The sequence below is a fragment of the Medicago sativa genome, chromosome 1 (genome assembly GCF_051527215.1).
Source record: "Medicago sativa cultivar Bolivia chromosome 1, Bolivia_mono, whole genome shotgun sequence".
Lineage (NCBI taxonomy): Eukaryota > Viridiplantae > Streptophyta > Magnoliopsida > Fabales > Fabaceae > Medicago > Medicago sativa.
In genome coordinates, this window is record NC_140749.1 from 7431894 (window position 1) to 7503048 (window position 71155).

The 71155-nt window shown below is 33.6% G+C and overlaps 8 protein-coding genes and 1 pseudogene across 10 annotated transcripts in view; 4 read left to right on the plus strand and 5 right to left on the minus strand.

Moving 5' to 3' along the window:
• The first annotated feature begins 3819 nt into the window (after nt 1-3819).
• LOC146952205 (uncharacterized) lies at nt 3820-4539 on the plus strand. The gene is made up of 2 exons (XM_085721346.1): nt 3820-3996; nt 4072-4539. The coding sequence occupies exons 1-2, from the start codon at nt 3850-3852 to the stop codon at nt 4504-4506; spliced, it is 582 nt and encodes a 193-aa protein (XP_085577472.1). The 5' UTR covers nt 3820-3849; the 3' UTR covers nt 4507-4539.
• Nucleotides 4540-4733: 194 nt separating this feature from the next.
• On the minus strand, nt 4734-10187 carry LOC146952206 (uncharacterized; annotated as a pseudogene).
• Nucleotides 9946-14854, minus strand: LOC146952207 (vacuolar-processing enzyme). The gene is made up of 9 exons (XM_085758849.1): nt 14604-14854; nt 13278-13442; nt 12933-13089; nt 12343-12428; nt 11935-12134; nt 11669-11717; nt 11279-11488; nt 10914-11120; nt 9946-10719 (listed from the first exon to the last, which is right to left on the minus strand). Exons 1-9 carry the CDS (start codon nt 14826-14828, stop codon nt 10537-10539), a joined length of 1482 nt encoding a protein of 493 aa, XP_085614975.1. The 5' UTR covers nt 14829-14854; the 3' UTR covers nt 9946-10536.
• A 13721-nt stretch (nt 14855-28575) lies between these two features.
• Nucleotides 28576-33579, plus strand: LOC146952208 (uncharacterized). Its single transcript, XM_085758868.1, has 4 exons — nt 28576-28868; nt 29145-29250; nt 32180-32323; nt 33063-33579. The coding sequence occupies exons 1-4, from the start codon at nt 28591-28593 to the stop codon at nt 33324-33326; spliced, it is 792 nt and encodes a 263-aa protein (XP_085614994.1). The 5' UTR covers nt 28576-28590; the 3' UTR covers nt 33327-33579.
• Nucleotides 33580-33744: 165 nt separating this feature from the next.
• On the minus strand, nt 33745-36427 carry LOC146952209 (Protein phosphatase 2C family protein). The gene is made up of 5 exons (XM_085758860.1): nt 36215-36427; nt 35314-35619; nt 35115-35229; nt 34272-34495; nt 33745-34188 (listed from the first exon to the last, which is right to left on the minus strand). Exons 1-5 carry the CDS (start codon nt 36389-36391, stop codon nt 33976-33978), a joined length of 1035 nt encoding a protein of 344 aa, XP_085614986.1. The 5' UTR covers nt 36392-36427; the 3' UTR covers nt 33745-33975.
• An 8764-nt stretch (nt 36428-45191) lies between these two features.
• LOC146952210 (uncharacterized) lies at nt 45192-51916 on the minus strand. The gene is made up of 6 exons (XM_085758873.1): nt 51564-51916; nt 50667-50941; nt 50053-50142; nt 49875-49946; nt 49532-49651; nt 45192-46517 (listed from the first exon to the last, which is right to left on the minus strand). The coding sequence occupies exons 1-6, from the start codon at nt 51838-51840 to the stop codon at nt 45423-45425; spliced, it is 1929 nt and encodes a 642-aa protein (XP_085614999.1). The 5' UTR covers nt 51841-51916; the 3' UTR covers nt 45192-45422.
• Nucleotides 51917-55805: 3889 nt separating this feature from the next.
• RPN12A (regulatory particle non-ATPase 12A) lies at nt 55806-60132 on the minus strand. Its single transcript, XM_085700135.1, has 6 exons — nt 59929-60132; nt 58724-58802; nt 57374-57476; nt 56862-57125; nt 56408-56519; nt 55806-56229 (listed from the first exon to the last, which is right to left on the minus strand). The coding sequence occupies exons 1-6, from the start codon at nt 60031-60033 to the stop codon at nt 56089-56091; spliced, it is 804 nt and encodes a 267-aa protein (XP_085556261.1). The 5' UTR covers nt 60034-60132; the 3' UTR covers nt 55806-56088.
• Nucleotides 60133-62529: 2397 nt separating this feature from the next.
• Nucleotides 62530-66903, plus strand: LOC146952212 (uncharacterized). Its single transcript, XM_085700124.1, has 5 exons — nt 62530-63407; nt 64413-64465; nt 65422-65588; nt 65684-65835; nt 66112-66903. Exons 1-5 carry the CDS (start codon nt 62636-62638, stop codon nt 66546-66548), a joined length of 1581 nt encoding a protein of 526 aa, XP_085556250.1. The 5' UTR covers nt 62530-62635; the 3' UTR covers nt 66549-66903.
• Nucleotides 66904-68754: 1851 nt separating this feature from the next.
• Nucleotides 68755-71155, plus strand: part of LOC146952213 (F-box protein SKIP23-like) — a 3646-nt gene continuing 1245 nt past the window's right edge. For all 3 annotated transcript variants that reach the window (XR_015005463.1, XR_015005460.1, XM_085700143.1), the window contains exon 1: nt 68755-69902. Coding sequence is in view for 1 of the 3 variants with exons in the window: in XM_085700143.1 (XP_085556269.1) it covers nt 68784-69902 (1119 nt within the window). In the remaining 2 variants the exon portion in view is untranslated. The remainder of the gene's footprint in view (nt 69903-71155) is intronic.

The following is a 71155-nucleotide window of genomic DNA, read 5'->3' on the forward strand; positions in this document are numbered from 1 at the left end:
TTAAACAAATGGGTTTTGTGTATGATGTTTAGTTGCTCTTTAGACGCCTAAAATTTACTCGTCATCCTGAAAAAAGTTAATCGAAAGTTACCATCTGATCAGGTTTTACATTAAAAAAATTGATTGGGAGCGAAATTAAAGTGTCTAAAGGGCAACCATCAAAACACAAAAAGGTCGTTCATAGACTTATGGAGGTAGGTTGGAAGGGTAACTACTTTTCATTTCACTAAAAAGATATTTTGCTTTTAGAAGTATACTTTATGAGTATATACATTGTTCAAAGTGTATTTCTAGACGTACATGTCGTGAATTTGGACAAATATATATATTGTACAAAGTGTATTTCAAGATGTACATGTCGTGAATTTGGACAAACTCACACCAATACTTTGATTTGTGAAGCAAAATTAGCAGGAACCAATGATCATAGTGATTAAACAAACATAGACGATAAAAAAAAAAGGAGAAGAATACATCAATATATATTTATCCAGATCAATTCAAATTTGATCTACCCTCATTTCTACATATTTTCCTAGTATCTTCTCTTGATCAAGAGACTCAATGATTTCAGTCACCAAGGTGTTAATATTGTTTCCCAACCCTATAGTATAACCCAAAAGGAGTCAATTATTAACATTTTGGTCTCATAAGAATTCCCCCTTTTGATACCGAACGCATGCATGCACCTCACACACAAGGAAGTAGCGACAGGGCTATTGAGTGGTACATCTATGTGTCTCACGCACGACATGAGGCATAACAACACCAAATTTTTAAGACTTCTCCTAACGATGAGATTTTACAACTTATACAATAATTCTCCGCCTTGCCTTTAAATTGATGATGATGTCACTCTGACCATCAATCACCTTGCTCTTGTCTCCAACTACACTATAGTGTCACATGATTTAACCTTTACCTCTTTAACACTTAGAATTCCTTCCTCTCCCTTGAAGATTCTTGCATCAAACTACACTTTACCTTTTTAGGCAGATTCACAAGTTTTATCATTACCTCTCAAACCTCTGGAGTGATCATTTCCGAGGGAGGGAAAGACAATACCTTTTTCAAGACCATTAACTAAATGCATGGGTCGTTATGATCTTAGACTAAGTCAAAACTAAGTGGGATTCGACTACAATGCTCAAAACCCACGTTCTTTGTTTGTAGTGTCACTAACTACAAAGAGAGATGAGAGAAGAGGAAAAATTAAGGAGGAGTTGTGCACCATAGATCTTGTCAAGGGATCATGTTGTGGAGGGCGAGACTCATATCCGAACGATAAAATCAATTTAGTCCATGAGAAAAATTTGCAAGACGTAATTTAGTCCATGAAAAAATAAGGGTTAAATATGTTATAGGTCCTTACATTTTTCCATCCTTTAAAGAATAGTCCTTACATTTCAATAAATGTTTTTAAAATCCCTACATTTTCCTTCCGTTAGCACAATTAGTCCCTGCCGTCAAATTATGCCCAATCACCAAACGGATTGCTGACGTGGCAATTTTTTTTTGCTATGGTTTCTTAATGGATTGGACCTGTTGGAATGGGTGATATGACCCGACCCATGAAAAACCCATTTCAAAGGGGATTCAAATCCCTAAATTCCCAAAAAACTTCTTCTTCCTCCTCCTTTCTTCTTCCTCCTGCGATCTCTCATCTTTTTTCTCCTCATTTCTTCTACCCTCAACCTTTTCTTGTCTATCCTCCCAAATCCAAATCAACATTAACAAGATGTAGATGGTGAATTTGGTGGTGCTTGCTGTTCTAGCGGCCGCACCACCCTTTTTCTTGTTTGTGCCGTTTTGCAGATTCGAACCTTGCTAGATCTGTCGCCATGCTTCGTTCTCCGGTGAAGGGGCGTGGTTGGGTTCGGTTTGTGGGTTAGCTTTTGGAGATCCGACGGAATTTGTTCTAATTTTTGCAAAGGAATATGGTTCGGTTTATGTGAAATTTTTGAATAATAGACCGGTACAAGCAAAGGAATGAAGCAAATCAATTACAATAGGAGTATGGTTTGGCAAAGGAATCATTTTTCTTTGCGAAGGAATCAATTTTTAGTCCATAAGAGGTATTCTTATTTGATGGTTTGGCAAAGGAGTCAATTACAACAGGAGTATGGATTTGTTCTAATTTTTGCGAAGGAATATGGTTTGGCAAACCAATGAAACAAATCAATTACAACAGGAGTGAGTCAAAACTTTCAGATCATAGACCACTATACCAATACAAGCAATGTTCACAGCCGATATCAAAGTACTACAAAGGCATTTCATCCAAGATATTTTAGTTCATATTGTATACCATTTTTTAAAGAGGTTTTAGGATTCAAGAAAGACATGTATATGGTAACTGAAATCTTTGAGTGATGTGATAAATAATAAATATTAATTTTTTATTTAAATTAGGATTTTAACATGTGGCATGACATGTCATTAATGAGGCCATGTGGCTTCCTAGTGGCGTCTATGTGGCATGTTTCGTTTGTCCAGTCAGCAAAAATAGACGGCAGTGACTAATTGCGCTAACGGAGGAAAAATGTAGAGATTTTAAAAACATTTAATGAAATGTAGGGACTATTCTTCAAAGGAGCGTAAAGTGTAGGACTAAAAACATATTTAACCCAAAAAATAAAAGCAACTTTTAGTGTTCAAAAATAAATCGAGACAACTTTCAAATTTAAGTTAATTGATTCTCTTAAAAAAAGATATATTTGATATTAATTAAAATATTTAAATGAATAAAATCTATTTTATTATATAAAAACAATAAATTTGATGAGTCGTGTGTCACACGAATGCATTACAATTTAAACATACATGTGGCAAACTAGTTGTAAATTCTTATTTTTCTCAACACAAAATATTCGCTAAAAACTAAATTTGATGACAAAAGGTTTTTGGAGGGCCAATGTTTAAAGAAAATAATTAGGGAAATGTTAACAGATGCCCTTAGTGCACTTATTAAGAAGCTTAAAAGAGAAAGTTTATCTTAGAAATGGTGTATTCAACACCTTAAAACTTTTTTTTGAAGGAAACACCTTAAAACTTTAAAAATAGATTTTTTTTCTACATCAAATTTATAATTTATTTCTATTTATGACTTCTTAACTAGTGCCTTAAAGGCACTTTTTTTTTAAGGAAGTGCCTTAAGGGCACTTGTTAGCATAACCCTAATAATTATAGTGACTACAAAAACATTTATAACTTTATAACAATGAAAAACATATTTAACTTTTAATTAATAATATAATTTGTGATTGATATTTTTTTAACTTATTTTTGTCTATTAATAATTTTATTAAATTGAAAACAATTCTTTGATTATTATGAAATTTATTTTTCTTTTTATTTATGTCTTAATATGTCTTTATCCCCTGTAATATAGGCGAGTTCCGGTTTTCCCCCCTGTAAAAAAGATTCTTTCGATTCCAACCCTGTAATATAAAGATTCCATCGAAAACCCCCTGAGCACATTTGAGACCCCCCCAGCTGATGACGTGGCATGACGAGGCGCGCCAGTGTGTATTTATTTTTTTTTTAATTTTTTTCCCTACCACGTGTGTATTTGACTGCCACATCACTATTTCCCCTTTTTTTAATTAAAATCATTTTAATCATTTTAATCATTAAAAATTTTATTTTTTTTTAAAAATCCATTCCCTTTATCTTTGTTCTCCATTTTCGTATCCTTCATTATCGTCTTCTTCCTTCTCCATTTCCCTTTTCCTCTTCGATTGCAGATCCAAATCTCGTAATCATCTTCAATCTCTTCAATTTTGGTTGTCAACCTCACGAATTTCCTTGCGATTTGTTATTTGCGAATTTCTTTTTTTAGGGTTTGTCATGGCTGGAAGCAAAGCATCATCAATTGGGAACTCAGATGGAAGAACAGCACCGAAATGTGGGTGCAATAGGTTTATGCGATTGTGGGTATCAAACACAGATGAAAACCCAAAGAGGAAATTTTGGAGGTGCTGTAATTTTTGGGAGGTAATAATTTTTGATGTTTTTTGATTTTGTTTTCCTCTTCTTGTCTTATAAATATGCTGTAATTATTTGGTGTAGAATGAAGATCATTGTAATTTGTTCATATGGGATGATGAGTTAGAAACACCAAGAGTGAAAGCCCTGTTGAAAAGATTGGCTGCAAAGAACAGGGACAGTGAACTTGGTTCTACATTGCATAACTCAGAAGGTTCAAATGCCTACGATGTTGGAAGCAGCAACATGGTGAATCTGACTGGTAGGAATGTTGAAGATGGTTGCAAGAACTGTGCAAGGCTATCTGAATTTCTAAGGGTTTTTGGCAAGGAAATTGGAGAGGAAGTTGGAAAAGAAGTTGGAAAGGAATTAGGCAAGGTATATGGGACTGAGAGGGCCACAACGAAGCACCTAAAAACAAAGAAGAAGTTGCAATATGAAAGAAGCAAAAGCTTTGGACTACTTGTTTTATTAGTGTTGTCATGGATTTTCTTCTTGGTTGTTTTGAAGTTTATGTAATCTGTTGAAATGTAATGTGTTCAAAGATGAACTTTAGAACATCTATAACTAGTATGATGTAATGCTTGGTATTAATGAATGAGGTATTTTGATTTGTTACATTCTGGTTTAACTTTGGCGTCAGTAACATCATGATTTAATACAAAATAGTTAGCAACACTTTTAATAGTGCATAAAGTCATTACAAAATACTTAGCACCACTGTTAATTATGCTTAAAGTCATTACAAAATAGTTAGCTAACACAGTACTTGAAAAGATTGCACACAAAGTGCTTAATGTCATAACAGGCAACAAAGTTTGAAAAGATTGCACACAAAGTGCTTAAAGTCATTACAAAACACTGACACATTACTTGAAACAAAGTTATTTCTCTGCAACTAAAGTTGGCATTGTTCTCATATATGGAAGAACCACTCCTTCCTTCTCTGCAGTACCTTCTTGTGTTAAAACCCCTTCTTCAGACTCATCTATCACCATTGGTGCATCTGCAGTAGCCCCTGGACCTTTAATTAACTTTGTCTTTAGTTTCCTGAGCCTATCACTTGTCCTCTTCTTAACCTTTTGGACAATATTCTTCAACTTAGCAGCAATTGTCACAGGTGGGCCATTGAGCATCCTTGGGCCATTGAGCATCCTTGGTCTATTGAACATCTTTGGTCCAGGTGCAGCAGCAGGTAACTCAGTTGCAGCAGCAGGTAACTCACTTGCAGCAGCAGGTAACTCAGGTGCAGCTGCAGACACATTAACTTCAGTTGCAGCAGCATACATAGGAGATTGATCAGATTGATCAGTTGTAGCAGCAGAAATATGGATTTCAGGAATGGATGCAAACAGTGCATCAGGAATGTCATCAAACACATCTTCAATTTAGTCCAAACCATTTTGAGAAGTATCTTGCTTCTGCAAAATAGTAAGAACACAACATATGTTAAGTCTTGAAACACACTATCATGGGTAAAATAATGGATATGAAGTGCTAAGAAATTACCTGTCTTTTAGCAGGGTTATCAGAGTTGTCCCTTTCAGTAGTATGTGCATCATGTTCACGACTTTCATTTGCATCCTCATTTTCACCACTTTCAGTCTGCCTCTTTGGTTTTCTCTATAACAGTTTCATACCATTATCAGATGTGTAAAAAAGTAACAAAGTTAAACAAAGTTAAAAAAAGTGAAAAAAATTTACCTGTCTTTTAGCAACATTTGGATCTTGAGTAGTACTTTTACACTTCCTCTTGTTGTGTCCAAACTTGTCACATTTCGTACACCTATAACTCACTCCAGGTCTTCTCATTCTACTGCCAAGCTCATCAACCTCCCTGATCCTCAGTTTTTTGGGTCTTCCAGGTCCTCTTTTGTAGTGTGGTGGCAAAGGTTCTTCTATGTCTACTTGAGGCCACATTTCCATGCCATTGATGGGACTGACTCCAAAACTATAACAATCTAAATATTTTTCCCTTGAGTAGCACTGGTCAACAAAATCTGAAGGGTTTTGCATCCTATAAGATAATGCAGCAATTGCATGTCTACAAGGAATCCCTACCAATTCCCAAAACCCACAAGTACAAGTTCTCTTAGCAGTATCAACAATAAATTGTTGCTGACCATAATGATGTGTCACTTGCCATTCCTCCCCCATGGACAAATTTGGTGTCCATTGTCCAGACAGAACAACTTCTTTATCTAACCTCTTCCTAGGCATAGGCATGATGTTGTGTTGCCACCTATCTAATTTATTTCTAGCAGTACCAATCCTATTCATTAAGTAAGTCCTAATCCATTCACACATAGACAAAAATGGTTTATCCCTAGCCACTAATATTGTTGCATTAAAGGACTCAGTTAGGTTGTTCATTAGTACATCACACTTAGGGTAGTAAGAAAAAGCATGCTTACACCAACTTTTAGTAGGATGAAGCATCAACCATTCCCAGGCACCAGCATCAATCTTCTTCAATTCATCCATTTTTGCCTTCCAAGCTTGAAAGTAGGTTGCTTTTGCAGCACCCATCATCAGGTCCCTTATCAAAGTTCCACCACCAAACTTCTTCTTGAAGTTTGCATATAGATGTCTTAAACAAAGTTTGTGCTCAATTGAATCAAACATTTCTTCAAAAACAGACATTAATCCCTATAACAATTAAAACACAGTTAAGTTAGTAAAACTGACAAAATTACAAACAGTTAAAAATCACAATTAATATTGATATACCTTCTGTTGATCTGATATGAAGACATATCTTTTATCATTTCCTATGTCATTCATCAACAACTCCATAAACCATCTCCAGCTTGCCTTACTTTCTACTTCAACAACACCAAATGCCAGTGGAAAATACTGGTCATTGGGGTCCCTTCCAACAGCTAGCAGAAGTTGTCCACCATATTTAGTCTTCAAGTGGCACCCATCAACCCCCACAAAAGGTCTACATGCAGCTTTGAATCCCCTCTTGCATCCATCAAAGGAAAAGTAGAAAGACCCAAATCTTGGTTGAAGTGTAGGACCAAGTCTTTCAACATTTACCTTAGCAGTGTTACCAGGACAAACCCTTGTTAGCTCAGCAGCATATCTCCAGACCATGCTATACTGCCTGTCAGCATCCCCTTCAACAATCTTCTGTGCTATCTGCTCTGCCTTCCATGCCCTTCCTCTTGTAAGATCTACTGAGTGGTTGGTCCTCATATCATTCATGATGTCTTTGATTGTGACTTTCTCAGTTGTTTGAAGTTTGTTAACAACAGCAAAGTTTGCAACCCACTTAGACTTGGCAGATCTGTTTTTTGTAACCCTCCCACACGTGTGGTCCTTTACATAGCTTTTAATTTGGTAAGTGTGACTGTTACCCACTTTAGAACAAAGACATAAATACCCACACTTCTTTTTCTCCCCTTCCTCTCTTTTTTCTCCTTTTTTCAAAGCATCTACCTTACACACAGTCCTTACCCTATAACTCTCATTTTTTTCAAAGCTAATTTGATACCCATTTAGTACATTCCACTCTATCATTGCATCCTTGAACTCTCTTAATGAATTAAATTCCATACCTAATCTAAACTGATAGTCCTTGTTTAATTGCTCCTTTCTAAACTTTTCATACCTAATTCCTCCCTCATGGTCAGAATCATCTGGATCTGAGCTATCTAACTCCTCACTAAAGTATTCCTCAATTGGTTCCATCATAGGAGCCTTACCCTTTCCTTTACTTAAGTTTTGCTTCTTGTCTGGTTCAACCAAAGGAGCCTTACCTCTACTGCAGAGACTAGTACCTGACTTCTTCATATTGCCTATTAACAACTTCTCTACAGGGACTTCTTCATTTTCAGCAACATCAAACCCATCATCTAGTGCAGTAGCTCTCTCATTTTCACTGTCATCTAGATCTACATCATCACTACTATAACCACTATCCTCCACATCAGAGTTGAACTTCATATCAAAACAAACAGGTTCCCTGAATTCCAAATCTCTTTCTAAGACATGCTGTTGATTGTGCTCTAAATATAAATGCCCATCAACTTCATCACCAATAGCCCTTATAGCAACCTCTTCAGCAAGATGATCAACATAAATTTGAAAAAACTTACCATCTTTCCCATCAACTGCACCCCAAATCCTGTAGTGTTGTTTATCATATCCCCAACCAGTTACAATCTCATCAATAGCATCCATACCCCAGGTCTGTAAATCTATATCACTTACTATTGTTTGCTTTCCACCTCTATAGAACAAGACATCATCCATAAAAAATTCACCACCGTGATGAAAGACACAGTTGAACAAGAGTTTCTCCTTCAAAAAACATAGACCAATCACAGTTAGACACGTGTAAGTGTGGACCCCACACACATACCCCACACACGGTCAGCAAAACAATTTACTCTCTTAGGAATAAAAAACCCTAAACGACAACACCCTACAAGACAAAAATCCATGCACATATATGATTTTTAAAGACATTAACAGGACCACAACATCTAAAAACAACCATCTTTGTTTAAATCCATGCAAATATATGTTCAAACAAAGAAGAAGGATAAAGAGATAGAAAGAAACTTACTGAAGCGTTTCCACCTTCATTGTTCGTTTTCGCATCCGCTACGACCCTCTTTCCTCCGTCTTCCATGCTTAGCTTCTTCTTCGTGTTCTTCTTCTTCGCGTCGTTCCCGTTATTATTCCCGTTATTCGGATTATTCTTTTCCGTAGCAACATTCTTCTTCTTCGCGTTCTTCATGTTCTTCGATTTGGTCATCTTCTTCTGGGTTTCGATTTGGATTCGATTCCGATTTTGAGTGATTGTTGAGTATGGGTTTAGAAAATGGAAGATGAAAGTGTGAAGTGTGTGTTGATTTGTTAGGGTTGAAAACGTAACAAAGGAAATGACTTTCTATTTTCTCTGATTTTTGTTTTTAAAAAAAATAAAATTTTTAATGTTTTTTTTAATAATTAAAATGATTAAAATGATTTTAATTAAAAAAAGGGGAAATAGTGATGTGGCAATCAAATACACACGTGGTAGGGAAAAAAAATTTAAAAATAAATAAATACACACTGGCGCGCCACGTCATGCCTCGTCATGCCACGTCATCAGCTGGGGGGGTCTCAAATGTGCTCAGGGGGGTTTTCGATGGAATCTTTATATTACAGGGTTGGAATCGAAAGAATCTTTTTTACAGGGGGGAAAACCGGAACTCGCCTATATTACAGGGGGTAAAGACATATTAACCCTTTTATAAATATATATCTCTTTTGTGTCATAATTTTATTTCATCTTCTCTCATACCAGATTAGTAAATAAGCAAAGAGAGATAGGACTAACTTGTCTCGGTTTATTTTTCTTAAGGACTAAAAAGTTGCTTTTATTTTTGTCAATATCTCTATCAACCGAGATAAGCTTACAATATCAATATGATGAATTTTTTCAAAAACTAAAATGGACCTTCGAATTCGCTCTTTAGTTTTTTTTCTTCAAAGAAATCTTTTTTATTTTATTTTTTGAAAGGAAAGAAGTTTTTTTTAGTAATGATTTATTAACTTTTTGTTAAATTTTAAAAAGCCTATTTGAAACTTAGCACTCCATCAGTACCTACTTTATGTTCGTAATTAATTTTTAGGTTAACATTCCTTCTCCTTAAAGAGTTTGAACTTAGGTCCTCCTTTCCTTCAACATATGTTCAAATTAGTTGAACTATCCAATCTCACATATGATAACCTATCAAAAGATAACATTATTCAATTAGTTATTACACTTAATACAAATTGTTGGATAATTTTGTAAAAAAATTAACAATGACTAACAGCATAATTATGTTGTTGGTCACTTAGTGATCACTGATATTTTATTTTTTATTTTTTTTTAAAAAAACTATTAGAAAAATTAAGCTAAAAAGGTTTAATTGAAAATCAATATCAAGCAACTAACTATAAAGACTAACAGCATAATTTAACCAAATATATACAGAATCATCATTAATAGTAAACAATAGTAGTTGCACACACATTATACTAAAATAATTGTACAAAGGATTGTCAATTCTGTTGCAAAGTGTCTAGGGTAGCTCCTGTCTGCCAATTACCTACTTACACTATTACACACAATACACATTGACCTTGTTCCCTATCATATTGGACATTCCACAACAGGCAGAACTGTGGTCTTTTATCCCTCCTGTGATAAATGCCATAATCCCTTGAAATTATTTTTCTTGCAACAATACAACCCTATCACTGAATGGATTAAAAGCATATTCACATACTTGTTTGTGACAAGAGGACCCCACAATATCAAGTAGAGATCATCTCCATCTATCAAAAGAAATTGAGAGCTCAATTACTATGATTTTGGATGAACAAAGGCTTTAATATGTCACCGGTACTAAAACCCTACTCCCCAATGTCCTAGTAGTGTTCCAATTGTATTTACAGAATCATGACAAGAGATCATGATCAATGCACATTATCTATGACTATATACAATCATAAAGCATTATGTAACAATTGTACATGATTTTTACAAAGTGCACATTTTAGGCACTATGCACTGAAACCCCTTTGCAGAGAACTCCAAGGGTTGGCAGGAATACTGGTACAAGCTTGTGCTGAGGCCTCGGCCATTTGCTCGGTTTGTATTCCTGCATTGCAGATGTTTGCAAAGGACCTCATATGTTTCATACCATACTGAGATAGAGATCCACAATGTGTCTCAAAAGTCTTCACCTGAACAAAAAAAGCAGATTAAGGTGAATTTTTTTTCTTTCTCGTAGACCATATTTTTTTAATGTAAAGTCATGCAAATTCATCACAAGGCACAGTTTTATCATTGCTCCCATGGCTTAGGCATAAAAGCAATGAATCTAATTCTATGTAAGCACCAGAAAAGATAGATGAAGCTGAATCAAGAGAAGTAGTACCATGGTTTTGAGGCAATCCCAGTTGTCAACGAGTGGTGATCCAGCAGGTCTAACATTGTCGAGCATTTCAGTACCCTTTTCAATGCCAAATAAGAGCTTTCCAATCAGTTTCACACTGTTGTCTACATGCATCCTGTGAGACATTGCTTCCAAAACTTCTTTTTGTGCTTCATTTTTCCGCGGAGAACCCTCAGGTGCTTTGCGGAACTGCCAATGAACACCAAAAATACTCAATATCTGGTTACTGGATCTTGTTCTCGGGCATCCGTCAATTGCATTTGGATGTTTATACATTACGTTTAATTGAAATGCACGGACACGCGAGATATCAAACGCAAAGAATAAACATTGCATGTAAAGAATACCTTATCCCAGAAATGAATGAGATCAGCATCCCTTTGGTTAACTGCTGTTGAAGGTGATCTCAATTTCAAGGAGCTTTCATCCACAAAACTAATATTGTCATTGGCAGGATTTGTACCCAAATATAGGAAGAGATGATTGTTGCTAAGCCCTACATCACCATACTCCATCACATGAGAACCATAGTAACCATTGATAGTCCTATCCTTAACCTGCACCACATTAGCAAATAAGACATCAATTACCAAACTCCTAATACAATAAAAAACAAACTGAAGTTTCTAATATGTGATTAAGCATTCAAGGTATTGAATTACATTCTTCAATTCATATCACTTGATGTAAAACAAATCAAATCAAGTGAGCAACAATTTATAAGGTATTGAACTTACCAATTTATATTGCTGGTGCAAACTTTCAGTTCGTAAATTGTGTATGTCACTGCTCATGAGTGAAAGAAAAATTAAATTATTTATTAAAAAAACTCTTGTGATCTAATATTCTAATAATAAATCAAATGTACAAGTGCAAAACAAAACAACAAAAAATTAGAATAATCAAAGTTTTGAACTACTCCATGGTGATTGTATGGTTATAATAAGTAATGCATCAAATTCATCTCTTCTATGATATAATTTTCTCCTTCTTAGTTACATACCTGTCTTCCATCCAAGCAATGCTGTATAGGTCACCTAAGCAAGTTGAGTACTCTGGAGGAGGGGGAGGGTACTCCCCAGGGCAATATGTTCCCCAACTGCTTTCTACTGCATTTGAAGCCGTTGTCGCGTAGATATTGATATCTTCTGGAAGAAGACCTTCAAAGATACTGCCAGATTCACATGCCTCCAGATAAAATACCTGTTACACCATTACATAAGTCGAAGAAATTTAGTGCGCGAGTTTGGATTAGCTTAGTTTGTCTTCAACCAAAAGGTTTATTATGCAAGCTTTTGACAGACAAATTATTTAGCCTGAAATAATTAAATCCAAACATGGAAGAACTACACAGAACAAACGGTGATTGAAATAAAGAAGAACGCAAAATCGACTATTACTAGTGACTTACTAGGCTCTTATATGATCCAGAAGCATGTTTTTTCTTCAAGACTTCATTCAGATCAGATGCATACAAGTAAGGACCAACTGGCATACCTGAAGAGACCAAATAAGAAATAGAAAGGAACATATATCATTAGTAGAAAGTATAAACAAAACAAACACGTAGTCATGTAATGATCCAATAAATACAATTTTGAAATATTTCATTCCAACTGTTTTTGGTTTATTGTGCATAAACAGCAACCACAAAACACAATTCAATCAAACAAGAGCAACAATAAACACACTATTTGTCGGCAATAGCCTCAAACAAGGCTTAAGCTTTTACTATACCTAAACACATACAAACAACTTATGAAGCACACACACAGACACACACTAACACTAACATATCGACATTGGTAGTATTTTGAAAAATAGAAGTAATTGAATATTATCACATGTATCGGTGTCGTATTTTTGTTCGACACGTGTGGGACACCAAACACGTCTTCAATTTGAAGTGACGGTGTTACTGCTACTTAGCAAACAATCTCTCTCACAATCCATGTCTTTCATCAAAAAGTTTCTACGAAAAAAAAAATCAGAATTACTCACCAAGAACCCCTGGACCTCCATGATCAGTGTAGTATACAAAAATATGATCATTTGGGCCACTATCAACAACTTTCCCACTCCCACCTGTAAGAGCTGATTTATTTCCAAGTAAAGCAGCATAGAAATTGTCAGCATGTACCTCTGCACCAGTGTAATCCTGTCATAAGAAAAAGCTCTTATTAGACATGAACACTGAACACAACACTAACACATACACACTACACTAGTAATGATTTGAGAAATTGAAGCTATTGAATGTAACAATATGGACACTGACATGAACATCAGAGACGTCTTTAGTGTGAAGTGTCGGTGCTAGTTGCAAGAAACTAAAATTGACTTTACCTTTGGAACTCCTTCATAAACATCACCACCATCAGGTTTGTTAATTATGACTCCAGGCCTTGGATTCTCTACATTGGAAGCAATATCATCATACATGAAAACAATAATGTTTTCTTCTTTCAAGCCACCATTCCTCAATAATTGATACGCATGACAAACATCAGCCTGATGAAGCAAGCAACAAAAAATTCAACATTAAAACTAAATAGCTAAATAAATACAGAAAGAAATTAAGACTAAAATATGCTATTGATCATATGTATGTAACACTCCTTCTGAAATTCAACATTATCTCTATTAAACAGTTTCCATTTAATCCCTGTACATAAATTGTTTTTCAATTTAGTCCCCATACATTCAACTATTTTCATTTTGATGCTCACTTCTATAGCTGACATCGGATTAATTAACCAGTTGACTTTAAATTATAAGTAATATTAGTTGCTTTTTTTTAATAGACAACAAGTAATATTAGTTGATGTATTATTTAAATTACTATAATTTTAAATTATTTATCATCTTAAAAATTTTAAATTTGATTTTTTTATAATACAAAAATAATTTTTTTTATAAAAACTCAAGTATTTGGTTCAAGCATTGACTAATCCTAATCTGAAGGGTCCATTCTCATCGTCCACTTGCGGTGGTATTTAAAAGCTTTGGACTAACCATCGAAATTGATAGAGAGACAAAAATAACATGTTGATATAATCTTTGGATCAAATAAGCCAATGAATGTGAAACATATACGTGTGTATATGTGAGATCTGATATACATGACTTTTTTTGGATGAAATTTACATGATTGTTCAAATCGAACATTTTCATTAATCTGTATTGGAGTGTCATGAGATAAGAGTAAGGTGTAAGTAAGAAGTAGTAACGAAGTTGAAAATAACCAATTCTGATAGAGACCAAATTAAAATCAAGTGATAACCAGAATTGTATTATTAGTTTATTACTAAAAATAGTAATACTTGAAACATACTCAATGATTATACCCCGACAAAAATAAAAACTCAGATTATATTTAGTAAAAAAAAAAAAACTCAAGGATTATAAGTAACATCATCAAAGACAAAGGATCATTACATATCTATATGTCATCCAATCAAATCACTTCATGATTTTACCAATTTATGTTGGTTTCTAAAGTATTTATTTGTCTTCCTTCAAAAAAAGTATTTATTTGTCTATTTAATTGGATACATGCGTAAAAAAAATATTTACATCACGTCACATAGTAACTAATATTTATGTACGTATAGATCCTTTAAAAAAAAGTTTATGTATATATAGATATAAACATAAAAGAATCATATGTACCTGATGCCTATAATTCCAATAACCATTAGAACCAGCAAGTAATATAGCCCACCTAGTCCCTTCAACGTTGTCATCATTTTCAGGCTCATGGAAGAACCTGGAGGCTTGAGATTGAGATGGCAATCGGATATAATCTCCGGGGAGGTCCCGGCTACCGGAGACAGCAGCAAGGATGTTCAAGATGACGGTGAGAAAGAGGATAGTGGAAAATTGAGAAAAGTCCATGATTGAAGGAAGGAGAATGAATGAGTGAAGAGGAAGTGATAGAGAAGATTTAAATAATAAAGGTGAGAGGTAGTTGCAGTGGCGTATGAAGTTGGATGATCATGACATTCTATTATCTCACTACCTTACGCATGCATTTAACAATAATGTAATCTTCTAATCTCTCGTTTTATATTGTTTTTATTTTATTTTTTATAAAAGTTTAGTAATTTTGAATTTGAATCTAGTCTTTAATATGAACAACATTAATTTTGGGAGAGTTTTTCTTTATGGGCAAAAAAGGTGTGAATTGTTTAATTTACCAAAAAATTGGTAGAATGTTTTTTTAGATGAAATAGGTAGAATGTTATGTGCCCAATTAATTAAATACATACAGGTATTTGTACTAAACAATTTCTTTGCTACGCCCTATTAAAAAAAAAAAAAGTTCTTTGCTACGCATTTTTATTTAATTAACTTTTTTGAATTTTTTGATATAAATTGTTGAGATTTGAGATGCATATTTTTATTCTTTTATAATTAAATAATAAATTTATACATAAATTGTTTTGATACTCCATAAAATATTTTACGAAGACTTCGTGAGTTGGTACGGACATCGCATTATTTATGTAAGGACTAATGTTTAAATCCCGAATTTCTCATTTATCCATCTTAAGGGGTGAATTTTTAACCACTAAACTATATGATATTTCTTTTTTTAGAGATATTTTTTGACAAAGACAAAACGATATTCACTCATTTAAATTGGTACATTAGATACAATAACATCTTTAACTCACTTGGGTTGGCCTAGTGGTATTGGCTTGGGATATGAGATTGTGTTCCTCCTCGAGGTCTCAAATTTGATTCTCTCTGGTGCCAATTTAGGTGGGTTAATTTAGATTCTTAAAAAAAAATACAATAACAACTTCAACATAACTAAAAATGTAAAGGGTGAATCTGTGAACAAACTCACAACATCTAATTTAATAACATACAACGGCAAAATGCTTATAAATTAGCTTCTTAAAAAAAAGATACAATAACATCTTCAACTTAACTAAAAATGTAAAGGGTGAATATGTGAACAAACTCACAACATCTAAGTAAATAACAAACAACGGTAAAATGCTAATAAATAATATGTTAAAAATTAAGTCTCCGGAATACTCATGCTTTCAGGTTTGTAACTTTGACGTACAAATCATTGATTGAATATGTAATTGACTGAAGTTGATCTTTCAATATGAACCAAACGAACAGTGTAACAAGAGGTGAAATCAAACAATGCCACACAAACGTCAAACAACACAACGCCACACCCATACAACGGAATCACGAAAAAACACAAGAAAAAATTTGGTATATTTAAAAACCACTTATTTATATTGAAAGAAATTGTGAAAAATATGCAAAGGGATGATGATTCTAGGTCATAAAATGACTTAGACCACCTCTCCTAGATAAGTGAATGAAGAAGATAACTTAGAGAGAATGTGAAATTTCTCTCACTAAAAAATTATAGCCCATCAAAAAAATCCTAATTTTTGAGAAAGTTAATCTACTAACTTATTCCATAGTGTCTTGAAGTGGGCGGAGATTATCTGTCTATATTTATTCTGGTGGTGTGTGGGGTTTGAACCCTGGACATCGCATATACTCACTTCGGTCACTATTATAAGCAAAAATCAACTTTTTAGATTCATTCATTAAATGATGTATTTGAACCAAATACATCATTTAATGAATGAATCTAAAAAGTTGATTTTTGCTTATAATAGTGACCGGAGGGAGTATTATGCATTGTTCTTACCAACTGAGTTAAGCTCACGGAGACAATTATCTCTCTATATATACACCCACTAATAATATCAATAATGGAAACCCTTAAAAAGAAAAATAACAATGGAATGTTCTGATGAAGTTTACTTACACGGATGAAATACAATTATTGAATTTGAAAATATAAAATATAAAAAAAGAGAGAAAATAAAAGAATCTTATGACATCGTTTTGTTTTTTCCTACAAGAATCTCATGACATGGTTAATTAAGACAAAAGAGAGTGGAATATTATTTAATTTTTTTATAAAGAGTGTTGAATATTTGATTCCACCTTTTTGATCAGGCGAAGTTTCTCTGTAGGACCGCCAGCCCTTATCCTTTTCTTGTAAATTGACCCGAAGGCTCCCCTGTCATTTCTCTGGTAACAATGCTACCTGTCTTTAATCACGCTTCCTGTAGGATATTTTTTTCCTTCTGGATGTTAGGGGTGAAGATCCTCTCCATTTATTATCCTCTCCATTTCTACCATTTGGAAAGATAAAGACACATAAAAAAGTCAAAAGTAATTAATCATGGTGGGACCCACTTTATGGTAGGACCCACTACTTATTTTATGTGTCTATCTCTCTCCAAATTGCATATTTCCATTTATTTTCTAAATGGAGAGGATCTTCACCCGGATGTTAAAGCGTAGTATTATATATTCAAATCTACAAATTACTTTTACTATTTTATCCTTTCAGGAAACCTTTGAATTAGTTGTCTTTCCCTTTTGAGCCTTGAACCCTCCATTGAATCTACAAATATACATGTCAAAATTAATTATATATTTTCAGTATCAATTTTAATCCATCTAAAAGTGGAACCAAACATACAATACGGATTAGAATGTTTATAAAGAAATTAGAGCTAAGTTAGAGATACGGTTACTTGAGTTAAGTCATTATCAGTTTAATCGCTTGTCTATGAATAAACATGGTATTGGAGTTTTTTAGAAAAGAAGCAAAAGGCATGGAAAATTGTATATGGTCAACGGTTTGAAAACAATACTTCATCCGTTTCTAAATATAAGCAAAATTGATTTTTTAGGTTCATTCATTTAATAATGTATGTGGTTAATAATATGGACCACATACATCATTAAATGAATGAACCTAAAAAATCAATTTTGCTTATATTAAAAACGGAGGAAGTATTTGGTGTATGTTTGGTTGAACACTGAGATTGATAAATCACAGTGACCTACCATGATTTTGTGAAGCTACAAAGTGTAGCTTTTATCAAAATCGTGGTGGTTCATTGTGATTTTACGAGTTCTAATGCTCAACCAAACATACACTTGAATGAACACACACTAAAATACATTTCGATTAACTATTTTTTTAAAAACACACACAATTTAATTCTTCTTTCTCTTTCTACCTTTTTATGAGATATGTGATTATGCTTAACTATTGTGCTCAAATAGTTGTAATCATCCAAACTTCTTCTAACACTTGGATAAAATAGCACTAAAAAGTTAAATACATCATGTTTTGGGTGGAGAAAGATTCTTAACAACCCTGTTGCAGTCTAGCTCAAAACTCACATCAGTGATATGCAAAACTATGATTCACTTGCAAGCAAAAACCAATAGTTTTACATTCATTGACAATTTGACATAATAGTGATGAAGAGTCTAAGGAAGCATTAAAAGCAACAACAAAACAATGTTTGGATTTTTGGTGAGCTCCAATAAAAGTAACGGAATCACGTTAATCATTGGTGTTTGAATTCTCCTTCGCTCTTTGTAAAATTTACGGTGACTGTGATAGCAGTGGAAATTGTTTGAATAGTTATGCTCGTAAGATAGGTTCATGTGACACGTTACATGCAGAGATGTGGGGCATGTATATCGGTATGGATATGGTTCGGAGACAAGGGATCACACACTTGCAAGTGGAAAGCGACTCATCACTTTTAGTTGACATGGTAACAGGGAAATGTAACATTAATGGAAATGTTCCTACCTTGATTCAGCGCATTCGTGACCTAAAAAACATGAGTTGGCATGTTCATATCAACCTTACATGGCGTGAAGGAAACAGATCAGCAGATTGGCTAGCTAATTTTAGTCTATCTTTGGACACCTTTGATTTACATATGATTGAGACTCCTCCTAGAGAGCTTCAACGTCTCCTTTTTGATGACATTTTTGATGACATTTCTAATTTTAGTCTATCTCACTACCTTACGCATGCATTTAACAATAATGTAATCTTCTAATCTCTCGTTTTATATTGTTTTTATTTTATTTTTTATAAAAGTTTAGTAATTTTGAATTTGAATCTAGTCTTTAATATGAACAACATTAATTTTGGGAGAGTTTTTCTTTATGGGCTAAATAGGTGTGAATTGTCTCATTTACCAAAAAATAGGTAGAATGTTTTTTGAGAGGAAATATGTAGAATGTTAGGTGCCCAATCAATTAAACACATACAGGTATTTGTACTAAACAATTTCTTTGCTACGCCCTTCCTTCAAAAAAAATTTCTTTGCTACGCCCTATTAAAAAAAGAAAGTTCTCTGTACCAAAAAAAAAAAAAATTCTTTGCTACGCATTTTTATTTAATTAATTTTTTTGAATTTTTTGATATAAATTGTTGAGATTTGAGACGCATATTTTTATTCTTTTATAATTAAATAATAAATTTATGCAAAATTGTTTTGATACTCCATAAAATATTTTACGAAGACTTCGTGAGTTGGTACGGATATCGCATTATTTATGTAAAGACTAATGTTTAAATCCCGAATTTATCATTTATCCACCTTAAGGGGTGAATTTTTAACCACTAATCTGTACGATATTTCTTTTTTTAGAGATATTTTTGAAAAAGACAAAACGATATTCATTCATTCAAATTGGCACATTAGATACAATAACATCTTCAACATAGCTAAAAATGTAAAGGGTGAATCTGTGAACAAACTCACAACATTTAAGTTAATAACATACAACAGCAAAATGCTTATAAATAATATGATAAAAATTAAGTTTCCGGAATACTCATGCTTCCAGATTTGTAACTTTGACGTACAAATCATTGATTGAATATGTAATTGACTGAAGTTGATCTTTCAATATTAACCAAACGAACAGTGTAACAAGAGGCGAAATCAAACAACACCACACAAACGACAAACAACACAATGCCACACTCATATGACAATATCACGAAAAAACACAAGAAAAAATTTGATATATTTAAAAACCACTTATTTACATTGAAATAAATTGTGAAAAATATGCAAAAGGATAGTGATTTTAGGTCATAAAATGATCCAGACCAGCTCTCCTGGATAAGTGAATTGAGAAAGATAAGTTAGAGAGAATGTGAAATTTCTCTAACTAAAAAACTATATCCCATCAAAAAAATCCTAGTTTTTGAGAAACTTACTAACTTATAAATTAACTGTCTATATATATACACACACTAATAATATCAATAATAATATCAATAATGGGAACCCTTAAAAAGAAAAAATAACAGTGGAATGTTCAGATGAAGTTTACTTACACGGATGAAATACAATTATTGAATTTAAAAATAAAATATAAAAAAGAAAAAAAGAATCTTATGACATTGTTTTGTTTTTTCCTAAAGAATCTCATGATATGGTTAATTAAGACAAAAGAGTGTTGGATATTTTTTTTTTTGTTTTGATAGAGAGTGTTGAATAATTGATTCCACCTTGATTAGGCGAAGTTTCTATGTAGGACCGCCGGCCCTTATCCGAAGGCTACCTGTCATTTCTTTGGTAACAAACAATGCTTACCTGTCTTTAATCTCGCTTTCTGTAGGATATTTTTTTTCTTCTGGATGTTAAAGCGTATTATATATTCAAATTATTATTATTATTATTCTATCCTTTCAAGAAACCTTTGAATTAGTTATCTTTCCCTTTCGAGCCTTGAACCCTCCATTGAATCTACGAACATATAGTATGTCAAAATTACTTATATATTTTCAGAATCAATTTTAATCCATCTAAAAGTGGAATCAAACATACAATACGGGTTAGAATGTTTATAAAGAAGTTAGAGCTAAGTTAGAGATACAGCTACTTGAGTTAAGTCATGATCACTTTAATCGCTTGTCTATGAATAAACAAGGTATTGTTAAAAAAAAAAAAAAAAGAAGCAAAAGGCATGGAAAATTGTAAATGGTCAGTGGTTTGAAAACAATATTTGGTGTATGTTTGGTTGAACACTGAGATTGAAAAATCACGGTGACCTACCATGATTTTATGAAGCTACAAAGTGTAGCTTTTATCAAAATCGTGGTGGTTCATTGTGATTTTACGAGTTCCAATACTCAACCAAATATACACTTGAACGCACAAGCGCATACACACACTAAAATACATTTCGTTTAACTTTTTTTTTTTTTAAATACACACAATTTAATTCTTCTTTCTCTTTCTACCTTTTTTTGAGATACGTGATTATGCTTAACTATTGTGCTCAAATAGTTATAATCATCCAAACTTCTTCTAACACTTTGGATAAAATAGCACTAAAAAGTTAAATGCATCATGTTTTGGGTGGAAACAGATTCTTAACAACCCTGTTGCAGTCTAGCTCAAAACTCACATTAGTGATATGCAAAGGGGTGTTCGCGGTGCGGTTTGGTTCGGTTTTGAGGCTAAAAGTCATCCGAAGCATAAGATAAAAAAGCATGTGGTTTGGTTTGGTTCGGTTGACTTTAAAAATAAAATCCGAACCAAACCAATGCGGTTTGGGTTGGATCGGTTGGTGCGGTTTTTTCGAGACAATAAAATTATTTGTTTTCAACATTAAAATCGAGTTAAAAAGGTAAAACACAACATTTTCCAGCAATGTTTTCGACAATGTTTTTAATTTCGTTTCGCATTACAATTTCATTTTCACCAAACAACATAAACTAAATTAAAAACGTGAACACAATGTAATTCTATTATGTAAGAAATATAAAAGATTAAGATTTTATCATTCTCTAAAAGTTCAAGTAGCACATAAATGCATTTTTGAAATAAAAGGCAAAGAAAAAACTTAACAAGAGAAAAATATGTCATTTTATAAAAGGTTCCATTGAGTTTCTATGAGTGTTGGTCTAGGTAACATAGATTTAATTAAAAAATTTCTTATGTTGCGGTTTGGTTTGGTTTGCTTCGTAAAATGAAAACCGCAAACCAAACCAAACCATGCGGTTGGGTAAAAAAGTGATTCAAATACATCCAAACCAAATGCGGTTTTTCGCGCTTTCGGTTTGGATTGGTTTGATTTACGGTTTTTCTATTGGATTGGTTTGATTTTGAACACTCCTATGCAAAACTATGATTCACTTGCAAGCAAAAACCAATAGTTTCACATTCATTGACAATTTGACATAATATCCAGTATTAATGTTGGAGAGTCTAAGGAAGCATTAAAAGCAACAACAAAACAATGTTTGAATTTTTTGTGAGCTCCAGTAAAAGTAACGGAATCACGTTAATCATTGGTGTGTTATCTCCGTCGCACTTTGTAAAATTCCCAGTGACTAGTAAATCACCTAGATTTTTTAAAAGCTAAACACATTATAAAGAAACTGGATTTTGGACCCGTGCTCCGCTCGGGTTTATTGTAAAGGGATCGACATACGAATAATAAAATGCAAAATATAATAGGTAACGGTGAAAAAATAACACGTGATAATCCATAGTAGACAAAATAAAACACTTCATAAAATGTATGACATCTGAAAATATTATAAAAGAAAATTCGGTAATCCTATCAATAATTCACGTATATATAACCAAGTTTACGTGGAAATTAGGGTAGCCGAAAAAAAATATAAAATAGAAGGCATCAAACGTGATCATTGATAAGCTCGTAGTTTCTAGAACAAACGTGCAGCATCAAGTAAGGGTAGAAAATATTTTCGCAAAATGATAGAATAGAAATGGTAAAGGGTTGAGGTTGTCATGTGCTATAAATAAAGGGGAAATAACTATTCTGGTATCTGACTTTACACCTCGTTATCACAATTATCCATGACTTAATATAAAATGCAAAATAGTCCGTGAAAATAAATACACCCTCCGGTCACTATTATAAGCAAAACTTTGCATTTTAGATATATTCAATTAATAATGTATATGATCTTTATTATAGACTACATACATCATTTAATGAATGAATCTAAAATGCAAAGTTTTGCTTATAATAGTGACCGGAGGATGTACATTGAATATTGAATATCCTGAAGTTTGACTTATACTCGAGAATTTGATTGATTTATTATTTATATAAATAGAGATATTTTCTTCTCTTAGACCACTTACAATGGGCTTGTTGAAAAACAATTCAACCTATTGAAACCATTGCAATGCCCTATTGAATATTATGCAGAGGAAAGAGAGGATGAAAAAATTCAGTAAGTTGAAATACTGTGCGAACTGCCACGTGGCCGAGCGGGAATGGCTGAAACTGGCGCGTGCACGTCACGCGCCGACAGGGAGGGTGAGAAGCAGAGGCACGCGGTGAGAGAAAGGGAAGGGGTAAAGATAATGCCACGTGGCTTGCGTTGATTGGCTGCTTGGATTTTTATCTTCTTAATAATTTGGACTCAATTATTTCATTGCAAATAATTTTTTTTTTTTTTTTTTTTTTTACCAAAATTCGTGATTTTTTTTTCTCTATAAATAGAGACTTGGATCATTTCATTTGGACACAGAAAAAAAATCGAGTTTTTCACTCTCTTAATCTCATTATTAGTCTTTCTTTTAAAGTTTTAGTCTTTGATTAGTGAAATGGATCCCAATAACAATCAATTCAACACCCAAAATTCTTCTGATTACCCATTTAGCTACCAAAATCCCAACAATTATCAACACCCAAATCAATTTCTCAACCAACATCCTCAAAACCCAAATCAATTTCCCAACCAATATCCTCAAAACCCAAATCAATTTCTCAACCAAAATCCTCAAAACATGCCTAATTTTGGTTTTGCCTCAAATTTCAATCACTCATCCTCTGTTCCAAACAACTTTCATCCATATTCTAGATCTATGATGGGATATCCATCTCAAACACCCCCATTTAATGGTTATATGCCGATGATGAATGAAAATTTTCAGAGTGTTGGAGAAATGACAAGAGACAATGAAGTCACTCCAGAGGATACAACTCCTAAGAGCGGGGGTTCCCAGGGATGATCGGGAGTATTGACTGCATGCACTGGGAGTGGAAAAATTGTCCTAAAGCATGGGAAGGTCAATTTACTAGGGGGGATAAGGGAACCACCACAGTTATTCTTGAAGCAGTTGCATCTCATGATCTATGGATCTGGCATGCCTTTTTTGGATGTCCAGGAACGTTGAACGATATCAACGTTCTAGATCGATCACCGGTGTTTGATGATGTGGAACAGGGAAAGACTCCAAGGGTGAATTTCTTTGTGAATCAACGTCCCTATAATATGACATACTATCTAGCTGATGGTATCTACCCTTCTTATCCAACTTTCGTCAAGTCAATTAGACTTCCTCAAAGTGAACCCGATAAGTTATTTGCAAAACAACAGGAGAGCTGTCGAAAGGACATCGAACGTGCTTTTGGAGTGCTTCAAGCTCGATTTAAAATCATCCGTGAACCAGCTCGCTTGTGGGACATAGCCGATTTGGGTATCATCATGAGGACATGCATCATATTACATAATATGATTGTTGAAGATGAAAGAGATACATATGCTCAACGTTGGACCGATTTTGAGCAATCTGAGGGAAGTGAATCTAGTACACCGCAACCATACTCGACCGAGGTGTTACCCACCTTTGCAAATCATGTGCGTGCTAGATCCGAGTTGCGTGATCCAAATGTTCATCACGAATTGCAAGCAGATCTCGTGAAGCACATATGGACAAAGTTTGGAATGTTTCGTGATTGAAGATGATTTGTATCAGAATAAATAAATTAGTTGTGTTTTGTGTGCTTGTTTGTTGTCTTGCATTTTAAGCTATTTGTGTGTCGCGTGCTTAGTTTGTTGTATTGCATTTTAAGTTAAGAAAAAAAAATATTTCAATAAATATTGTTTTTAAAAAAAATTAATTGTATTATTTTAATTTAATTTAAATCGATAATTATAATTTTATGTAATTATAAAAACAAAAATTAAATAAGAATAAGAAATAAAAAGTGGTGGGGTAGGGTGTTGAATATTTACCATTGGAGTGATAAAAATTGAATGGGTGTTGAATTAAGAGAGAGAAAATGATGTGGAGTGTTGGGAATTGAAAAAGTGGGTGTTGAAGGGTATTGAAAAAATTTTCCCATTGTATATGGTCTTAACTGCAAACATATGTGTAAGTGTAACCACCTATTTTGACTGATATGATTTTTATTTCGAATATTAATGTGTGGCCCTTCACTTGCACAGCAAGTTATCGTGTACATACAGTGCATCACTTAAATTTAAATTTATTTAAGCTTAAATAGACTATTGTTCCTCTTATTTAAAAAATCAAAATTTTTGTCTCTCTATTTAAATTTTTTCCTTCGGATTTTTTTGTCTCTCAGCTCCTTTTTTATGATATATCTTTTTTTTTTTATAGATTTTTTGATGATATATGTTTTGTGGAAGTTTTGGGTTATGGTGGTTTTGTGGTGGTGAAGAGGTTTCGAGTTATGGTGATTTTGTGGTGGTGAGGTTGTTTCCGTAGTGTTTGTGGTGTTAAGGTGGTGTTAGCATGGGTTGTTCATCGAAGGTGGTTTTAACGGCGACGGCGGTCTGTCCATACGTGGTGGTGGTTTTGGGCGTGGTGGAGGATTTGGGCTGGATTGCGGTGCTTTGGGGTGTGCTTTTGGGTGGCAGTTTTAGGTTGTGTGGTGGTGGTGATGTGATGTGAGGAGGTCACGGGTTTTGGGATCCCGACAGGGCTGTTCAGATCCGCCGTTTATGCTCCACCGTAGTTCTCTTTTACTACGGCGACGAACACATTCTCTTTGTTGCAGGTGGCCGCATTAAATGATATGGGTTGTGGTTCCGCTTCAAACCGGCGTCGCTGCCCGTGTTTTGTTGTTGGATCAAGTCTTCCTCTAGATTTATGTTTGTGTTGTTACTTGTGTCTTGGTGAGGATGTTTTGGCGGTGTAGTGAAGCAGCGACGGTGATGGTGATGCACGGTGGTGATGCAGGGGTGGAGGATGTTATTCCATGTGGTGGGATGATGAAGTGTGGTTGTGGTGATGTGTGGTGGGGTGATGATTTGTGGTGGGGTGGTTGGTGTTTAAGTGAGGAGGCGGTTGCTTTGTTAGGGTGTTTTTCCTTTGGATGCAACTTCTGTTACACAGGTCCATGTTTGTCGTCACTAGCTCTTTTGGGTGGTTTATGTGTTTATGGAGTTTGGGAGGTGTGTGTCACGTTGTGTTGAACCTTTTCCTTTTGATTTGTTTGTTGTTTAGACTTCGCATGCCATGTCCTTCGTCTTTCATTTTGTGTGCTAGTTTTCGGTGGGCCGGTTCATTTGGCTTCGAGATCGGGAGTCGGGGTCTAGCTACAATCTTTGTTTGACTTGATTTGGTTCTTCTCTGGTCTATCGGGGGCGAGGGGTGCCCTGCTAATTTGGTTTAAGTCTGGTGGGCCGATCACTTTTGATTCGAGATCGGGAGTCAGTTCTTTGACTCAAGTTGGTTTTTTGGGCTTTGTTTTTGTGCTCTTTCGGTGGATCGGAGGTCGCGAGGTTTGTGATAGCTGCATGATCTTTCGGTTAGGTGCTCTTCGAAATGTGGCTCAACTTCGGTGTTGGGGTTTAGAAGTTTTTATTTTGAGGGTGTTCTTTGTGGGTGAGTAGTGACGATGGGTTAGTGGATACTGTGTTTTAGTGCTTCTTTTTTGAAGTCTGTTCTTTAGGTGGTGATTGGTTTTGGTGGGTTTATCTTCAGGGGTGTTTTTAGGTGGTTATGGTGTACCGTCTATATGCGGCACCATTTGTATTTTTATCGCGCCCATACCTTGCGTCTTGCGGGGATGACGTTTAATAATATTTGCCGATTCAAGAAAAAAAATCTTATTTGTTTACAATGTGACAATATTAGTTGTTTACAATGTGACAATATTAGTTATATTTTTGCTGAATTGGATATTCAGTGTAGTCTAATAAACATTGCTACATCATAAATTAATAAGCTACATAATAAAAAATATCTAAAAATGAGACGAGGGACAAAAACTTCAAAAAAGGGGACGAAAAAACTAATTTTTAAAATTGAAGGATCAAAACTTCAATTTTAACAATAAACGATAAAAAGTGCATTTAAGCTATCTTTTTATTTATTTATTTTGCTACAAAACTTGATCTACGTATTTATTGACTAAAAATAAAAGTTTCCACCAATGTAGGCTCCATAAATAATTTAATAAAAATGAGTCTTTTCATTGTTCTTTGTACTCCATCACGCACTCAAAATCACTTGTTGGAAAATTTAGATCATAGCTCTGATGTCACTTATTGGAGAGTTTAGAAGAGCGTTAGAAGAAACAACGAGCTAATAATATTTGACCACAAAGGACTTTGTTGGAGAGTTTAGATCATAGCTCTGATGACACTTGTTGGAGAATTTAGAAGAGCGTCAGAAGAAACAACGAACCAACGATACATCCCCATAAGAGACTTTGACACCACATATCTATCTAAAACCTCTAAACATTAAAAATACAAGTCATTTTCTTACATATCCGACATTGTAAGTCATCTTTCTTAGGAGAGACGAATCCGGATTATTCTCGACAATTGTATGCAGGTGATACCTTTATATTTAACCAAAAAAAAAAGGAACATGAGCTAGGGGTAAGATGAAATACAAGACTTCTTGATAGAGGCAACTGGTAAGTTGGTTAGTTGTCAGTATAACACTTATCTGAAATAACTATACTGCTTATGAAGAAAATGAAGAACTAGAAATTGCTTGGAACATGATTACATGAATTAATATAGGGAAATGTTAACCAGTGCCCCCGGGACACTGATTAAGGAAGCAAATATAGTAACATTTGCATAAAAAGCTGTGTAATCAATGCATTAAAAGTTTAAAAAGTGTCTTTTTTAATTTACAATTTCTTCTTTTGGCTTCCTTAACTAGTGCCCCGGGGGCACCGGTTAACATGACCCATTAATATAAGTATAAAGTAAAAAGGTATTTGAACTAACTATACAAACCTTGCAGCTAATGATATAGGTATAATATCGAAACACTCCAAGTTAAATTGAGATCTAGTGTGAGAATTGTGTTAGTATAGTAGGAAGAAGAGTTGTTGACAGACAACTAAAAAAGATGATCAACTTATAGAAGGAGAGAACGATTATTGATTAATACAAAATGGGCACAGTGTATTGTAGCTTAATTAATTGTTATAAGCATCTTGATTAAAAATAAATAAATTTTTGAGAGGAGATTAAAAAAAATTATAAGTACATTTATTTATATTTTAAAGTAATAAATTTAAATTGTACCCTTGTTTATTGTTTTTTGTTTTGTTGTTGTTGTTTAAATAATAATTTTTGTTTGTATATATAAAAATCTTATAATACAATTCTTATACCGATAATTTTACTTAACTAAATGTATGGAGTTTGAGCACTCAAAATCTATACTTTTCATTTTCTTTCTAGTTGAAGTCTACTTTTATCAATATGTTATTTTTCCTTGAAACATTTATCCTTGAAACATAATAATTTTAATATATTATCCTAAATTTAATTATTTAAATATTTTATATTGTATATAAATTAATTAAAATACTACTTTAAAATATAAATAAAATTCTATTAAAATATTTTTATAATTTAAATTTGTTGTATTTATTATTATAAAAAAGAAGTTCAACTTCATCCAATACAGTCCCTCAAAAAAAAAAAAAAAAAAACTTCATCCAATACAGTGGCACATATATAATCAACACTCGAGAGTTACTAACCGTTTGGAATTTGGGCATGGAGGGTGGTGAGAACATTCTAGATGCTATTAACTACGAAGAAGAAGACGATGTTGAGATGGTTGATGTTGAAGAGGGTGAATTGGTTGAAGAAGAAGAAGAACAAGACCATAATCGAAACGGTGTCGCCGCCACACAGGATCATAATCTCATTCATGAATCAGATAGTAAGAATATTAATCAAAAACCAAAACCTCTCAGTAAAAATCGGAAGCGTAAAAACAAGAGAAAGAGAAAGGCTTTAGGAGGATCGGATGCACCCATCAACATTGACAGGTTTCTTCACTCTTCCCAATTTCAAACCCTAATAATGCTGAATGTGTTATGCTGATTGTGTTTTTACTGCTTTAAGCGTTTGAATTGACTTATTTGAGCTTAAACTGTTTGAGAGAACTTATGAAAACAACTTATTACATGTTCATAAGCTGTTTTCAGCTTATTTTCAGGGCTTTGAATTTCCTTGTTCCATTACATTTAATCATTACTCTCTGATTTTTCCGTTTTGACATAAGTAAATACATGAAATTCTAATGAATTATGTGCTTTTTTCAGGTTTGTGATAGAGACATGTCGGCGTCTGAAAGAGAAAAAATCATACATGGTATATACAGCTGTAGGTTGCCTTGGGATTTCTGCGTTGAGCGATATCGTCAAAGAGGTATTGGAACCTTGTACTTCCTTGCAATGTTGATTTTCATCTTGAATGCATGGTCTAAATTCGTGTAGGATAGGGTTGCTTTACGATTGTCCAAACTGCGGCTGCAATTGCAATTGCAGTTGTCGACCACAATTTGAAGCAACTTTGTATGAAATACATAGCCATTTAGAATGTCTGAAAACAATTTATAAACAACCTAAACTGTTTTATCAAATGAAAAGGAACCACCTAATTATTAGTGCATTATATTATTAATTGGATAATACTGACGATGTATAGCCAGATATCTTAATAATTGAAGAAGTTATCTACTCTAATTGTCTACATCCCAGTCCTCTTGATTTTGCTTCGTCAAAAATTGCCCAAGTAATGCTCTGACATTCAAATGTGCGAGTTTCCATTACGTATGCATCCTGTTTTACTTGTAGGTTCTCCTTTTTACACTGGTTTGATAATTCTGAATCCTCGGTGTTCTTTTGATTGTGTATTGCTAAGAACTATTGATATTTGGGGGTGAGTTTGAGGTATGCACAGCTGATTTCATAATTCTTGTCATATTTCCAATACATGTCTATTCTCCTAATACTGATTTTGTAATTCTGAATTCTTCTTATTTCTATCGAGGCTTCTATCGATAAGAATGATACGTATTTGGTGGTGTAAGTTTGAAGTATACGCAGCTGATTTCATAATTCCTGTCTTACTTCCGAATACTTGCATGTGCTCCTTCTTAACTGATTTCATAATCATGAGTCCTTTGTGTTCTTTTACTTGTATGGAGGTTTTTATTGCTAAGAATGATCGATATTTTGTGGTGCAAGTTTGTGGTGTTTGCCTTGTGTATGGTGGTTCTCTGCATCATGCACAGTAGCTAGAATTATATCTTTATTTTCTAATGTGATTTTTAGTAGCCACTTCAACCTCTCTTGGGGTGGTTTCCTCAACCTTGGTTCCAACCTTACAAATGTTGTTGGGTTTTTTCATAGATGGTTCTGTGAATACTGTTAAAATATATGAAAAATATTTGACATTATCTTAACTATATCATAGAGTATTTGAATTATATTTTGGGTTTGGTTTCCATATTTCCTTATATTTCATGATTTATTTAATAGGAATGTGAGTCTAATCTAGTAGGAGTATAAATAAGGGATGGTGTCTGCTCTTTTGTGACACATCATATCACATCATATTGTAGTATGTTTCACAGTATTATCAATATAATTATTCGGAGTTTGGTTCTGTCCTTTCCTCCTTTTCCCAAGTCCTTATTATTTCAATAAGATATCAATGTTACCTTCCTTTGTGACTTGTCCTGCTACTATTCAGAGACCAATTACTCTAAAATTTGGGATGATTTTGTTTTGAACTTTTTTGTTTGGAATATTTCATCGTTGTCCCATAATTGGTCTCACATTCTTAACCATTGAAGTGAAGTGAGTGCTGTATAATGGATTTCCAGCAATGCTTCTTTAGTATGCCTCATCTGTCTTTGCACTCACGTTTTGTGGAGCCCATATTGTTTTTTTCCTTAGATTTTTTTACAGTGTACTTAAAGTTCAGAAAGCTTTACAGCTTGACGAGAATTGTTAGAATTATGAAAAATATATTGATTATATCTTTTGAGTAATTTAAAATATCAAATTATTTCTTATGATATGAAATGTTTCCTTGCGAATTTGGATTATGAGTTCAGTACTAGTATAAATAAAAGTTAGTGATTTTGTCTTCTATGATACATCATATACATTTCATTATAACAGATGCTTCACATCAATATAATTACTCAGTTTGTTTAATCCTTTCCTTCTGCGCCTAAAACCTTATCATTTCAACAGATACTTTGCGGATTTTCTAATCTTGGCTTGTCACTGGCTCTCTAACCTCTCTCTTCATCTCCCAGTAAAATGTGTGTTGCATTGTTTTTTTTGTGATTTTCCTTTTAATAATTTCCCTTTATTGATGGGAATGTGGCATTGTTTGAGGAAGACATAATTTACTCACCTCTTCTTAGAAAAGGTTAGAGTTCAGATTCTACCTGATTTGGTTCAGCCTTGACCTGATTATGCTTATCTATTACTCCCTAGAAGACCATACAATACAACCATTTACAGTTTCTGATGTGTTGAATTTTGTACCCAACCTTGCAGATTTTAACCAGAAACTAGTTTGCTCCTTCCAATTCTCTGTTTAAACTTTGATGTTCCTGGCTGATAAACACCAATATTTAATTTTATACACATGTTTATCCACTTTATTTTTCTCTCATATAAACAGAGCGCCAACAAAGTAAGCCAAAATTGAATTTTCCTAAATATATCATATTTTTATTTTGATTACCATCTGAATTTCATTACAGTTATAGAAGGTCCTTTGTTTTATAAGAATTTAACATTTTAATTTTTTCTGGTTTCTAATGAAAGTATATTGTTGAGTAGGTAATAGTAAAGGAACAATTGATGGCGCTAGGTTAAGATTTTAGTGTAAACATGGTAGGAGACAGCCCTAATATATGTAGGAGAATCAAACTGAAGGTTTTTGGTTGAAATCTAAAATATTGTTGGACGAGGGATAACCTAATATTGTAAGCCACCCTTTAGGAATTTTGTACTTGCTGATCAAGCAGTAAGGACTTTGTTGGTTGAAAATCTAAAACATTTGTCCAATGAACGTATTAGGTATTAGTTCTCTATTTCTACTTAATTCCATTTTTTGTTATGAATTTTGGATTATTTTTCTTCTATGCCACATTATACTCTTCATAAATCATGGTGGATAATGTTCATTGTTTCTAGATTATACTACTATTATTGTCTTGATTCTCAAAACAACTGAACTTGTCTTTGGGTTTAATTATGTTTGGTGTTCTTTTTAAAGCTGTCCGATTTGGCACGTCACAAATTTGTATAATTAAGTGTTAAACTCACAGGTAGACGCAATACAGTCCTGTGGAGGCCAGCAGACTGCTGATGGTAAGCGATTTCGGACAGGGGGTGGTGTATTGTGGAACATCATCAAAGTTCGAGAACCAAATGCTTACAAAGAGATAATGAAAAAAGCAAGAGAGTTCGAGGTGTGTGATTGATCCTTACTTTTTACTGCTTAAACACTTTCTTTTTACATTTATGTTCCATTAAGTGCATCGACGGCACAGTAAACTAAGTGTGTGTTTGGGTGAATGTTTACAAACTTGAATTTTTCAAAATTGATTGTTAATAAGTGAGTGTGAAGTGAAGTGATTTCTGTTTGGTAACTTTTATCTTAAAAGCAAGTTTGAAGTAAAGCCTAGTAAAAATTATCAATCCAACTCAATGCAAAAGTCCTTTTTTTTTCACTTTACTCTGATGGATTTTAAGGACTAAAAGCAACTTTACTTGGCAACACCCTAACATAAAAAAAACTGGACAAAATATAGCTGGTGATTTCTAACCTATGTTTTCTACAACTGTGAGTTTAAGCATACAACAGTCTTTTGGCAGCAATTCCATATATTAGACCGAGGCAGGTGAACATAAAATTAATACCAGAAAAATGGAAATTGTTCATGACTTTTGAATTAGCAGGCAAAAAGTTCCGGGAAGATTTTTTGTTTGATATTAACGTTTTTTTAACCAAGACTGCTGTTTAGATGGTTCCGGGCTGCCTTTTTCGTAAAAGATAGTAGCTGCAGCTTTTGACTTGTTAGTTCTTCCCAGTTGCTCTTAAATATAATCATTGATTAATAATCAACCAAGGTCATTCAAATATTATTTGCATCGTAATCATTAGTTTATCTTGTGATTGCTCATTTTGTCGTCTTTATAATAATACAGAAGCAATTCAGGCAGCCAAGTTTTAAGCAGGCATCCATGCAAAAAGAGGAGGATTCTTCTCAAGAGGTGCCTTGTACATTTTCTAGTGCGCATCAGGGCCATGTTTCTGACAATCCTACTTGCGCATCGCAAATGCAAGATCAAGATAAACCGCCAGGTCCTGAAAAGAAACGTGTTCCTGTTCATGACAGATTAAGAATACCTGTTTCCTATGATGATGATCTGCTTGGAGCAAGCGTTGATAATGATGTAACCTTGCCTTGAATGGAAAAAGGCCTTCATCCTGGAACGTTTTTTTATTCATTTCTACAACCTTCTTTCTTCTTTCCATACACTTCTTTTTCAGCCATATTTTTGCTTGTGACAACAAGTTCACGGATGGAGCAGTATGGTTCCATTTGGATTTTGCATGAAAGATTTGCAGTGTTCAAAAGATAGGACAATTACTTGTCATAGTTAACTGGCATTTCAAATTTTGATACAAAATCTTTTAATAAAATATATACTGTTGGTAGAACGTTGTTGAAAAGTGTGGTTGGTTAGCAAAAGTTTCATATGAATTATGCATCGAGAATCATAGTTTAACAATATTATGAGTTAAACAGACGTTGTGGGAGTTGCTTGATCAATCACAATAGATGCAAATAATTTCCACATCTCATAACCAAACATGCACAAAATCTATGAAAATGACAATTACAGCCTTCATGAAGTGTATATTTTACATTAAAGGTGTGGAATTATTTGTATCTTTTGAAACTAATATGACCTTTGTTTATGCACCAAAACAAAGGTTTACTCGATATTGCAATTGTGTCCCTACAGTTGGCGTACATGCTTTCTGTGTACCATGTTTTTACAATACCTTGTAGCTAGCCCTTTATGTTTAGAAGATAATTAGTTGAAGGGCAATTTAACCTAATTTTCCACTATCCATATACTCCAAGTTTTGTGGTTTCTTCTGCAGGAAATGGCAAACCACGGTGCAATCATCTACCCTAGAGGAAGGAAACTTCTTTGCCCATGCAGCTGTGGCTGCTTCCACCACTGCCCTTGCAGCTTCCTCTTCACTCTCTACCATCCACACAATTGATGCAACCTCTTCATTACTTAGTACATCCCACACCTATAAGCAAAAAATATCCATAAATAATGATAAAGCCATTGAAATTGTTGTATGCAAGTAGTAATAATAATCATAACACGTACCCCATCACTTGCAAGAACAATAAATTGGTCACTTGATGTTAAACGGTGATACCAAATATCTGGTGTAGCAATAACACCATGGTCTTTAAGTATGAAATCTCCGAAAGCTCGAGACATGGCTAGGCCAGGGTAGTTCTCATTGGGCAACCATACTCGTTGGACATGTGGTTCTTCCTTTAACGCATAAACACAACCGTTGCAACTCCTTATTCTCTTTGCTTCGCCTGCATTCCAATTTAGTTTAGATACAAATAATTGAAGAGCGATGCTATTTCTAACGGAAATAAAGTAGAAAAGATCCGCTGCAGTTTCACTAGTCTATCGTGATGCTTTGGTGAAAACTTTCTCGCGAGAAGTAGCATTTCTCATAATTAAATTTTAAACATTCACGGTACTCCCTGTGTCATTATTGACGTTTAAGGTTAATATACATAGATTCAAAATATTTAATTGATATTAAAATATTATTATATTTGGATTAAAATACGTCGGTGAAAATCAATTGAAATTCATGATCCACCTTTTTTTTTTTAGAAAATGATCCACCTATCTAGAAGTCTCTTATTTGAAATAATCTCATATTTTAAACACTTGTTTTTCATATAACTGTTAAACTAAGGTGTATGGAACAAAAAAATAGACCTTGAAGACATCAGCAGCTTAAAAAAAAAGAAAGACAGCATTTTACTTCTTTATTATAGTAATCTTTGAAAACACAAAACATAGTCAAATAAAATGATAATTTTGTAATCAAACATGAAAATAATAAATAAAAATATAAAATATTCCGTCAAACCAATAATTGAAAAGAAGCTGCATGGTAGTTTATGAGAAGAATCTTACAAGGCAATCCAGGCTTCAAATCAGTGGTCAATTGAATGGCTTTTAGTTTTTCATCTTGGATTGTTCCTAATATTGCTCTTGAGTCACCAAGGTTAACTATGATAAGACCTTCACCCTGTTTATATTGTTCTTGTTATCATATTTTTCTTAACAAAGATAAAAATTGAATTGCTAAATCTATATATCAAAGTTTATTTACCTGTCTTATGACAACTACAGCAGTAGTTCCACTACAAGAACAATCTAGATTCTCTTGTTGCTTCACCTCTTCATCCATTACATTGAAAGTTCCAAGAATAGCTTCTTTCCATCTTAGATAGTTGTTTGAAAATTTGTTTTGTTTGTTGTCAACACCATTTTTTGTTGTATTAATCTCCTCAAGAGCATTCTTTTGGCTCAAAATGAGAGATGGTAAAGTATTGTTTACTATTTTGCTCACTATATGTCCATTTTTTCCATGTCCATCATAAACACCACAAAATGCTCCATCTTTCATCCCATAATCCTTTTAAGGAAAAAGAAACAAAAGGGAGATATATGGTTTTAGTAATTTTATATGCTAGATAGATCATAGTTACAAAAGTACATGACCTTATAAAAAGGCTCACAATTGCAATCTGAGTCAAGATATTAAGGTTTTTGATGTCTCTTTAGTCCAACGCGATTCAAGCAAGAAATCGACCACATTTGTTCGTGATTACCATAATCATGATATCTTAAATTACTAAAAAAAGGCTCACAACTTCAATATGAGTTGCGCCATCAAAGTTTTTTTTTTTTTTTTTGTGTTGTGATATATAAAAGATCGCGATTTTTCTTATTGACACAACACAACATCAAATATATTTGATCACGATTTTCCTTAATATTAAAGATCACAACACGACTGTGATTGCAATTTAAAACCTTGTAGTGTAGCCATGCAAAATTATCTTCAAATTCTACACAACTTGGTTGTAAAAAAATGCTCGCAACATTAGTCGCATTTGATGGTAATTTTTCTTAATATCAAAGATCACAACACGACTACGACCATGAGAGAATTAAAACCTTGTGGCCATGCAAATTATTTAAAGGTTATTCATGATTGAGAGACAAACCTGGTGAAGAGAAGCAGCATCTTGGTTGAGACCCTTAGTACCTTGTTTAGAGTAAACGGAGCAAAGTCTCTTAGTCTCATTTTGGACCTTGCTTGCTTCAAATATCATGACATTCTCATCATGAACTTGAGGGATTCCATGAATCTCTGAAGATGCAACGGATATGCAGATACCCATTCTACTTGTTATGCAATTATTATTTTTAATAATTTTAAGTCCTTATTAGGCCTTTGAGGACCCTAATATATAGCAAATAATTGTTATAAATAAATGTCCTTATATGATAGCTTAAGCTTTACTTATATCAAATAATTGACTTTTTTAATGGTTGGTTGTTCAATTGGGTTGTCCCAATAATGGCTTTAAGGGACATTTGAGATGTATTCTTCCATAGCAATCACCAAAGGTGTATGACTTTCATATTTTAAAACTATAGTTCAGAATTATTATATTAATAACTAGTCCTTATTTGATGATGAAGCATTGACACATTATCAAAATATTAATTTCAACATCATGTACTTATCTTTTAAAGGACACCACACACATATTATAAGGGATTCAGATTCCATTAAGCAGAAAAATCCAAAGTCGAACAATTCAGACAGTGTGATTAACATTGAAAGGCTTACGAAAAGCAAATTTTATTTGTCTATTAAATTGATTCAAACTTAAAACTTCAGCCGTTTGATCTTGATCAAATAGCCACAATTTGCGTGACTATATGAATACTTATCTGTATTCAATAAGGATCCAAGTGCATAACATGGATCTGAGTCACAATATAACGTGTTTGCAGTATTTTGTATATTGTTTAATGATTTAACACAACATAATTTTGTGTTCTTTTATTTGTTATGTTAACATTCAAAGAGAACAATAATATAAAATGTAATAAAATGTCTTGTGCTAATGTTTTTTTATTGAAAGACGTCTTATACTAATGTTGTGAAATAGGCAAATAGTCGTTTTGATTTTAAATGTGTAGCTATTATAGTAGTCCATAATTGAGTCTAAAATATATTAATCTCTCATTTTGTATTTCGTTAGTCATAGTAGTCTCCAATGTTAAATTGAGACGTTGATTGATGATTTGTCAGTTGATATGGCGAGTGGATAGACCGGTAGGCATGAGAGAGGTGGCTCGGACTAAGAGACATGAAGATTGGAATGATAAAGAGATCATAGGTTTAACTCTCTCACTAACATAATAAATAACAATCCTTCAAAAAAAAAAAACATAATAAATAACAATTACCTTTGTCATTAGAAAACAAAAATAATTTTTTTTTTCACCATATTTTTATCTTGTTAGCAAATTATTTGATTTACATAGCGAAAATAAGCAAATATATTAAGTCAAAGGGTCCTTGAAACTCCTTTACAAAGTACGATCTTTAAACACATTAAAATAAACTAGTTTGATCACCGATATGAGAAAAAATAAATTTGTGTTTCTTCGTTCTTTGTTAATGATCCATGGACATTTATGACAATCGTTTAATACGATCAAGCATCTCAAAAGAATTATGCTTTCTCCTATTAAAAAGTATGTCATTCCACTCCAACCAAATAGTCGAAACAATTATTAACCAAATAAGGTAGGACACATTTCTTCCTTTCCTACATTTACAAACTAAATTAAAGAGCAAAAAATCGGACACCCCTTCGATGCCCCAACCTGGCACTTACCAGTCCAACCATTTAAACGCCAATTTCCAAATTTCCAATATTTAGAGCCTGTTTGGCCTGTCTTTTTCTTGATTTATCTTCTACTTTAAAGAAGAAGTAGGGCCAAACAACATTTGGGAGAAGCTCTTCCTAAAACAAGTCACTTATTTTTAAAGAAGAAAAATGTAGTTAAAGGAGTTTCAATTAAAGGAGTTGAAAGGAACTTTGTTTCAACTTATGCGCTTCATTTACAAGTGCTTCCATCTTCGAACTCTGCTGAAAACAATTTTTTATTATTATTTTACTAATAATTCTCTGCAATATATATATTACTCACATATCGTCCAGTTTATTCAATTTTTTTGCGTGATAGTTTACTTCAAATTATCTACATTCAGGCCTTATTTTATATATCAGTTCCTTTATTTCTCTAAAATGTATCCAACACCATATTCATTTCATGCAATTTTTTTGGACCCTCAAGCGCTGACCTCAAGCTTTTGTTTTATGTTAAGAAAAAATTGATAAGGGAAGTTATACGATTTATTTCTTAATTTAATTTCCGTTAATACTTTTGTTTTTTATACCTATTTTACTAAAAAAACCTAAAATTCTTTAAAAAAATTCTCTCATTAATCAAGTCAGCACTCAAACAACATAAATATATCTTCATTTTTTTTCGGTCTTTCTTCTTTGATTTTTCTTCTGTTTCTTTTGTTTTGGTGCCGAGTTGAAATTTGGTTGTGATTATTTTTTGATTTTGGTTATAATTGATTTTTTTTTCATTTTTTTTTCATGAGTGGAAAAAAGATAATTAAGGCTATGCAGAAAAATGGATTTATGTATTTTTGGGTTTATGAGGTTTTTTCAATAAAATCTGGATTTATAGGTTTGTATGATGGAGATATGAGTTTGCTTATGATTTTTTTTTTTAGTTTTAATCTTTTTAATAAAGGAAGGATTACGATGTTGATATTTTATAACATAAATGATTAAATCGAAAAGAAAAAAAATTGACAAAAATATTACATGAAATTAAGTTAAATGACTATCAAGTCCTCGTGAGCTTAGCTCAGTTGATAGGGACATATTACCAAACAACTTTAACTTAATTTATAAAGTTCTTTTTAGCAACTTTAGTTTTGAAGTAGCTTCTAGACCTTCAAAAAGTTGGGTCAAACACACCCTTAGAACGAAGAGATGAACATTAAGCATATGCGCTTAACAACTTAATGTCATTGAAGCACTAAACACAACTTTGTTGATGAACATTGTGAATCATCCCTCTACACTACAACTTCACTCTTGTTGGTAATCTTTATCCTGTAATAATCTCTAACCAAACAAAACCTTAAACTTTTTTATAGAACGACGGTTTGCCATAAGCGATTAACAACTTATAAACCTCACTCAAAATCTTCAACAGTCGTCACAAGACCGAATAGCAGCTTTTCACCACCTTAAAAATGTGAGCTGCTTTCATGCTCTCTCCATTACCCGGCACTCTTTGAATTGCATTTCTAAACTTATTAGTGTTTGAATTATGATATCTTCCTATTCTGTATTGGACCATCATACGATATTTAGTTCCATACCCCCTATCCTAAATAAGAGAGGGACTTAGATGGGTTGGAGAATCTATGTGCCTCGTAAGTAGGCAAGAATAAAAGCCAGAGGTGAGAATACTAAATACCTCTGAGCGGTTTAAGGAAGGGGTTGTTCCTGTTAGTATAAAAGGAAGGATTGGCTTCAAGGAAAAGGGATAACTCGCATTAATCATTTCATCTAATGTCTTAGCCTAGTGCTTGGGGGGCTTTGGACCATCAAAGAAAGGACAGTATCATACCCCCCATCCTAAAAGCATAGGATAAGGGCAACATGATACATGTCATATGTTGGCATGTAGGCGAGGTGACATGATAGGTCACGCACTCGGCACATGAGTGAGTTTGGAATACCGCCAAAAATACAAATAGAGAGTGGGGGAAGTTACGCCCCCATGACAGAAGTTGAGGCTAGGACGGTTAGCAGGGATAAAAGGGATACAAGAGAAAACCAAACTGAACACAAGAGATAAGACTATTCTTTCACAAAATACACATGCATAGCCCTTTTGGGAACAACACGAGACAGGGTAGGAATGATCTTACTTAACTCAAGAAATTTATAAATCATACAAATAAATATGAGACTTGTCATAATATAGTCAGACATAACATACAAATAAAGTGGTTCTAATTCAAACTCTTGTCCGCAACATTTCTTGCACATCCATGTCAATCTCGAGTAATTTATATTTATGATAGTAGTCAAAATCTTTATCAGATACCCTAGAGATAAAAGATCCCCGTAATAAATTTGAGTTACGTTTCGAGTAGGTTCGTTTAATAAACGAAAAATATGATTGAGATCATTTTTCAACCCTAATCAGGCACGGATTAGGTAAAGTAAATTGGGGGCAACTGCCCCTACTACTCTTTCGATTATATTTGTTAAATTTTTTATATTTTAATGATTGTCCCCGTTAAATGAAAATTTATACCATAAAAAAGAGTTTCGCTCATTAATTTTATAAAATCAAATGTGTAAATGCATTTGAGATGAAATTTGAATAATTTCTACCATATTTATTGAATATAAAGACTCGTAAAGAACAATTTTAAATTGTAGATGTTGATGAGTCTTTAATTTTTCTATTATATAATAGGATAGTGTTTATAATCTCAAGTATTTTTCTCAATAATAATGATGTTATTTTTTTTTTTTGAAAGAAATAATTATGATGTTATTATTATATCACTTTCACCTTACTAAATTTTTTTTATAAATATCTATCATATAAAATCTTATCCACGCAAGTCAACATTTCTTGATCCGTCACTGACCCTAATGTCATTTGTGGACTTAGTAATATTTCAAACAGGAATATGGAATTGAACCATGGATGTTAGCAAAGGAGAAGAAGAAGACATATGTAGAAGATAATAGGAAAGAAATGTAGTGGTGAGTAAAAATGATTGTGATTTGTGATGAGATGAAAAATGCTATCACCCACGTTACTCATCATATTTCATGTGGCATTTAGGATGAATTAATAGAATATTTCATCGTGTAAAAGTGTCATTTCACCGAACACATGGCTATAACATGTCACAATTTGAAAGAACAATTAAGTGCTAATTTAAGAACAAATGATTCTACACCTCCCAACTGCCGAATGTTTTTCCTAATATAACATCATTCAAGCTAACAACTAAATTTGAAAGAACAATTAAGTGCTAATTTGAATCGGTTTATTTAGAGCCATAAGTTTTGTATGGACAGTTAGAAGAGCTTATGATATTGTTTTTAGCTTGATCGGATCTTTACATATGGTTTATGAAAACAACTTAAATTTATTTTATCTTTAACAATAAAAATATCCTACGAAAACAACTTAGCTTTATTTTATCTATTAAAATAAAAAAGATCCAATTTTGCCCCGTCTTATACTTCCTTTTCATTTTATTTTAATTTCTATTTTGCTTGAAAAAAAAATCTTTTAATATAGAAAAGCTTATACAAAAATCCAAGCTTATTTTATTTATTTTTTTTTGGTGGTGTATTTTATTTTGTTTTAACAAAACATAAGTATTTATGTTATAAGTTGTTTAACCAAGGAGGGCCAAAGTCACTTTTGCAACATATTCTTTTCTTGAAGATAAGAATGAATATTAGATGATGATGCATTGTTCTTTGATGACAATCTTCTTTCTAAGGACCGTAAAACTCATTTGAAGCTTTGATACGTTTAGGAAAAAATATTGTGTCTTCTGACTCTAATCCATATCTCTCAACTTTATTTTTGGACTTCTCAAAATAAACTATAAGATGAAAGGCGTTTCGAATAAAACAAACAGATCTATGTGTTATCAAACAAAAGACTAAACAAAAATCAAAAAAGACAAATCTACCTCTTAACGAAGAAAAAACAAATATAGCTGATTGAAATTTGAAGGGAACCACAAAAGATAAGGTTCCTCCAATCGTGAATCAATAGCGAATTTGTATATAGGCACACTGCAAAAGGTAGCTTATTTTGAAATTAATCAACAAGCACCCGTGTCTGACTTAAATGCCAATAAAAATAACAAAAATAATTTAAAAAAAAAATGAAGAATAAAATGAATTTAACCAGAAATTGTGTCTTGAAATAATTGAAATTTGTTTCAAGGATCTTCATCTGGTAATTTAATTTTGGCTCTAAGCGGCAGTCAGGTGACTATTAAATATAAGCCCCTGCTGTTGACTCGAAAAAATAGAGCCTTTCATTTTTCATATTATCATCATTTTAATAATTAATTGATTCATAATATTACACACCTAAACCAAAATTAGATTTGAGATGGAGGAAGAGAAAGACAAAGAAGAAGAAAAAAAAAAACAACAAATCTGACAATAAACCATTGAAATCTAATGATTTAGGATGCTATGTTAGGAAACTGTAAGAGTAAAGCTTTATGCATCTGTGTTGAAGTGAGTGGCCATCGCCAAAAGATGTGGTGTATATATATACTTAGGCGGAAACCCTAATATTGTTGTGTTGGCAAATTACTAAAAACACCTTATTTTGGTTTGGGCCTCAACAGTTTGGGTGTTTTACCCATGAATAAATGGCAATTGCTCCATGTACCCTCCCTCCAGGTTTCTTAACCTTGAAAAAATTGATGGAAAGATAATTTTCGATGGATTTTGAGTAAAGAAAAAAGCTTGAAGAATATTTTTTTGACAAAATTACATTCTGATAAATATATGAGTTTTTGAGCAATACTTAGGGTCATAGAGTAATATCCTGAATAAATTATCCATTATTTTCAAAAATTATTATTATTTATTGCCCAGGACAAATGTAGACTTTGTCTCTTAAAATTGCCAAAAGAAAAGAATTATCACTTTAATTTCTATTTCTTCCAAAAAAAGCCTCGCAAATTTTATCTTTGTTTTTCTTTTCAAGATTTTCGCACTTAGTACCAAAATTGCTTTTACGGTATACAATTTAAAAAAAAAAATATCAATATCGTAAAGATGACTTTTACGCTAGTAAAGAAAAACATAAGCTGTAAAAATATGAACCCTACGGATATTGTGTAAATTTTTAAAAAATCAATGATATGAAGTTGAATTTATAGAACGACGTGTAATGATGAAAATTATGAATTTGAAAGATGAGTTTTACAATAATCGTGACTTCCCCTCAGAAAAATACTAGTGTTTTGAAAAATAACAATCTTACTTACTTTTATCTACAGCTCACAATTTTTTTCAAAAAACTTTTATTCGAAATGAAAGGGAGGAGAGATTGTATGTATTTGTTTGTTGTGTTTGTTTCGACAAAGGAATAAGAGAGCTTTTAATGGAGCAGTATACATATCCTCTAGATCATCCACTTTGAGAGGAGAGCTAAAATTGACTGAAGTGGGATTTTGCCATTCTTTCTTCTCTTTCAGTAATAACTCATACTATTTTGACAATAAATTATCTTAGTCATTATATCAGTATATGATATGATTGGTCATAATCAAAACATAAAACCTTGTGACTTATTTGAAGTTTTTATGCGATGGCTAAATGACTTTAATATTGGTCGTCTATCTATAAAAAAAAGTTTTCTTAATAGATACATCTTTATGTGATATATGTTGACAGAACTAGGAGTTATGCGTGATTAAGATTGGAATTATATAATCATAATCACCTCATAATTAAATAGTTACTTGAGTATATATTTTAATATTTACGGTTGAATTTCTATAATTTGAGCTAGAATTTGTTAGAGATAGTTGGAAGAATTTAAGAATGATATGCTATGACTTTTTACTAACTAAATTTCTTGAATGATTGCAACAGTGAGTGGTCTATTTTATAAACTTTCATCACATATTGAAATGCCCCCACAATATACTTATAGAGTGTAGGATCAAAGAAGATATATATGCTAGTTTTAGATAGCTTACACCCCGTTATCATGTGATAAGGTAAAGATTTGGCTTCCTGCATGTTAGTTTTAGCTAGTAAATCTCGAGATATTTGCCCTGGAAGAGAAGGAGAGAACCATTAGGTAAGTGCTTAAACTTAATTCTCAAAAAGTCGTCCAAAGTGCTTTATTCCTAACATGTTTTTACTAGGCATGGAAATGGGACGGAGTGGAGAGGAGCTTTCACATTTACATCTTTGTTTTCGAATTCCATATATTTACTTGTTGCCTTATTCAATCTTTAATGGGATGATAAATTGAAGCTCATCTTTGTCCTCCATATGTGTACTTTGTTCCATTCACATTCCAATGAAATTATTTTTTAATAAATTTTGTTTTTTTCATCCTCAAACTTGAATCTACCTCAAACTAGTACCAAATCTATAACCTACTACCATAAATTAATGGGGAATTAGTCACTTTAGTCCCTGAATGGGAGAGGATTCGTCACTTTAGTCCCTGGATGAAGAGAAATTGCAAAACAGTCCCTGCATGGTCAATTTCAGGGACTAAAGTGACTAACGGAGTCTACATACAGGGACTAAATTGACTAACGAAGTTTGCATTCAGGGACTAAATTGACTAGCAAAGTCTACATTCAGGGACTATTTTGCAATTTATCTGCATTCAAGGACTAAAATGACGAATCCCTTCCGATTCAGGGACTAAAGTGACTAATTCCCCTAAATTAATTTCCATCATTTTTCAATTAATCTTATACATTTGTAGTAGAAAATGTTTACACTAATTACAAGTTCAAAAATATCTCAAAGTATAGATGACATTTACATGTTTGAATGTTGTATATCAATATTATCTATATTCAGAACGGATAGGTGAATGTCTTTAAGATAGATACATAGATTTCCGTCACCCTACATCTGTATTTTAAAATCAACGAAAACCCGTTAAATTGTGGTTAGCCACAGGATTTTGTTGTCATGCTTATTTCTTACATTTTGGATTGTTACACATGCTTTTAACATTTTGTATTGAGATTACACATGCTTGATATCGTAGTTCGGGTTATTTTATTGAATTAGAAAATATGATAAACTAAGAAAAGAAAATGATAATTTTAATCAATTAAAAGTTAACGTTGAAAATTAAAAGTAACAATCTTTATGAAACCATTTTATTAACAATTATAATGGAATAAAGAGATTATTTTTCATTTATTTTTGGATTTTACCTGCCACTAATTCAGAACACTATCATTTGCCAATTTAAGGATAATTAAAAAAATACAGTTCCTGGGTGTGATTCTTTTCGACAATTTCCGACAACCAGGTATGCAGAATAACCAACCTCCTATCAGATTTGTTCCATTTTTCATTTTTAAGTACGCCAAATATTTAGCAAGTTTACATACAAACTCAGTAATTTATAAAGAGATAGAAATAAACTAATTTAACACAGGGAATGCTTCAATCTCAAAGTTGCAAAGCTGGGTAGGTAAGGCATTAATACATCAAAAATTAAAGTAAAAACATCCATTCAGAACAAAATTAACATATTAGTACATCAGCTCTGAGGTGACTTAGCAACACTAGCCTGCTGAGCTCCCTGTGCAGGTGCTCCATCATAGCTACCACCACGGGCATTCCCACTTGCATTACCATCAGCAGAATATGCTGGGGCCTGAGGATAACCAGCACCATAGGAACCATGTGGTGCCTGACCATAACCAGGTTGACCGCCTGCAGGAGCACCATATGACGGAGGACCATATGATGGAGGACCATAACCAGAAGGTGGTGCTCTTTGAGAGCCTGCTTCTGGTTGGGAATATCCAGAAGGAGGGGGCTGGGAAGGAGGATACCCAGGTTGACCATAACCTCCAGCAGCATTAGGTGACTGTGATTGTCCGTATGCAGGCGGAGTACCACTTGGCTTTTGAGTTTGAGGGGGTCCATAACCAGACTGTGTTTGAGGTTGGCTGCCATATGCTGCTTGGGAGGTTGGCGGTACCCCATAACTTGGCTGAGCAGCCCCTTGTGGTGGATAGTTGGCAGCATTTGGGCTAGGCTGTTGGCTGCTACCATAACCTTGTTGTGAAGGTTGGACAGGTGGAACTTGGGTTGAATCCCCTTTTGATCCATAGTTGGTGGTAGTTTGGCCCTCTTGAGCTGACCCATAGCTTGGGGCTGAGCCATAGATTTGCTGCTGATCATATGATGTTGGCTGAGCATACCCTGATTGTGGTGGTTGTTGATATGCACCATAGCCATCCTGAGAATATACCTGCCCCGGTTGGTTATAACCAGCGGATGGTGGTTGATTGTAATTGTAAGCAGTCCCATCAGCTGGAGGTGCAGGACCACCAGGATTCTGCTGTTGCTGAGGCTGTTGATTATAATAATCATAGGTAGACTGCTGAGCAGTTGCAGTGGACTGGTCCCAATTGGTAGAATATCCACCAGCTGAGTGGGGAGGATAACCTGCATAAGCTTGCTGAGGCACATTGTACTGGGAAGTTGGACCAGGGTATGCTCCAGGCTGTGCATAGCCATAACCAGGTTGTTGAGAAGCGGCAGGGGGAGCCCAGCTAGAGGGTGGCCGAGCTTGGTAACCTTGCTGAGAGTAACCACCGGACATTGATGGATTTCTAAGACGATTCTGCAAAAAGAAAATTGTTACCACAAATAAATACAAATGAACTCACCCAAGATGTAGTATTACATACAGCAGTAGATATTTAAACAGATAGACAAGCAAAACATGCATCACATATAAATCAACATATAAATAACACAATATTAAGGGTATGTTACATTATCAGATACCATATGGGATTAGAAAGGGGTATAAAGGCCAACATACCGTACCAGATCGAGACAAAACTGAGTTACTCCAGCAGAAGCACACCCTCTCCCTATTCGAAATGAATGGGTACAAAAGGAAAGCACAAACCACAGAAGTAGACAAGCATATGATATTCATTGCCTCAAGGAAATACACTATATTGTATCTCAAAATACTGGGTACTTTACTACAATTCTATTGCAAAATATGGGGTGATATGGTAATAGTATAATCATTCTCATTAACTAAACAAGCTAAATGTAGGGACTTACATATAGACTGCATAAGCAGCGGCAACCATGACTCCAAAATATACAAATTGTCAAGACAATTAACTTCACAAACCTTTGCTACAAGTAAATAGAAAATTGTCCTTCCCCAAACATCACCCAATAATCTAAGAGAACAAACTTGACTGGAACCATCAGATAGAAGTACGTACATAGTTGTCCTCCCCCAAACTTCACCCAATAATCTAGGAGAACAAACTTGACCGGAACCCTCAAATAAAAGTACGTATAAATAAACCAACAGCAATATGAGAGGAAATCAAGGGATAAAGACGAGTGGAGACAATTAAATTTAGAGTGTAGATTTAAAAACCGCAACAAATATTAGAGTTAATGATAAAAATTACGAGAAGAGGCTATAAGAGCGGTAACAAAGCACCATAACAAGAAGGTAGGAGTGAAGTGCCACTAAAATGCTTAACAACTAAAAGCACATACAAGAAACAACTGCCTAATAATTTAACAGCAGAAATTAAACAAATAATACTAGTTTAACAACTACAAAACAGGATGTTGGAATAAGAGTTTCGGAATAAAAAGCTTCAGGTTATCATGCCAAACATAGCTCCAGCATAAAACACGAGGACAACATTATTGAAGTTTATACCATAAATATTTCCAACAATGAACTAATCAGTACAACTAGCATTGTGTGAAAGAATGAAAACATGTGATGATGTAATTGTTAGTTATGAAGTAAATCCAGGTTGAAATAAGAGATTCAGAATGAAAAGCTGCTGGTTATCATGACAAACATAACTCCAGCATACAACAAGAGGACAACATTATTGATGTTTATATCATAAACATTTCCCACAATGAACTAATCAACACAACTAGCATTGTGTAAGAGAATGACAATGTGTTTGCTGCAGGTTGTCATGCCAAACATAACTCCAGCATATGACACAAGGACAACAATATTGACGTTTATATCATAAATATTTCCCACAATGAACTAATCAACACAACTAGCATTGTGTAAAAGAATGATAATATGTGTTTGTGTAATTGTTAGCTTAAACAATCATGGTTGAAAAAAGGAACTTAATAATAATATATGGAAGGGAAGTTTAAAATTATGCAGTATACGAGGTTAAGGCTATTATGCCAAATACAAGTTGGGTATCAGACCTGAAAAATGGGAGTCAAAACGGATGTCTAGTTTACCATCTATAGACATAGACATAAATATATATACAGTCCAGTGATGACATCATACCGACCAATATAAGACTTGATGCTCAGATAAATATCAAAATGAGATTAAGAACCATACCCTTGCATGTGTAAGAAACACCAACAAAGGGATTCCATGTTAGTGTCACTAATGGTCCAATATAAACTAACCGTACAATTGTTTCAATAATAAGATCAGTAACAGTTAATAAGACCACTGTTGAACAGGCTATAATTCCTATGAGTATCTAGGTTGTGACCAGAGGAAACCCAGACATCCCTATGAATCTAAAGCGCAACATCATGCTAGAGTTAAAGCTTTTCTACACTAAAAAAAGCCTGCGCAAAAGATTGGTATCACTAGACACAAAAATAGATTAACATATCTATAAAATAGATGTCAATATCCTCCCGAATCAATTCTATGAATACATCCCAAATCAATTCTATGAATACATAATATTACTAAAGTCTGCAGATTTATTTATGTATCATAGTAGACTACAGACACAAAACCGAGTTAGCAAGGACTGAGAAGTTCAAGATAATTTTGATAAACTTAGGACTTTACCAAAATAATATAACTATGATACAAGATTTTAAAACAAAGCAAGCACAACTAATAGTTAAAGATTTTAAAACAAAGCAAGCACAACTAATAGTTAAATATAACAGTGACTTGCTCCCTAAATCACATTTACATAAATCAAAGGCTGCGAGAGTATATACTCTTCTGAATATATTACAACATAAAACAAAAACTCTGTATAGATAGACAACGCCTTAGCCATGAAGAAATGGCTACTTATCTTACCATCTAAACATTTGGCTAAGCTTAATGCACATAGAAAACAAGTTTGTAATAAAAGGCATGACCCCAAATCAATTAGTAAGAACTAAAAACCGAAAGCCGACAGATTGCATAGGTCAAGATAGTCGAATCATATTCTACTTTTCTCTACCAAAGTAAAAATCGTGATCTTATGACACCTTCAATGCATGAACAATAGCAAATATCACAGAAAAAAAAAAGACCTGAACAAGCTTAATTATTGTGTGGGCTCCAAGAAAGAATTGAGTTTTAAGATTTCTTTATAAACACCCATCCAGCAATCATAAGAGAATAGCATGCTTATATAACATCAATAAGTAAGAAATGACATTGTTCTAAACACAAACTCATCTAGTTTATCTATCTCAACCATCTAACATAAATAATGATTACAGAGATACAGACAATAACTACAAGGTGCGCATGAGAATAAAACTTCGAAGCAAAACTAGACTTGGCACATGGCAAGCAAAACAAGCTATAACCAAGGCCAAATCCAACAGTAAAGCATAGGGTACAAAACATACCTCGCCACTGAGGATTGAATCAACCAATTGTTTTGCAGATTCAATTTGTTCAGAGGTCCCTTCAATTTTTAATGTTCTTTCAGTGGATGTGTCGCCTGGGGGAAGATGAAGAGGAATCACCTGAAAGAACATACAAGTACAACATTGTGAACAACAATAATATAAGGGAATTTCACATCTTCAACATCATCTATTGCTGTAGTCAAATATAGAAGTAATTGTGAATTAAGAGTAAAGTACAAATCCAATAACATTAATAATAACCACAACAATGATGATGATTTATCGTGTGATTTACAAAGCACAACAAAACAAAATGAAGGCATGGCTTAAGAAGGAAAACCTGAATTCTTGCTCCAGTTGTAGCTTGCATACTCTTTATCGTTTCTCCACCTTTACCGATTATAAGACCAACCTGTAGACACAGGAAAAACCATTCCAACCAAAAAAGAAGAAAAATTGAGTCCAAAAGAACTCAACGCACAACAAAAATGTGTTTTGTACATTACTCCTAGGCCCACCTTGTTATTTGGAATCTTCATGGAAAACTCATCAGCACCACCCTGTCCAGTCATTCGTCGAGTAACAAGTCCATTACCTCCAGACTCAGCCTGTTAAAAACACAACACAAATCCCAAAAGAAACTGATTCATTAAAAAAAATCACTTCACCATACAATAATCACATCTACACAAAAAATACTTGAGCAGTCCTATATTTTCAAATAAAAAATACTTGAGCAGTCCTATATATTTCAAATCCATACTAATTCAAATGAGTCTTAAACAAAACACAGAATAAAGAGTATAAACACTTAACTGAAACAAACTTCATATCACCTATCAAAAACTTTTACGCCAAATTAAATATTCACATACAAATTAAGATGCATGATATCATTCAAAAAAAAAAAATTAAAAGAACATGATATCATTCACTCGTGTATCATGATGTTCTTTTAAAAAAATAAAAATATCAAATATAGACTTAGCCCTCCAAAGCTCTTGGCTCCAAAACCCTCCAAAAACCAGCTCACAATGACACCCTAAGAGATTTTAAATTTTCTAAACATATAAAATATGAATGAACAACTTGATAATTAACTAGAAAAGAGTCTATAGATAAAATAGGGTACCTCAGCAAGAACTTCATTGATGAGTTTCTCAGCAGTAGCAATAGCATCAGAAGTACCAGTAAGCTCAACTAATCTATTTGGAGAATTAGGATCAGCATCCATATCACGGGTAACTTGGATTTTTGCACCAGATTGCAACTGAAGATACTTGATAGTTTCTCCACCTTTTCCAATAATAACACCAACCCTTCCATTAGGGATTTCAATCTTCTTGCTTGACCCTTGATGCGAATACGAAGGTATACTCATAGGAGCTGCATATTGACTCTTCAAATCTACATCACCAATTATCAAATAATCGAAATTAAACATCAACCAAATAATAAGATTAACAATTTCTGAATTTGTATAGACTAAGTATATGTTCGGTTAGTTGATTTTGATTGAACTAATTCTGATTAAGTTAAAAGTGAGTTGAAAAGTGATTTATATTTAGATACATGTATGTAAAAGTGAGTTGAATAGTAAATTTGAGTGTTAAAATCAATTCTAGAATCAAAAGCTCCAATTTCTACTTTCTAGAATCATATAGAATCGATTCAAGTAAAATCAATTATACTCGAGTGCAACCAAACATGTCAAAGTCAATTGTATACCTCTACAATCAATTTTGGAGTGATTTATACTTGGTTACATTCAAGTAAAAGTGATTTGTACAATAAATTCAAGTGTTAAAATCAATTCTAGAATCAAAAACTTCAATTTCGCAAAATCAATTCTACATGAGAGCAACCAAACATGTCAGAATCAATTCTACACCTCAATTTTAGTTGCTGAATCTAAACAAAAAACTTACAGAGACTAAAACCAAATAGACTCTATTAAAATCATGTTTAAACCTAAAATTAAGTAAAATTAGGAATAATTGAATTGTGATAAAAGAGGTGAAACACTGACCTGATGAATCGTAAGGGGAAGGAGGACCGTTGTCGAATTTGGTCCGTTTGACGACATCAGAGGGAGCAGCGGCACCAGAGAGGAGACGAGCGGCGACTTGTTGAGCACGTTGTTTAATGAGTTCGAAATCAGCGGTGGCGGGAGGGGGGACGTTGTTGTAAGAAGGAGGAGGAGGTCCGTCGGAGAAACCGGTGGTTCGTGAGTGAGGAGGTGGCTGTTCGTCGTACTTGCGTTTCAGGGAAGGTGGAGTTGAGTCGTATTGCGATTCGTCAGCCATTGGAACTGGAATTGGAATCGGATTGAAGAAGAAGAAGAAACCCTAGCTGTAGCTGGGGATAGAGGTTTGATAAGATGCGTCTGTGTCACGTGTTTTGGTTGGTTTTATAGTGGAATAATAACAATCCGGATCAATAGTCTATGCCACACTATTCGGCTCACCTAAATATCTTTTTTTCTTCTTTCTAATTATCTTTTTTTTTTTTTTCAATAAAAATAATTAACATAGGGTTTTCCCATAAAAGGAAATTAGAGAAAAGTTAAGGATGAGTGGACCCAAAATATGGGTCGGTCATACCACTCAACCTGTCATGCAAGGAAGAATGGTAGTTCAATGGTTGGATTAGATGCAATAAGATGGTTTGCGATTGTTGTTCATTTGAGTAAAATGATGTGTTTATAAATATACTTCAACATTTAAGTTAAAGAGATCTCGGAACTTTGAAGTTTTTCTCAAAATGGCGGTGTACTTTTTTTTTTTTTTTTTGCAGTAGATTGTTCCTTTTATAGGTGGTTGCGCCCTTTACAATGTGTGGAATGGACGATTGTTTTGATCATAGTTTGAGTGCTCAGACTGACTTTGTCGCCTTATCCTCTTGTTGTTGGTGGTCCTTAGTTGGACTTAAGCGCATCATTATGCATTTGACTCCATATATGAACATTTATTCTATAATTGAATGAACTTCGTTTTAGTCTCATCATGAGAGCAACCAAACATGGATATAACGAAGGATATATGGCAGACATAGTTCATTTCATTGATGAAAATTGGATTTTGCATATCGAATCATCATGCAGATATTATAATTCTGATTCATTCCATTTATGTTATATTATATTATAGTTATAAAATTGTTATTGCATGTGATGTTTAGATTCATACTATAATTTAGATTTATTCCGTCTATAATGTGGTTGTTGTACGTGATGTTTAGTTTCATAGTGTAATTTAAACTAATTGCGTCCATGTATTAGGTTTATTTACGTGTTTGCACCACATACAATTTAAGTCATTTGATATCAAAATGTTTAATTTATTGGAATACTGACAGAAAATTGTCAACATTAACTGTTGATAGTTGTAGCACCAATGATATTTTTATTGATCGTATGCTTGATAAGATTGCACCTTATTGTTTTGTTTTGAATGAAGAGTTGTTTCATATGCGTTGTTGCCCCCATATATTAAACTTAATGGTAAAAGATTGAATGCAACACAATCTTTACTTCAGTCGAAAAGACCAGGGAAAATGTTTATTTGGTTTCGTTCCGACACCAAAGATGGAAGAAAAATTTAAACATGTTTGTCAATTGTCGGACATGACTTAGGGAAAGAAGCTTGCACAAGATTGTAAAATAAGACATAGTAATCTACTTATTTAATGTCTGATTTTTTACTGTCTTGTGAAGAAGTTTCTAAGCGTTATTCTATACGTTTTACTCAATACAAATCTTTACCGAACGAATGAGATTGAAAAATGGCAAGAGAAATATGTGACAATCACATCCACCTAAATACCTCATTCCAAACATGGACTAGCCAAAGGTTGACGATGTCACAAGTTAACCACAAAACTTAAAATATCAATGACCCGTGTTGAATGAATCAACTCCACGTCAAGCATTCCTACAAGAGAAATGATATTTTGACAACCACTTTTTGACAACTTTTAGACAACTTTCTCTCTCATACTCACATGATATTGTTATCCTCTCTCTTCCTTTTTCTCTCTCCATTGTTTTTGACCAATAAGAAGTGAGAAAAACAAGGTTGTCAACAAAGTTGTCATCAAATGGATGTCAAAATATCATTACTCGTCCTACAAACATAAATTTTAGGTTGGAACAAAGAATTTTTCACTTTCTACTTTCCATTGCCAATTTTAATATGACTACTTAGTTAGTTGGTAATTTTTAAGTTCATAAAATACCTTAGATAAAATTATAATTTTGATTTTGATTCGATGTGTTTGAGATCTACTTATTTACTTGTAATAGTCGAGTTAAATTTACATTGGTAGAGATGTGATTGACATGTAACTGGTGTTGGTAGTGAACGCGAGTATGATCGTAATGAAAAATCCACTAACCTTAATGTGATTGCACTTGATGAGGACGAGTACATAAAATCCTTCTAATAACCCATTTTGACTTATATTTGAAATATGTATAGCTTTTTTAAGTATCATATTTCAATACTCTTAATTTGGTTGATTTTATTGTGTTTGATGTTTAGCCATAAAATGCATCGCACTTTCTTTGTGTTGTGAATTCGATGAAAACTCACACCAATAACAAACTTGATGTGTGGATCAAGGGATAGTCAAGCAACCAATACAAGTGGATCACAGTTATAAACACAAACAAAAGTAGAAAACAGCGAGAGAGAGAGAGAGAGAGAGAGAGAGAGAGAGAGAGAGAGAGAACACAAAAGAATCTATTTACCCAGTTCGGTCCAAATTGACTTAGTGTGGGGGAGAGAGCAGCCCAATGAGTTAGAAGAATAAGTCTCCCGCCTAATTCTACCCAAAGTCCCAATCTCTTCCCGTAACCAAGAGACTCAATCCTAATAGTGTTTTCCAAGGTGAATCAACCCTCAAACCTTAGTGTTTGTTCCCAAGAGACAAACTCTATACAAACCCTATTTTTGTTGTTGTCTTTCTAAACCCTTGTTTCAGCCTCCTCTATCTCCAGGTTTACTCTGATACAAAGTCTATATTTATAGTAAAAGTAACCCCCATAATTGGAACAAATCTGGCCCAAAAATATACGTTTTTGAAATATTCTGATGCGACAATTCGGGCCCCGAATTCCTCCATTCGGGCGCCGATTTTTCACGTGTGCCAGGCTGAAAAAAACCAGTGTCAATTCGGGCCCCAGACAACACCATTTGGGCCCTAAATTGGCAGTTTCCAGAAACCTCAATTTCTCCAATTTTGAGTCACTTTCACAACACTTTGGTTCATACGTAGATGACCTTATCACTTTTTTGATGTGGTTATGACTGTATTTTTTCTTAATGTTGTTTTTTCTTAATGTTGTTAAAATGTCATATGAAGTGGTTGATATGATAATTATAAACAAATTGCACATTCAGAATCGCATTAATCTAATAAACAAGTTGTTATTTATGTTCTCCTAGTGTTGTAATCTTATTGACTATAACAATATAATTCTTTTGACAGAATGGTTGATCACATTGAAACGTCCTCCCATGTTGACCCCCTTCAAGATTTTATGTATAACACACCAAAGCCTAAAAGGATCGCTCACACGTTGTAATATCTTTAAGTTGCAGCTTGTATAGATATATTTTGTTGTAATTACTTATTTTGAAGTTTAGTCAATGTTCAATCATCTTCCTTTCCAATATTTTGTGACAAGGTATGAGAGAAACATGTGAAAATATATATACCTTTTGCATTCTAAGAACCAACCTTCAAATATTATAGTAGCAATGTTTTCGATAAAATTTGGATTGATTAATTCTTTTTTGTTTTTTTTTTTATAATGATTGAAATTGATCAACATGTTCTAAAAATTGATAAAATTTCTACTTTGAGGTTCATAAATGCTTCAAGAGCAATTGATAGCATTTCCCATATATTTCATCCACGTACGTAAAAATGAAAAAAGAGCATCGATTTCATTCACTATTTTTTTTTTTGGGTACAAGATTCACTATTTTTTTTATACACTAAAACTGAGAACTTTGCTTCGCCACATCATATAATATAAACGAAATAAAATGTAAGTTCAGTTCTATTTAACCCCATTTAATTCAATTTTTTAAGGGACTCCATTTCATTCATCTACATACTCTAATAATCATAATGTATCCAAAGATACTCTTTAATCAAAACAAGTTAGCAAATGAAATGACTGGCCGTAATTCGTTTCAGAAAATCCGACCAGCCTTGCGCACCACCATTCTAAATTTTCTGAAGTGATCAAAGAATACAAGGCTGCAATAAATTCATATCACCCTCATTTGAATATGAACCTTACAATGGATTTGAAATTCATCAATTGTCCAATTCTGACGATATAGTAGTCAAAGCAAGTATAAAATGATTTTGAGCACTGTAAAGAAGAAAGAAAAGGGTACACAAAGGAACAATACAACACCTAGATGAACAAAATAAAGAGATAGTCATTTTACAGTTCCACACTGAATCAGAACTAAACAATTTCATTAGACAGTATTAGCAATCTTGGAAAACACAAAAGCCATTGCATCCATTTCTTTTCAGACAATCCTCTCCAACTCCCTAGCATAACTAAGTGTTTGGTTGATGAGTTGCAGGGAGGGTATTTCTTTGCAAGGTGCAGAATCCTTTGCCTTTTGAAAATAGACAGAACCGTTCTTGATTTCCCATTCAGGGTGCTCCTGAAATCAGTAGATATACTAATTATAGAACCGGAGAACAAAACAATGTCGTGCAAAGAGATTCAGGCTTATCAAGTAAAAGCAAAGGAGCAACATGAAACGTAGAAGATAAAATTACGCATTCACAGCAGAAATTAATATTTACTATACAACATCAATGTACAGTGACATTTCTCACCTCCTTAATATATTCCAAGAGTTCCTGGTCTTTGGTGAACAGCAACATCTGCTTAGCATCATTAATTGAAAGATAGTCATATGCCTTCTCACTGCATCCTGCTATCTCATCTCTGAACGTTTAAAGATACAAACTAGTTAGCAAATTGACATGGATGTGCAAATATGGAAAAACAATATACAACAGAGGTGTGCGAGCTTCAAGGTTATAATAATGGTTGTGCTTCGGCCAAATTTTCATTGCAGGAACTACGAAAAATAGACTTCAATACTACAGATATCTTTAAGTTTATAGTAATTATGTTAGAGAAATTAGTTTCGAGGAGAACAATAAAAACAAAGTAACCAAGTCCAACTTCAGAAGTAAAAAAAATAAATAGATGGAGTTCCAATTTAACGGTTGAGTTCAATCATCAGGTAGGTAGGCTATAAGAAATAATGACAACAATTATTACCTGATGGTCTTTGCCAAAAGATCCATGAAATACACATATGTTTCATGTGGTACTGTCTGTCGAGCACTCAAGACACGGTTGTATGCCCCTTCCATAAAGGATTGCTCCAACTCCACGGCATGCTTAATACAAGGATTCTCCAGAGCAGTGGATGAAAGCAATTCCAATTCAGTATGGAATTCAGCAATCCTATTCTGCACAAGAAGTCTCAACAGGTTGAGACCAAGTATTGGGTACTCCTGAGGAGATTGGGGAAGACGATTACTGCAACACATGAAAAGTCACCATAAATTACAATAGCTCAACAAGAAAGCAAATAATGAGTTGGATATAGAATCACAGTCTGTTCTAGATAATACTTTCACGTTTCTTGGTATATACTACAAGGTAATATACTATAAGGCAATAGTTAAGTGATCAGGACATGTCTATTGTTTTAGATCCGGATTCAACAGTCTGAGATTAGAAACATATATTGTGTACTTGTTAACAAAGGGGAAAGAATCATTTACCGTGCATCAGTGTAGTAAGGTTTCAATTGAAAGAAATCTCTTTCAAAGGCATCTTGATCCTCAATTTTTACACTAAGGACAACGGCATGTTCGTATATATCCCCTGAAAATTTTCAACAAGAAGAAAAAAACATTTCAGACAAAGAACTAATAGCTAGCAACTTTTTCCTATTCACCTGACAAGCAGTTATTATCTTATTCATTCTAATTAATATGATCGAGTCATGGGAGAAAAGTTTCAGTATTTTATTTTGTATAATTGATATGGAAAATGGCTCATCATTTTATTTCACTGAACTTGAAGCATCAAACAGTTTCCAATTTTAGTATAAAAACTCTTGTATTTTTGTCTCCTCTAAAATACAGTATTTGTCATGCAGCAAGACAAAGGTTAACTTGCAGTTCTACAACAACCAGATAGAAAAATTTATCTATCTTTCTTACTACCATGGTTTGAGGAACAAAACAAGATCCTCTTCCAACCTAATTTAATTTAAGATTCACTCGCATGATATTTGATGAAGTGTGTGTTTAGTTCTGCGGTTGCCAGAATTGATTATGAAATAATTGATTTTGAGATAATTGATTTTGATTAAAATTGAGTTTAACATAATTGATTTATGTTTGGATACATTAACATAAAAGTGATTGTGTTAATTTATGATGTTTGGGTAGTTTGCATCAAAATTGGTTTTATATGTATATTACTAAAATAGGTTTTATTAATATATTTAAAACTATATAAGAAGTTTATCTTCTTTTATTACTAATAACACAAAATACGGATTAGAAAACAATGCAGGAGAATGAACAAAGAGAAAGGGAAGACCAGAGCAACTGATTGGAATGAAGAATATTACTTGCTAATTTGCAATTCCAGCACAACCAGATAGAACAGTTATCTATCTTACTTCCAATTTTAGAAATAAAAACTATTTTCTTGTCTCTTCTAATATACAGTTTTGTCATGCAGTACGCTAACTTGAAATTCCACCTTAAACCAGACAGAAAGGTTATCTATCCTACTGCCATGCTTTGAAGAACAAAACAGGATCCACTTCCAACTATGACAGGAGGTATGGAAGAATAATTCAAATTTATATCACAAAGAGCTCATAGCCAGGATAATCCATTAAAATGTCATTTACAATACAACCTAATTTAAGATTCACTCATATGATATTTGATAAGGTGGATCTTCTTTTATTAAAAAAAAAATACGGGTAAGAAAACAATGCAGGAGAATGAACAAAGAAAAAGTAAAAATACAGGTAAGAAAACAACGCAGGAGAATGAACAAAGAAAAAGTAAAAAAACACCATAGAAACTGAATGGAATGAAGAGTATTACTTGCAATAGTTAGCTCTTGAACTGCATTAGGTGTATCTGCAAACAAGGGTGGAAGGCTTCTGAACCCTGTTAGTAACACCTGCAAGTGAAAAATGCCACTAAAAAGTCACATTGAGAATTGAAAAAACAGAAAGAATCACCAGCAATTAGGTACTATTTTAAAGACTATAGCCAGTTTGGACAAAATTCTCGACAAATAATTATGGAAAACTAAATGATAAGGAACCCTACAATAACTGAGTTTATTAAACAACAGTTTCTTGTATAAGTTGTAATTAACTTCTACATCTCAATTTTTTTCAAAAACTTTGTCTAACCGTTTAAGGCCTTTCTCATAGGCAAAGAATCACAATTCATAATCTTATTCAAACAAAAAAAATCCCATAAGCTAGAAGCTAAATCCTAACTGGGTCAGTATAAACCAGAGCTATGAATTCAAGCTGCTCGAAGTCATCCTATAAGCCCAATAACTAACAAGTATCAAGACACAATGCTTTCAAAGCAATAGTTTCCTTTCTATTGGGTATTAGGGTTTGATGAGAAAGTCCCAAATTGCCACCCAACAACCTGCCACTAAAATCTTTTATTTTTCGGGCTAAATATTTTAAATTTCAAATCTAGCACACGAAAAATTCAACTCAATCAGTACCAATCAAGAGTAAACCCCCGTTTCTCACAAACACTTATGTGGGTGTGACAGTAATACATCTGACCCAAAATGCGCAATTATATTCACAATCTCTCACTGAATCAACCCACAACCATTTTACTTCACAAGAATATCTACAAGTTTTTCTAACAGTTCCTCTCTAAAATATGTTTCTTTTATAGGTTATATGCTTCACAATTCAAATCTACCACAGAAACAACCAATCAAGAGTAAACCCAGTTTCTGAAAAACCATCTTACATTTTTCCGTTCCTTATTTAGGTCATTAGGTTATATACTTTAAAATTCAAATCTAACATACACACTATACAGCACAAAATCAACACAAACAACCAATCAAGAGTAAAACACCGTTTCTAACAACCCCTCTTAATTTTTTTATACAAATTAACTAATTAAATCAAAATTACATATGAATTTCACTGTAACCCAAAATTGACATAATTAATTTAATACAACGATCTAAAACTAAAGCAACACACAGCATTGAAATTAGGGTAGGAAAGAAACTAGGGTTTAGTAGGGTTAGAGTGTACCTTAAGCTGGGAAAGGAGATTTGAAGCGGAATCGAAGTCGTTTCTGAGAAAAGCAGCTTTGAATCGATCGAACAACTGAGAAACTTCTGTGAATTTGGGATCCATATCGTGATTTTGGGAATTGCGGTTTTCAAAGGTTGAGTGCTTTAAACGACAATCTTCAAACACAGAACGACAACAATGAATGAGTGAGTTTTATTTTCTGTTTAACCTTCTCAACAAGTAGCTTTATTTATTATTTTTTTGTTTGCAAAAACAGGGATCAGGTTTTTAACGGGCCGTATCGTATTTGCCTAAACCCGATTCAATTGTATTGGTTAGCTGTTGTTTCATTAAGAAAGATACATATTGAATTGAAGTAAAATTATACTAGAAATGAGAGTGGCGCAGCGGAAGCGTGGTGGGCCCATAACCCACAGGTCCCTGGATCGAAACCAGGCTCTGATAAATTTTATTTTTTATTTTATTATTTTTTATTTGATTTTTTTTCTTTGATTTTTTTGTTAATAAACGGAAAACAATTCTCGCATCTCATTTTGGACAAACTTATGCACCAATTAGACTCAAACAATCCTCCATATTTATTTTTCCATTTGATTTTTTCTTTGATTTTTTTGTTAATAAACGGAAAACAATTCTCGCGTCTCATTTTGGACAAACTTATGCACCAATTAGACTCAAACAATCCTCCATATTTATTTTTCCATGAATTCCCCTCAAAAAGTATAAAATGGCTTCAAAATAATGAAAGTCTTTGTCCTTTTTGCAAGAGTTATCTTGTAACATCACATATTCTATGTCATTGAAACTTAGCTCAGTAATGGCTGAATAGCTCAAAGACTTGATTTGTATTAAAACCGAAGTTTGAGAATTCTAGAGTATAATCAATTGATAGAAATAGTGTTATGGTGGTTGTTGGTTGTTTGTGAGTTTAAGTATGCTCCATTTAGTCCATTTAGCGTTTAGATGCAAGACATGTGACACCATAATATCCAACGGTTTAGATTTTAAATTAAAAAAAAGGTGTATGTTTGATAATAAAACAGGAAAAACCAATCATCTTCTTCCCTCCTCCTCTATGCGTGACCAATCTTGCCTCTTTCTCTCAACACGCCGCCGTCAACCTCCGACCACTCCACCTTCGTCAATCACAGTTGCCGCCGTTCCAACCTCCATCATTGTGTGGTTTCAATCCATTAAAATTTGATACAATCCTTTGTAATTTTAACAATCTGTGTTTTTGAAATTAAGTTGGAAATTTTGTTCAAAAGACATCTTTATATCAATTAGATTTAGAAGTAGCAGCTTCCTTAGATTTTCAGTAGTACCACAAACACTTAGATATGGGAACATGAATTAGTTTGTAAGGATGGACGACGATGACAGACTGTGAGAAGAAGACGGCAAAGGTTTGTGATTTGTTATATTCTGTTATCATACACATTTTTTTTAAGGGAAATGTTAATTTGTGCCCTTAAGGCACAAGTTTAGAAGCCAAATGTAGAAATATTGTATTGGAATGCGTGCATTAAATTTAATCTTTAATGTTTTAATGAGTTGAATGCACAAAATTTAAGGAAATATTTCTTTTTTGGGATTTCTTAACATGTGCCCTAAGGGCACAAGTTAACACTACATTTTTTTAATTTAAAATCTGAACTGTTGGATATTATGGTGCCACATGTCTTGCATCTAGACGTTAAATGGATTAAATGGAGCATTGTTTAAATGGAACATACCTGAACTTGTTGTTTGTGACATGGTGGGAAATCCTTCAACACCAAAGTGCTATAAGACCAAGCTACGAGATGGGTGGTGAATCAACATAAACAGTTGTGTTTGTTGTCCTTTTTAGCAACTTAGGAAAACCTGAAATCAACGATTACAAGATACTCCCATGTGATATAAACTTTATTCAAAAAAATTTACCCAAATTACCTTCATTTAATTAAAGGTATAATCTATATACATTTTTTTTTACAAATATGTTCATATAAATACAACAAATATTTTTATCTAAATTTTGAACTTAATACATTTGACTTTTTAGATCATTTTACTTATATTTCATTACAGAGGGATAAACATTAAATCCATGATACAGTAATACAAATATCAAGTAAAGAGTTATTGAATGTTGTAAAAAAATTTAATAAAAACTTTTGGTACATTTATACGATGTAAATTTATATTTTGGATTAAATTTATATACATTAACATTGTAATTTTTGCTTTACACCGTCTCTCAATAATAATCGTTAAATCATAAAAAAAATGTTTGATTTTTATTTTAACGGATTCTAAAATGATTAATTGTGAACCCAAATAACACTTAAATAAGATGCAATAAATCTCTTTCAACTTAATTAGAGTTTCGGAAAATCTTTTGAAAAAGACTTGCCATCAATTGGAATCTCACTCGACTCGAATGATTAGTCTCTACACACTACATTTACGCGTAGGGTATATCTTTTTAAAACCAGAAAAAAATATTGATTGTCATTGACTTCTAACATAAAATTCCCTATACATGTACCAAAAAATACCAAATTTAAAAAAGTTGCCCGTTATCAAAAAGCACATATTCCCTCCCTCACTCTCATTTCCATGTACTTACTCATCATCTCTCCACTTACAACCACTCCCTAAAACCTAGGGTTTTTCTCTCTCACCAACTTCCTTCAACAATTTCTCAGTTCCAAACAAAATGGACACACAAAACCCTTCAAAACACCCCCCACTTTACTACCAACCAATGCTCAAAGAATCAATCAACCGTTTCCTAACCGAATACCGCAACGGTGCTACCAATTTCACCGATTTCACCTCAATCTTCTCCCGCGCAATTCACACCACTTCAGACCCACCAATTCCACTTCTGTGGTTCTATTCAGCCCTTGAATTTCATACTAATAGGTTAAGAGAAGCTTCTAGAACTTCACTGGTTGCGGTTAAGGGTTTGTTTCAGCTGCTTGTTTCGTGTTGCGATGGATGTGTCGCGATGAAGAGGATCGGTGTTTTAGCGCCGTTGGTGTTTGAGATTTATCGTTTGATGGGTTGTGGGGAAGAAGTGAAGAGTGAAATTGAGGGTTTGGTGGAAGGGGTTGTGAGTTATTGTAGCATTTATTGTATGAAGAGTGAAGTTGAGGTTAATGGTGGTGATGCTAGAGTTGGGGTTTTGGAAGAGGGTTTTGTTGATTTGATACCGGTTTGGATGGTTGATTGTGACGGTGGTGGTGAATCTGGGGTTGGTGGTGATTGTTTGAAAGGGTTTTTCCCTTTTGTGAGTGATGGGGTTCGGAAGGGGATTGAAATGGGTTGTGAGGTTGGTTATTTGGCTGGGGTTGTTATGTTTGAAGCTCTTTTGTTGAAAATGTGTTTGATTTTTGAGGCGGGGATCGCGAGAGGGGAGAAGGAGAAGAAGTTGCATGCTGCAGCAGTTCAGGTTATGACGGGGTTTCGGAATTTTTACTTTTTGGGTAAGAACTTGTTGCTTCTCTTATTATTACCAGCATGATTTTAAATTGTAGTCTTAGTCTTTGATATTGCTGTGAATTGAAGTCAAACATAGCTAATGTAATCTCAACTGCGGTTGCGTTGATATTGCAAATACATCGAAAAACATGATTTAACTTTTACTACCTAAATTGCAGCCGCAATCCATTTTATAAAACCTTGATGACAACTATTTAGACTTTTTTCCAGCAATTACTAAGTGTACAAGCGGGTGGGGTATTTAGGATCTGTTTGGTTTGACTTAGTCGAGCTTAAGCACTTGTCAGACTGTTTGGGAGAATTTATGAAAGCAGTTTATAACATGTTCAGAAGCTGTTTTCAACTTATTTTCATAAGCTCTCAAAGTCAGCTTATGAAAATAGACTGTGGCTTAAACAAAAACAATTTAACTTTATTGTATTTTTTTGTTATAGAAATAGCCTATACATAAGTGCTTATTATCATCACAAGTGCTTATGTTACAAGCTGAAAATTAAGCTGTTAACGTAGGAAATTCCAAACAACTTACATATAAACTCTATCCATTTGTTGTCATGCATTCTTTCTCTTTTACTTAGCAGCCTTAACAATTTTGTTGCAATGAACAGTGATTGCTGTTTTTACCAAATGCCTCAATATAATTATGTTCGGTCATTATGTTGGAGTTTGGAGTAATGTAGATTCTACAGCATTTTAGGAAGCCAGATCTTGGTGAAATTTAATTTTGATTGTATATTTATATTTGTGTTTTAATACTCAAGTTGGTTTTGATGTTCTCACACAAACCATCCACGTAGAGTTGTCTCCTGTCTTTGTATGGGTCAATCTGATCATACAGAATTGTCGATTTTCATAGTTTATTATTTACCTTTATTTGTATAACTTGTATATTACTCAGTTTGACGTAGGATATGTCCTTGTGCTTTCTGGGGTGATTTCGTTACAGTTTTCATTTATGACTTCCTGACTGCTTTATTGGTGCTTATCAGATATGCTTTTGAGGATGATGTTGGAGCCAGCTTTGCCAGTGATCTCCTTGCTGGTAAGTACCATCATATGCTTTAGCATTACTTAGTTGTAATTCGGAATTAAGGGCTTGTAGACAAAGACAAATCACCTCTCCTTTTCTCCATGAAACTATGTGTAAGATTAATTTCATATGATTTCAAGCCATCTTACTCGTCCACTTGGCATAGGTTTAACTGAAGCTGAAGCCAATCATATTATGATGCCACTGCCCCTTTATAGAGAGGTTACTTGAGTAGCGTTTGACATGCAGAGTTGCAGACAGAATGAATTTGATCAACCTGTTTTGTTCTCCTGTTCCACCCTTTTAGATAGGATCCCACACTTACCACTTTTCCTTATTTAGTCCTGTTTTGTTCTGTTTTTTATATGCACCAAGCACAGAACTAAACTCATGTTCTGTTCCAGTTCATTTATCAAACATTATCTTAGATTAGCTGGTTATAAGATCCGACAGTATTTTTGGTTCGGCACGCCAAACCTATTTTACAGAAAAGATTATAGGTCACTCAGGAGAGATGAGGGCCCTACTCATATAAGTTTATTTTTCATGCGATAATTTAGGTAAGGTCCAGAGTTGAAATATTGATTCTGTTTATTGATGTTGGAAGTTGTTAATATGATAATTGAAATTTTTGTGATGTTGGAAAACTATGATTTAGATTTTGGAATTTTAAAACTTATATTAATCTTTCCAGAGAAATTGTTTAGTTCACCAATTCTTCAAGTATAGTTCCCAGTATATTGTCTTTGAAAAGGGCTACTACTTGGTTAGCTGCATTGATTATTCTTTGACATAATCTTCTCAACATTGGCTACAATGCTGGGCAGCCTTCTTCCGTTGGTAATTCGAGTTCTTTGGTTTATGGAATGACTTATTTCATTTCCCTTCAAGAAAAGTATGATGCATTTCATTGTTTGTTTCTAATTTTCACTGTCATATTCAACAATTTACTGGTCGTTTTGCTATAGGGTTCTGACAACGAAGTTCTTTTAAAAGAAGCCCTGTACTATTCTGTGATGATGATGGATTATTCATTCATTAATTGTCAAGCTGGAGTTTCTTTGTATGCCGACAGCCTGAAAGATTTCGCTATCAATTGGTTGTTTGTTGCTGAGTCAGCTATACAGTCTGCTAGGTATGAGAAAAGCCTATTGTAGCTGTGAAATATGAATTAGGAAGTGGTTTCTGGAATGTCTCAGCTAATAAGTCTGATAATCTGCTTGGTTACAGGGAAAAGGGTGATCATGGGAAAGCTACTTCTTATGTAAATTCCTTCTGTAGGTCCTGCATTCCCATTCAATTGATCAACTGGGTTACTCGTCAAAGCGGCATAGACAGAAAGATCGGCAGACCAAGTGTTTCCACTCCTATTGATCTTATAAGTGAGTTCCACCAATTACCCCTCCATTTTCTTTTATTATTCTTTCGACTTCTCTTTGACTGTTAAGAGGCTTTTATATTTTTAAAAAAAGTTCAGCAAGGTGTATAATTGAATGTGGCTGCACCCAATTTCAAGTTATATCAGTGTCGTTGGTGATTGGATTCTGACTATGGCTAGCTAATGCCAATTATGCGTAGTCTCTTTCCTTTTGTCTGTCAGATTTTTTTGTTTTGTTTTGCTTTGTTGCGTAATTAATGACTAGTGATTTCTTATTCAGAATGGCTTCTAGCTGCTGAGGAACACGGATTGGCAATATTTGGTTGTGGAACTGGCAAGCATCGTGCAAAGGCTTTCGTTTTCACTTCAAGAACTGTGCCTATGCTTCCGGTGGTCAAACATCCCTTTTTAAGTTCTATACATGGAGGGTTTTCAGGAACTGTGCCTATGCTTCCGGTGGTTGAACATCCCTTTTTAACTTCTATACATGGAGGGTTCGTGGCAGATAGAGTTCGTGCTAGTGATGTAGAGATGCATGATACTGTGGACGCCGTAAGTTTGTCTGGTGATGATAGAATGAGCACATTCACCACTGATGCAACTAGAAAACGCAAAGAAGGAATTGAGGATGATACAAAAGTACAGCTAAAGTATATGAGATGTCAGTTGCATGAGAATGCAGTGAGAGAAAACTCCTGTACATTCAAGCAACAGTGATGGTTTGGATAGTGGAAGTGTAGCAGGGTATTTTGGTTTCACGAATCTTAGGAAGTAATGGTGCAATATGGTTGATGAAAACTTATGAGAGGATGCAGAGTTAGCAATTTTTTGTGACTTATCTATTTTGGTTACTTTTGCTGCTAGTGAATAGGAAACATTGAGCACAGCATGATCTTCTGGCATATATAGGTGCCTTCAATTTCATTTTAGTTGGCATAATGCCATGATATATGATGTACTTTGAAGCTTCAAATTACCTATCTATACTTATTATGCATCTGACTCGGTCCTGAAGCCAGTAATACCAATACACATTGGACTTATTATATTTGAACATAGTTTTATCCTATTACATATTTGATCTATTTTTATTTTATGTTAGTTCATTATTAATTTGTTTACTTTGTTCTGGTCTCTTTTTGTCTCACTCGGGTTTTATTCTCTGGTCAATCCATTAAATTAAATTAAATAATTAATTTTCATCTCTTCTTTGTTGTATTTCAGTTTTCAACTAACCTAACTATTTTACTAACTACACATTCATAAGAGTGTTTTCGTAATAGAAACTTTTTTTTTTGAGCAATTCAACAAAAGTTTCTCATAAAATCAACAAAGTTATTATTTTTTTTAGAACAACGCATAATTCAAATGAAACACTTATAATGAGACAAAGATACGATTGTAATCTATTTTCAACCATTATTATATCCACTAGCTTTTTGTTGCTTTATATGTAGATAGATAGTCTATTTTTTTTCTCTCTTTCTTATTGTTTGTAGACGTAGTAACAAACATCATATAAAAAATTCAATAGTAAATGAGAGATCATGGGTTCGTATTTAGGTAACCACAAAAAATATTCAACTTACCAATTTCAATATTGTCAGTTGAACTGAACCTAACAAATATAGTCTAATTTTTTCAAATCCAACCATTTCAATTTTTTCAACCAATACTTTTGTTATATTTTTTTTTATAATGTTGAAGATGCAAAAATCATTTTATATATTTGCAGTAATAGTTATCTGACAAATAAAATCGGTCAATTAATCCAAACGATTTGTTATTATAAGTCATACACGATCATCTAAAATGTCGTAATTTCACAAAACACATACTCCTTGCGTCTCCTGACCAAAAAAAAAAAAAAAACATACTCCTTGCGTCTCACATTATTATCTCTTTAGCATTTTTTCTTTTTTCAAAATAATTGTCACTTTTTAATATCAATGCAGTATTTATTATTATACCTTTATTTATTGAATTTCATCCAATTTAATTACTCCACTAACTACAATTAATAAGAGTGTTTTAGTAATGACGATTAATTTTACCATTAAAATCACCACAATTAATTATTTTCTTAATAAACATGCACAAATCTTAAACGACTAATGTTGTTAGACGAGGTAGTATTTTTTTTTTCTTTCAAAATGATTCTAACAATCACCGGTCTCTCCCGGGTTGAAAGCCATTGATTCCGCAGTATACAATGTAGTTGTAGCTCTTTCGTCTAGGACTCTAGGTATGGATGAGAATAGGTTAGACCGAGCTAGGCTTTGCAAGGCCTAAGTCTTGCCTGCCATATTTTTTTAAAGCCTAAGTCTAGCCTACGGCCTGTCATAAGGCTACTTTTTAGGCCTGAGTTTGGCCTTCTGAAAGTCTGATATGGCTTGCTAGCATGTTTAAAAGCCTATATCTTATGAACATCTTTAAATATGCAATGTGATCTAAGTTTAAATGGACTAGTGAACTAATAATTCAATTAGATTAAACTCTCTTTTGATAATCAACATAAGGTTTTAGGGAATTCGACTATATATTGTATCATATTTCTATTCTAGTTTATAAATAATACATTTATATATTTAAAAAATTAATGTATACTAATAAAGCTTAAATTATTGAGAAAGTTTACAAATTTATATTTTAATTCAAAGTACAAAATATAATATAATAATAAATAATATTATTCATATTACTTAAATAGGTCGACCTAATAAACTTAAGAGGCTTTTTGAGAGGCATGTGGTCTGACCTTTTAAATTAAATTGGCTTAAAAAAAAGCCCAGACATTTTCTATCTAAAAAAAAGTCTGGTCTGTCATAGACTAGACCGTAGCCCCCTGTAGGCCGGTCCGGCCTATTCCCATCCCTAACTCTAGGGTTCCTCTACAAAACGGAATGAAAAAAGAAAAAAGAGAATCCGCAGAATACACCAACAGCAACATCAATGGCAGAGTCAGACTGGTCTTCACTCCCAAAGGAGCTTCTACATCTGATATCCCAACGACTCGACGTTGAACTCGATCTCATTCGTTTCCGATCAACTTGTTCCGCATGGCGCTCTTCTTCCTTACCAATTCCCAATCTAACCCTCAAGTTTCCACACCCCTATCAATCTCCCATCAACAACACCACTCAATTTCACTCTCTCTCCAAACGCTCTTTTTTCCTCATCAAACCACCACTTCAACGCCCTTGGTTGATCAGAATTACTCAAAACCCTAACGGTAAAACCAAACTCTTACACCCACTCCTCTCATATCAATCATCTCATCCTCTTCTTTTCCCTCACGCTCTCGATTTTAGTGAACTTTATGTACTTGAATTAGGAAATGATTACATTATTGACAGCGAACAAAGATTACCATATGACTATGTTTACCCTGAAAAGATCGTTGCTGTCACGTGCAAAGAAAAAAAGCCTCTTGTTATTGGCACGTTTATCTCTACCAAGAAATCAGTCTCGTTGAAAACCAACGGAGATGAATTTTGGTGTGTGATTACTGATATGTCTATGTACTTGGGAGACATCTGCGTTTTCAAAGGGCGGCCTTATATGATTGATGGAATTGGTCGGACAATTATTGTTGGACTTGGATCGCATGACTTCGATAACTGGTTTGAACCACCTAAATATGAACTTGTGGTTAATGGTGGGGGCAAAAAATTCTTAGTGGAGAGTGAAGGCGCGTTGCTGCGAGTGGACATTTATGAGTGTTTAGGTTTTGATTACTTCGGTAAGAATGTTTTAAGGATTAATGTGTTTAGGTTTGATGAGAAGGAGAGTAAATGGGTTGATTTGATGAGTTTGGGAGATAGGGTTTTGTTTTTGGGGAATGGATGTTCGTTTTCTGCTTCTGCTTCAGATTTGTGTGTTTCTAAAGGGAATTGTGTCATCTTTATTGATGTTGCATACTTCAATTTTAATTGTAAAAACATGCAATATGGGAACTGTATCTTTGACTTGGATCAAGGCAAGCTTTCACCTTTGTCTGATTGTCCGGAATATTTTAACTTGTTCTGGCCACCTACAGAGTGGATCGACAAATGCTGCATTCCTAACAGAGTATGTTATCTTGCATTATTTTGCTTAGTTTCCGTTGTCAGATTAGATAATCTTTTCAACTGTACTTGCAGAAATAGAAAAATTGAAATATTATATGAATATATGCATTACATCACCATGCCTAGTTATTATTACGATTGTGTAGATTCTAAACTAGATGTAACAACATTGATGACCGTTTGTTGTCTTCTTTCTTTGTTACTTTTGGAGACTATGTGTTTAGCAACAAATTTGGACCAAATATATTACTTAGCCAATTGTTAGGAATCTTAAATATTTGGATTAGTGATGATTGATGTAACCAGTCTCCTTGAGCATATATTTGAAAAGTTATATATAAACGGTTAAGATTTGGTGTCAACGAATCCGTTGACACTAGGTGTCAGTCTTTTGACTAATTGACTTGCACCAAATCTGAACCATTATAACTAATCGATCCGAAGGCTCGTAATATCCCAACAAATCAACAATTAAAAGAGTAAATTAGAGGATCATGTGATCAAATGGAGATATCCAGACCTTTGTTGTTTTCTGGATTTCTCGTCATCGAGCTTTTGTATCTGCCGGTGTCATTTGGTGTTGAAGGCCACCGCCATCATTTTTCTATAATCCATTAAAAAGCCATTTATTATCCTTTTTCTTCTCCATGTCGACCTTTTAGCAGTAAGATCCAAATATAGGGTTGAGGAAATCATCAATGAGTTGCGACCAAGATCCCGAACTTAAAAATGAGATTATTGAAGTTTATCTTTAGTGTTTACCCCTATTTTTTTGGCATGTTATTTGAATTCATTATCATAGTGCATGAAGTTAAAGCAAATCAAAATAGTTTAAGAAACTGGCCAAATGGTATCAGTGTCCCTTAAAAATGTCTCTTGCTATCTTTTGAATTGAGATTCATATGAGCAATCATAGACCTTGAGAGTCTATGCAGATAAAAGGTATATTTGAGTATACACCGGACATCACCATTGGCAAGTTATTATTACGAAGTTTCTAACAATGATGCTGGGTTTGATTGTTCCCATTGCTCAGATTTAAACTGAAGATCACCATAATTAAAGCATTAGAGGTTAGGCACAATGCATAACTTGCTTCTCTAGGCAATTCCATCCCCAACTTATACACAAACATTCTAAAGTCGCAATCTAAATATAAAATAAGAGGCAGAGTGTGTCAGGAAATCAATTATCACATGACCATGGTGGTCAAAAGTCACAATGCATAACTTTCTTTAGTTATGTTTTATCAGT

Excerpts from the sequence above, each read along its gene's own strand:
- LOC146952205 (XM_085721346.1), top strand. The coding sequence starts at position 3,850 with ATGGCTGGAAGCAAAGCATCATCAATTGGGAACTCAGATGGAAGAACA. Across the intron at positions 3,997-4,071 it reads GGTGCTGTAATTTTTGGGAG|AATGAAGATCATTGTAATTT; the intron begins GTAATAATTTTT and ends TATTTGGTGTAG.
- LOC146952207 (XM_085758849.1), bottom strand. The coding sequence starts at position 14,828 with ATGGACTTTTCTCAATTTTCCACTATCCTCTTTCTCACCGTCATCTTG. Across the intron at positions 13,090-13,277 it reads TTTATGAAGGAGTTCCAAAG|GATTACACTGGTGCAGAGGT; the intron begins GTAAAGTCAATT and ends TTCTTATGACAG. Across the intron at positions 10,720-10,913 it reads GGGATTGCCTCAAAACCATG|GTGAAGACTTTTGAGACACA; the intron begins GTACTACTTCTC and ends TTTTTTGTTCAG.
- LOC146952208 (XM_085758868.1), top strand. The coding sequence starts at position 28,591 with ATGGAGGGTGGTGAGAACATTCTAGATGCTATTAACTACGAAGAAGAA. Across the intron at positions 29,251-32,179 it reads TGAGCGATATCGTCAAAGAG|GTAGACGCAATACAGTCCTG; the intron begins GTATTGGAACCT and ends TTAAACTCACAG. Across the intron at positions 32,324-33,062 it reads AAAAAGCAAGAGAGTTCGAG|AAGCAATTCAGGCAGCCAAG; the intron begins GTGTGTGATTGA and ends ATAATAATACAG.
- LOC146952209 (XM_085758860.1), bottom strand. The coding sequence starts at position 36,391 with ATGGGTATCTGCATATCCGTTGCATCTTCAGAGATTCATGGAATCCCT. Across the intron at positions 35,620-36,214 it reads ATGCTGCTTCTCTTCACCAG|GATTATGGGATGAAAGATGG; the intron begins GTTTGTCTCTCA and ends TTTCCTTAAAAG. Across the intron at positions 34,189-34,271 it reads TTGTTCTTGCAAGTGATGGG|GTGTGGGATGTACTAAGTAA; the intron begins GTACGTGTTATG and ends TTTTGCTTATAG.
- LOC146952210 (XM_085758873.1), bottom strand. The coding sequence starts at position 51,840 with ATGGCTGACGAATCGCAATACGACTCAACTCCACCTTCCCTGAAACGC. Across the intron at positions 49,652-49,874 it reads CAACTGGAGCAAGAATTCAG|GTGATTCCTCTTCATCTTCC; the intron begins GTTTTCCTTCTT and ends ATGTTCTTTCAG. Across the intron at positions 46,518-49,531 it reads ATTCAATCCTCAGTGGCGAG|AATCGTCTTAGAAATCCATC; the intron begins GTATGTTTTGTA and ends TTCTTTTTGCAG.
- RPN12A (XM_085700135.1), bottom strand. The coding sequence starts at position 60,033 with ATGGATCCCAAATTCACAGAAGTTTCTCAGTTGTTCGATCGATTCAAA. Across the intron at positions 56,520-56,861 it reads CTTTTGGCAAAGACCATCAG|AGATGAGATAGCAGGATGCA; the intron begins GTAATAATTGTT and ends TTAAACGTTCAG. Across the intron at positions 56,230-56,407 it reads TCTTGGAATATATTAAGGAG|GAGCACCCTGAATGGGAAAT; the intron begins GTGAGAAATGTC and ends TACTGATTTCAG.
- LOC146952212 (XM_085700124.1), top strand. The coding sequence starts at position 62,636 with ATGGACACACAAAACCCTTCAAAACACCCCCCACTTTACTACCAACCA. Across the intron at positions 63,408-64,412 it reads TCGGAATTTTTACTTTTTGG|ATATGCTTTTGAGGATGATG; the intron begins GTAAGAACTTGT and ends GGTGCTTATCAG. Across the intron at positions 65,836-66,111 it reads CACTCCTATTGATCTTATAA|AATGGCTTCTAGCTGCTGAG; the intron begins GTGAGTTCCACC and ends TTTCTTATTCAG.